Source organism: Alligator mississippiensis, chromosome 9 (genome assembly GCF_030867095.1).
Source record: "Alligator mississippiensis isolate rAllMis1 chromosome 9, rAllMis1, whole genome shotgun sequence".
Taxonomy (NCBI): Eukaryota; Metazoa; Chordata; order Crocodylia; family Alligatoridae; genus Alligator; species Alligator mississippiensis.
This window is the reverse complement of record NC_081832.1, coordinates 62,721,712-62,793,800: the sequence shown is the minus strand read 5'-3', so window position 1 is coordinate 62,793,800 and position 72,089 is coordinate 62,721,712.

Below are 72,089 nucleotides of genomic sequence, written 5' to 3'. Positions count from 1 at the left end.
GCACAGGAATAAATTAGATAAATCAGCCCAAGGACCTGTGTTCAAACTGCTGTGAAGTATAATGGGCTGAAGCTCTATCTGAACATTTAGACCATAAAGGTACGGTAAAATGGTAATAGCAGCACTGAGTGTAAAACACTCCAAACATCACATTACCTATAACTGCAAGATGGCAGCATCATGGAAAACAACTGGCTTGGGGAAACTAAAGGTAAGCATCATGCCTCATAACTCATCTGGTAAAGTGCCTGGACTGAAGCCAGCACAGCATGGGCCTAATCCATAGTAAATTAGAATATTTCTGACACAATAGAATGGCTAAAGTAAAGTGTCCATTCCTTTGAGAACCAAGGGATTCAGAGTAAATATGACTTAGTCTTAGCTCCATGCAGGCAGCAGAGGAGAAATGATCACTGAAAAATGAAGCACAGCCTTCCCTATGTGATAACTAGAACTATCAGAAAAGCAAGTGTATCATTTCACAGAGCGTTCCCCCAACCTGGGTCAAATTCTACAGAATTCAAGCAAAGATATGGCCTGGGCTTTTCCACTCATTTCAGCATTAGCCTCAGAGTGAGGGATGACAGGCAGAACCAAGCATGCTTTTGAGACACTCCCCAAACTTAGATCCAAACAATCTTATTGAAACAGTTTGTCTTTTCTTTTCATCTCTTTCCTGCAACTAAATGCAAGCAGCACTGTAGGAAGTCGTGGTGCAGAGGCACATGAGATAAGACATGGTGTATTCTATTTCACATTTAACATTTTCATTCATTTTGGGGTGGTTTTGACCTCCTTTTTCCTACACAGTTTAAGGTGATACCATGGTACTCTGATATAATAACTGAGTTAATGAACAGAAAAATAGTGGCAAAGCTGTTAAAGTCTGGTAATTGACCTACTTATCTTGACCATACACCCTTTACCACTGTAATAGACAAATATATATTGCTGCTACAGCATCCAACCACTACCTTGAATAAGCAAATGACCTATACATTTGCCATAGGTTATTGAATCTCATCATAGTAATTTTAATTAATTCGTTTTAAAAGTATGCAGCAGATCTTCCATATAAATTGATGCAAGTCCATTGAAGTCAGTGGAGTTGTACTAATTTACTCCAACTGAGGATCTGGCTTGATAAAAATTTACTTGAAAAATGTCTCCACATATTAGTGAGCTAGCTCTAACATTCCACCAACATCTTCTTGAAATCCCTAAAACTTCCGTTTCTATGAAGGCTATTACCAGCCGACAGTTACCTAAGATAGTCATGAAAAAGTGAACTAAGGGGATATAAATACACAGACTAGATTTGTATAAAGATTAGAATGGCTCTTAAAGATTTCTTCATTCATATATTTGGTATTAGCAACATTTATCCATCCATATGTGACTTTTGGAAAGAAAAAAGAAACCAGAAAATATTTCATGAAGACTTTTCCACAAAATTCATCTCTCATATCCACCATGGACTTCTTCTTTGATGTTGATTGAGTTACTTAATCTCTTTGAGCAGGTCCAGATGAGCACGCACATGCATTTCCCTAAGAACAAATAGCAGCAGCACATAGTTGTGCTGCTGCTATTTGTCCCCAGGGATCGTCCTTGCACATGTGCTCTGGTGCACAGCAAATTGCCCCGGGCGGGGTAAGGGAGGCTGGAGCCAGCACCTGAGCTGGCCCCAGAAGCCTTACCTAGCAGCCTGGGGGCCTCCCCAGGCTGCAGTGGCAGCGATCTGGACATGCAGAGCCTGGCCAGCAACCGGAGTGGGGCTCTGGCCAGACAGGCTCTGGTTTCAGGAGACACACACGGCAGCCATGTGCACAAATGCATTTTTTTAGACAATTTTTTTTTTAGATACTGGAATTTCCCAGTATCTAATTTTGGCTCTGTGCTGCAAATATACAGTGCGGAGAACCTTTTCACATATGCCATGTGCTTTTTGCAGTGCCTCTAAAGCCTACGAGGTGCCACAAAGTGCATGTGCACACTCACCTGGATGCGTCCTTTATGTCTCAATTCACCATCTGTGAAATAGGGATAAGAATGCTTCGTTTCTTCACCTGTGTTGTCCATTTAGGCTCCAATCCACCATATTTATACAGATGCCTAGTTTTTGCCATACCAGTTTTGATGAGCATGTAAGCAAGTTTTTGTAGAATTAGGGCCTTAGATTTTAAACTGTTAAGGGCAGTGGCTCTTTCTTACTAGGCTTCTGCATGAAGTCCAGCACAGTATGATTCCAGCTGGGGCTTGTAGGTAATGTAGTATAGTAAATCATCATCATTAACAATCAACAAGGGTGTCTGTAGATGTGCTGGGGGGCTGCTCCAATGTGCCATAATTACAGTGCATCGGATCAGACTTGATTAATCGAGTCTGCTGGAGCGTGCTAATTAGCCTGTTCCAGCCAGCCTCCACATCTCATATATCAGTGTTCCCATGCTTCAAAATGACAGCGGGGCACTTGAACTAAAGCTCGTTCAATGGAGCTTTAGTTAAAGCGCCCCTCCTGCCATTTTGAAGCATGAGGATGCTGATACATGAGATGCTGCAGACACTTTAATTAGAGCAGATCTTGGAGCTGCTCTAATTAAAAAGCCCCTTGCCCACCCCTGGAGCACATGTAAAAATGCCCGAAGAAGCCAATAAGCGTTCATTCTAGTGGCAGACATGGACAAATGGGGGGAAGTTGATCATTAACTGTGATGTGTACTAATGCCTCTTTGGCCTCATATCCACTATGGACAAAGGGAAGAGTGCAGTAGGTGCAGTAAAACTCTGAGACTGAAATAATACTGTGAGTAGTCTGTTATTATTATAACATTTCCTAATTCACATGCCAGCAGTCCCTTTTGTTCACGTGGCAATCTTATCAGAGGGGGCATGACACATGGATTTTGTCACAGGTGGGGCTTTCCCAAAGTTTATGTTGGCCCTGGCAAGATATCCAGAGATAATAAAAACCCCAAGCAATCCCAATTTTTGTCACTGCTCATTTGTTTCCTCTCAGAAAAAACGTAAACCACAGCAGCCTAATGAGAATTTTATTATCCTGCCTCTTATTTAATGGTATGGAAATACAGAGACAGTGCTGTATAAATAGCATCCCATTTCCTTTTCAATTTGCTTAGTTTTTTAACTAATCAGCCTGAAAATGCATTTACTATTAATCTGATAAGCACAATCTCCTTTAGCAACATTCAAACTCCAGCCCTCAGATAAAACTTTATTTGAAGATAAGATCAGATTCATTTATTGTACCTTTTTAATTATGGAATGCAATTTAGATATAATTAGCTAGCTCACTGAGCTTCAGGTAACTCCAGAAATCTCACTGCCCAGCTCCAAGGCTATTGCTCCCTTCTAGTTTCATTCCAGTTTTGATGGTAAGGGGGTCATTTTTGCTTTTTTTCACAATAGCCAATAGAGGGACTAGAAACCTCAGAAAGCAGAATGATTCTATATCTGCAAAGACTTTCCAGTCATTGCTTATCTAGCATGTCTATAGGGACTCCATATGTCAGAACAGACCTCACCTGCTCCAGAAATCCCTGAACACTCAAGCACGGAGAGATTCCCAATTAGCTGTAATATCAGTATTATTCCTTCGAACCTCTCTGTGGGCCAACCAAGACAGAACGGCATAAAGCATTCTGAGCAGTAGAAGACAATAGTATATCCCCTATGGCCTATACACTACAGAAAGATAATCCAAAGTTCAGAGAGCTCTAGAAGCCACATTACTTCTGGAATGCCTATAAAAGAGGCTACTTCTAATGGTTTAAAGTTAAAACATTTCCAGAGTTGATGGAATTCATTCAATCTGTGTATCATGAGGTTGTGGCACTTGTATCAGAGCATTTCTAAATTGCAAGCAAGTGGCACAATGACTGCACTTATTTGGAAGTCTGAGTTCTGACATGGTATCATTTCTCAGAGCTGCAAAACTCTCCCTCAGCTGAGAGAGCTTTGGCTTGGGAGACCAGTGATTAGTGTCCTTCACTGTCAAGAAAGACTCAGGTTGGTTTGCCAAATTTAAACTGCTGGTCCTTGGATCAACACTGTAGAAGCAAATATGCTCAAGTTCACATGTGCAGAGAGCAAGCTCGTTCAAGTCCATTTATAGCCTTCTTCTAGAAGAGCTCCTGAAGCCTCCAAAGGGAGTCTCCTAACCAGTTCTCCTGAGTCAGGGAAGTTGATATGGCCTTAGTATTCTGGAAAGGAGGAGCCATCGATCATGCTGACAGCTAAGGTCATTTGAGACTCCAGATTTTTCCTCTGGAGGCTTGGGAAACAAATTGTCCCTAATCAATTCCTCTCTACTCTGGAATTAACTCTTTCCAGCAAAGGTTGAGTTTGAATTGTGGCAACAGGCATTCATTTAAACATGCTTTTGCTTGAGAAAGTCAGTATAAATTGCCTGAATTTCTATTATGTTTTGTGGAGTTTCTTCTGCATTGATCAGTTAGGCAACTCAGAAGTCTGACTTAGAAAGATGTCCCTTAACTGATGGGAAAGGAGAAAGGACCACCTTCTGTATGGACTTAAAAGCTAAAACTAGTCAAGGTACAACACTGATTCTCTTACAATATGCATCTATGCTGTTGTAGCAGTCTGCCAAAATAGAAATGAAATACAGGACTACTTTAAAATTCTAGTCTGTACAAAATCCTAGATATTACATGGTATCTGCGGTGATGTCATTATCCCAAGCTTCAAAATAAATATGCTTTTCTTCTTCAATTCAAATGACCCTGGAAAGCTCAGGAGCATATCTATGTCCTAAAAAGAAAGCATCATCTCACATTATACAAAGGAATAGTCAGTTTACTTTTACCTGCATTTAAAGCAATTTTCTCTTCCTTAAATAATCTGCTCATGTTAATTAGAAGCTAGAAGAGAAGCTGAAATGGTGTGAAATTAGAATGAATTATTCATGCTATTTGTTGGCTGCAATTGTCGTAGATGGTGTTTTTGTTTCGGGGAAAAGAGGCTTAATAATGAGGAGAAGATGAAATTTCTTTCTAATTTGTTTTCCCATGAATACCAGCCTTTTCTGTTGAGCTGCAGCCTTCTCTATAGGGCTTCAGTGTAAAAAAGTACTTGGAATATGGAAATATTAGTGCCTTGCTTTACACAAAATACCCCGATTGATCTTTTTTAGTTCTGAGCTAGCCATGGACTCATCAAAGAAAGCAGGGATTACAAAGACCTGTTGTAGACCATTTAGGTTATGCCCTGTGCCAATGGCAGATTATCTCCTACAGTATTTTTCCAAGTCCATAACTATCTCAAACAACAAGGTTCTCTTCCCTGTGGATATTTTTCTTAACAGCTCTGATCAGTTTGATTTCACTGTATGCCATTAACCCAACTTATTGGACCACACAAAGCAATTTTGCTACTTATTTAAAACTTTGGAATATTTGCAAACAGTATCATGACCTCCCTTAGATATCACTCAGCAAAACTACACATTTTATACTTCTATTTACTCTCCCATGACAGATCAACACTACCTCCCCCCTCATTCTTTTTCTCTTTGACTTCTTTCCAATAACTCAATGAATAATTTAGGGTCCTGCCACACATTCAACTTAAAGCTGGATAGAAACCAGTCATAAAGTTGTTACACATTTTCAAGCACTAACTTTGTAGCTGGTTGGCTCTCTTTGTAGCTGGATAGACATTTATATAGCATGATAATTATTTTGCATGGGTGGCTGGTCTAAATTCATTGTGCAATTAACCAGTTAATTGTATGCTAATTACTTTGCATGTGTGGCCAGTCTAAATTTATTGTGTGGTTAACCAGTTCATTGCATGATATATGTAACTTGTGGCAGGGACTTTAGGTACTCAGAACTAAATGTTATTGGTATCAACCTACAAGCAAGTGGGACAATACTGTAATACATGTGAGGTATCCTCTTTCTGCTTCTGACTTCCAGGATTTTGCTAAGAGCATCAAGAGCAAATGACTGCAGCCCAAGCAAGGCAAAGTCCAAGTTGGGAACCAGTAAAAACCAGCTGTGGTACTTCATGGACATGAACAACTCTCAGCAAGGGAATGGCCTGACATCCATCAGCTTATTTCAGGTAAAAGCTGAGAATGAGAATATTCTGTCATATCAAGAATGAGACTATTCTATCATTTCCAAGCTGGGGCTGGATAAAAAGTAGGCACAGAGATGAAAGGCAGGATTTAGAAATACTAATTTATCAATTTCAGACTCTGAGCAGCTTCATTAAGGCAAAATAAATAAGATTTAGATATAAAGATAATAATTAATAGAAACATAATTAAGCTTGCCCAACAGCAACCAGCCCCTCACATCCCAGCTGGAACATGCTGTTCTTACCTCACTGAGAACAGTTTCAATGTCATTCAAACTGCTCAATAAAACAAAAAACCAGATGAGCAACAAAACCCAATTGGTTTGTATAAAATACATTTGTGTTTAAATACCCAGTGGGGGAAATGGCATAAAAACAGAAGTAGTTTGCTGGCTTGCTGAAAAGGAGTAAGTGGGGAGTTAAGAGCCAGGGAGCCAGTTCTAACCCTCTGTCCACATCTATTTCATTTTTTTATGTTGTACCCAAAGGTACCTGGACATACCAGTAATTTCTTAACTTGAAAACATGAAAACTTATTTTCCCCCACTGGGAAGGGACTTGTTCTTACTGATATTAGGTCCCTCTGATGAAAGGTGATGTCTACACACACAGTATAAGACAAAATAAAGGACAGGAGGGAAGTAGGGGAAGTAGATGCACACAGAGGTAAAGCAACATGCCCAAGCTGACACACAAAGGGTGCATCTACACATCGCCATATGGCGACATTGTTATGGCACCATACTTTAGTATAGGGATGTCCAACCTTTTTGAATGTGGGGCCGGATCATGAACTTTTTATCACCCAGTGGGCCGGCGAGCCATATTCAAACACCCTCTGTCCTGGGCCAGATAGACCCTGCCTGTGTAGCCCTACTGCGCCTGCCTGTTACTGCAAGGTTCATGGTAGCTGCTAGTGGGCAGGGGCAAGAGGAGCCCATTCTGCATCCAGCCAGCTACTGCCCCAGAGACTTAAGTGGAGAAATAAATAGCTCCACATCTCCATCCCCCGAGCAGCACAGCCCCACAAGTCAGCGCTGCTTGAGGGGGGCTGGAGCGAGGTGGCCGCTGCACCGCAGCCCCTCACCTGTCCACCCGCACGGCCCTGCTCACTGTGGTGCCCAACCACCCACGCACGCAGCCCCGGTGTCCTCAGCGCTGCGAGCCTGGAGCGCGGGGTCCGGCAGACACCGGCTCCTGCCGCCTCACCACGCAGAGGTCACGCCGGGACCCCGCCTGCCGAGGTCCCCCTGTGCTGGCTTCCCATGTGCTGCTGGGGATGGGAGGAGGCCGGCCAGGTCGGCACCAGCCAGCAGAAGCAGCAGCGGAATCATGTGCCGCCCGAGGACTGACCGGTGCAGGCAGGGGGAAAATGCTTTTCTCCGGGGCATCGTGCCTCCATGTTTCACTGCCCCCCCACACACTTCCCCAGTTCCCCCTGCCCAACATTGGCTCCAGGTCCTGGCCTGCTGCCCCCCTGCATCTCCTTGGCCATCCTGGTACCTGGAGGGCCCTGCTCCCAGGGGAAGTGCCAGCGGGCCTGAGCCTGGCTGTGGGAGAGGCTCCACGCATCAGGCTTCTCGGGCACCCAGGAGCAGGCGCCCAGGGGCCGTGCCACCCCCAGGCACCTTGGGCAGGCCCCCAGGGCTGGTCAGACCCCTCCTGGAGGCCCACCGCAAGCTCTAGCAGGGAGCAGCAGGCTGGAGGTTTCTGGGTGGACTCAGAGGCAGTTCCATCGACTCCATGCACCGCACTAACACAGTTACCCCCGGAGCCCAGGGGCAGGCGGCAGCTGGGCCCTGCTGCCCCCACGCAGCTCAGGCAGCCCCGCCGGGCCGGGCAGACCCCACCTGGAGGCTCCGGGGGGGAGCAGCTGCTGGCCAGAGGCTTGCGGGTGGACTTGGAGGTGGCTCCATCCACTCCACGTGCTGCGCTCAAAGTTAGCTTTTGGAGCCCGGGGGCAAGCACCTGCTGGGCCCTGCTGCCCCCAGGCACCTTGGGCAGTCCCGCCAGGCTGGGCAGACCCCACCCGGAGGCTCCGGGGGGGAGCAGCAGGCCGGAAGTTTGCCTGGTGGACTCGGAGCCGGCTCCATCGACAGATCGGTGCAGGCAGAGGGCCGCTTTTCCTGGCCAGTGCTGACCCAGCTGGCTCCGTCCCATCCAGAGCAGCATGTGGCTGAAGCCGGCTTCCCATGTGCTACTGAGGATGGGAGGAGGCAGGCCGGGTCTGCACCGGCCAGCAGACGCAACAGTGGAGCTGTGTGCTGCTCAGGATGGGATGAGCCCGGCCGGAACAGCAGGGGCTCAGCTGTATTTTCCCCCTGCCTGCACCGGTCAGTCCTGAGCAGCACACGGCTCCACCGCCACTTCTGCTGGCTGGTGCCGACCTGGCCGGCCTCCTCCCATCCGCAGCAGCACGTGGGAATCCAGCTTCAGCTGCGTGCTGCTCCGAATGGGACGGCCCGCCCGGGTCGGCACCAGCCAGCAGAGGTGGCGGCAGAGCCGTGTGCCACTTGGGACTAACCAGCACAGGTAGGGGGAAAGTGCAGCAGAGCCCCTGCTGCTCCGGCTGGGCTCATCCTGTCCCTAGAGGCACATGGCTACTCCTCTTCCCACACGCACCACATTGGCAACATCAAGCTGACGCGGTGCATGTGGGAACCTTGTCCCTGCCCCAGCCCTTCAGCAGCCATTAGGAAGCTGCTGAGGGGCTGGGGGAGGGACAAGGGGTGGGAACAAAAGTAAACCATGTTTACTTTCATTTCCCATCGCAGCACCGTGGGCCACAGAAAATGCCTTGGTGGGCCGCATGGCAGCCCGCAGGCCATATATTGAACAAGCCTGCTTTTGTACTTCCTTTCGGAAGTATCAACCTTTTGGAAGTACTAAAGCACGGTGCAGTAAGGGCGGTTACTGCCCCAGGCGCATGGCGCACAGGTAGATTTCACCACTACATCACCATAGCAGCACTCTATACCCAGGGAGCGTGCTGCTACGGTGAGGTAGCTGGCAAGCAGGTGTAGACACCTGATCACTATGTTGCCATAGCATGCCATGTGGCAATGTAGCAGGTTGCTACGCCGCCATACGGCGACATGTAAACATGCCCAAGGTCAGTAGGAAAGCCACTGAAAAAACAGGTTTCCTGATTCCTGGTCTTATGCTCTATTCACTAAACCAAAACTTTGCTTTCTTTATAGAGAGTCATAGCAAGAAATAGTTGGATGGATCAAGGCCTGATTTTACTGCCATCTGGACACCTCAAAATCAGCATTTTGAAATGCAAGAGCTTTTAGCTACTGCATACTAAAGAGTCCAGACCTCTGCAGAGAGGCAAATAATGAAATGACCTATAGACACAAATAAAATTAGCAGAAGCAAAAAAGAACGCAGCCTGGAAGTATAAGCCCTCCTAGGGCTGCCGAAGCACCCACACATGTTCAGTCATAATTTGTTTACTTTCTACAGCACAGCTGTTTCAAATCTTCCACATAATATGGAGCCGCGGGCGGGTCAAATATACAACATGATGCAGTCAATTCCCCTAAAATCCAGAGTCAGGTGCTACGTCCCCATTCTACAGGATAGATGCCCTTTTAAAGGTGAATTGCAAAGCTTTGTAAGAATCGGCTTAAGATTTGTCACCTCTCGTTGTGGTCTGACATTCCCAGCAAATACACTGCAAAATAAAATGTTTGTAAAAGACTATTGTCCTGACTCTGCTAAGGTTGAATTCAAGATTCGGAGCATGCTTTGACTTTTGGTGACATCACTGACACCTCAGTAGAGCTGGGTACATTTTCCAAGCTATTGTGTGTATTAGTCATGACAGCAGTGAATGCAGGAAAAAATACAACACCTGACCATACATAAAAAAGCTAAGGCTAGGTGAGCTTATTGGTTAACAGACAGACAGAGCAATTCATGGAACACAGAAATCAAATGAAATGAAATTTCCCACGGCAAAGACTTACTCATTGAAACAAAACAAAACAAAACAAAAAACATGGGAAATGTACTCAAAATCAAATAAATGAGTAACATTAACTTGAAGCCACATTTTCGGATGTTTCAGTAAACATTTTCCAAACAAACCTAGTTATGCCATTTCTGTCTAGCCATTGTGGATGTCATGATGTTGATACCCAGAAGAACAGGCACCCACAATCTGAACTGGCATGTGGCTCACATCTATTGAAATAACAACACTTGTCAATTCTTTGCTCCCATTGGGCACTAGAAATACTGGGGCATTGTGAAGTATAAATATTGCTGTCATTATTTTACAGAAAGAAAACTGAGGCTTAGAGGGGTTAGAGACTGGCCAAGTCCACAATAGACGGAAAACAGCAGGATCAAAAGAAAAATTCCATAGTCCTGTTTCAGGCCACAACTTTTACCAGCAGATCACACTTCTTCACATTCATTCAATGTCAGCCAGCAACTAATTCATATTACTTTAAACACTTTGCTTTAAACACTTTGCACTGGATCTGGCAGCTATTCTCACAACTTATCACAACTCACAACTTTTCATCTTAAAAGGGTGTTTAAAGGATTCATAAGAGAGACAGAAGTAATAGGTCAAGGAGTCGGACACTACATATCCATGAGAAACAGGGAAGTGCATAGTATTTTGGAAACAGAATTATTTCCTTCAGTGAACTGTCAACATGGGTGAGAATTAACTTCAGTAAACACAGATGGTGCTGCAAGAAGCAGCAAAGTTAATTCTCCCCATAGCTGACGTGCAGAGTAACCTATTTGTCCTTTCTCTGTCCTCATTATGTGGTGATGGAATCAAACCTGACACCTGGCTGCAGTTTTGCTGAAATTGGGCAAGTTATACTCTCAGCTGCATTCATAGAAAGAAAAATATGTTTTGAGAACAAAAGGTAGAAGGATTATCCCATAAATATGGGTAACATCCTGTATCACTCTGCAGAGAAAAGCCATCTTTTTCCTCCAAATACTTGCATGCTCCTGAAAAGCAATGGAACACATTTATACCTAAAAATTATAGAACAGCAATATGTCCTATGTATGCTCATTAAGGCACTAAGAAAAGAGCTGGCCCTTATTCTACTAAAAATTTATAGGGACTGACTGTTTACTGATTTGCATCTCGCCTATTATTTATATCTGTGCAAGAGGAAACATAACAGCAACTATAGTTGGAGTACTGTGTCCAGTTTTGGGAGCCGCACTTCAAGAGGGACACGGAGAATCTGGAAAGGGTTCAGAGGAGGGCTACTTGCATGATTAGTGGTCTCCGTGAGAGACCCTACGAGGGGAGGTTGAGAGATCTGGATTTCTTCAGCCTTCGCAAGAGACGTCTGAGGGGAGACCTGGTAGCCACCTATAAGTTTATCAAGGAAGGACAACAGGGAATTGGTGATGCGCTATTTACCAGAGTGCTACAGGGAGTAACTAGGAATAATGGGTGCAAACTAGTGGAGAGTAGATTTAGATTAGACATTAGGAAGAAATTTTTTACAGTAAGGGTGGCCAGAATCTGGAATGGGCTTCCAAGAGAGGTAGTGCTATCACCTAACTTGGAGTCTTCAAGAGGAGACGACAAGGCTAACCTATCTAATGATTTCTTTGCCTCCATTTTCCTGAGCAGGGACCAGATCAGCCTGTCCTCTGGCACCCCCTCAGGCCCCGGGGGAGGCGCACTCAGGCCTAGGGTCAGTGAGGACCTAGTCAGGGAACTTCTGGAGGGACTGGACGTATTTAAATCAGCAGGTCCTGACGATCTCCACCCCAGAGTGCTGAGGGTATTAGCAGAGGTCATTGCGGGACCCCTGGCACGGCTTTATGAGCACTCATGGTGCTCTGGTGTGGTGCCAGAGGACTGGAAAAGGGCCAGTGTGGTTCCCATTTTCAAAAAAGGGAGGAAGGAGGACCCAGGAAACTATAGGCCAGTTAGTCTTACCTTGATCCTGGGTAAGTTTTTTGAGAGAATTATCCTGGTACATGTCCACGAGGGACCTGCAGGGGAGGTTATGCTTAGGGGCACCCAGCATGGGTTCATTAGAGGCAGGTCCTGTCAGACCAACCTGGTGGCCTTCTATGACCAGGTCACAAAATCCTTAGACGCAGGGGTAGCAGTAGACGTAGTCTTTCTGGACTTCAGGAAGGCCTTCGACACTGTCTCTCACCCCATTCTCATTAAAAAACTAGGGGACTGTGGCGTCAACACCTACACAGTCAAATGGGTCGCTAACTGGCTGGAGGGCTGCACCCAGAGAGTGGTGGTGGACGGGTCATTTTCAACCTGGAGGGATGAGAGCAGTGGGGTTCCCCAGGGCTCGGTCCTCAGGCCCGCGCTGTTCAACATCTTCATCAATGACTTGGACGAGGGGGTAAAAAGCACCCTATTCAAATTTGCTGATGACACTAAGATGTAGGGGGATGTGGGCATGCTAGAAGGGAGGAATAGGCTGCAATTGGACCTAGACAGGTTACAGGGGTGGGCGGACGAGAACAGGAAGGGTTTCAACACTGACAAGTGCAAGGTGCTGCACCTAGGGAGGAAGAACCAGCAGCATACCTACAGGCTGGGGAATTCCCTTCTTGTCAGTGCAAAGGCAGAAAAGGATCTTGGAGTCATTATTGATGCCAAAATGAACATGGGCCGACAGTGTGGGGGTTAGGAAGGCCAACCACATCTTGTCATGAATCCACAGATGAATCTCAAGCAGGTCCAAGGAGGTGATCCTCCCCGTCTATGCGACACTGGTCAGGCCACAGCTGGAGTACTGCATCCAGTTCTGGGCGCCGCACTTCAGGAGGGATGTGGACAGCATGGAGAGGGGCCAGAGGAGGGCCACTCATATGATCAGGGGGCAGCAGAGCAGGCCTTATGAGGAGAGGCTAAGGGACCTGAACCTGTTCAGCCTCCACAAGAGAAGGCTGAGGGGGGATCTAGTGGCCTGTTACAAACTAGTCAGAGGGGACCAGCAGGAATTGGGGGAGTCCCTGTTCCCCCGAGCACTACCAGGAGTGACTAGAAATAACGGTCACAAGCTGGCAGAGGATAGATTCAGACTAGACATCAGGAGGCGCTACTTCACAGTTAGGGCGGCTAGGATCTGGAACCAACTTCCAAGGGAAATGGTGCTGGCTCCTACCCTGAGGGTCTTTAAGAGGAGGTTAGATGAACACCTAGCCGGGGTCGTTTGACCCCAGTACTTTTTCCTGCCATGGCAGGCGGTTGGACTTGATGATCTGCTCAGGTTCCTTCCAACCCTACCTTACCAACTATAAGTTTGATAGTCACCTGGCTGGGGTCGTCTGACCTCAGTCCTCTTTCCTGCCAGGGGCAGGGGGTCGGACACGATGTTCCATTGTGGTCTCTTCTGACTCTACAGTCTATGAATCTATGACTCTAGAGTCCATGAACCAGTATGTCCCTCTTTACCCATGTTCACAGCAGATAAAAATGTATTACATGTATAAATTACATATTAAATGTATTAGCTATAGAAGTCTGGATCTTTAGCACACTGGTAATGAATGCAATTAACCCTTGAGAGACTTCCAGATCAGTTTCTACCATGTTGGCTCATATAGCTGATATAGTCCAACCAAATCTGGGTGGTTATTTTTTACCTTCATCTGCATGGGTGCAAATGATGACACATGTTACAAGTAAATGAGGATCAGGTCTATAATCTGCCATAATATATCTTATGTGATCAACTTGAATTCTGAGATGTCATAAACTCCCTAAAGCCCCGATCCTTCAGGCTTCTCTTCACAGAATCACACCGAGCAAAGATAATTGGACCTGAGTAGTGCAGAACCCATTATTAGAATAGATACGAGAAGGTTTGAGAGTTTGCTTATTGCCATATCCTGAATGTAGAGGGAGACTCTAATTGATCATTTACAGATGATTTCAATCTCTGTGCATTCACCCAAAGGTTGGTGAAAGTACATTTTACTGTTCTGATATATCTTTATAAGATGATGATCGCTTTTATAAACCATGCAGGACTATCTGTAGGAAAAGTACATTATTTTATCTCTCTGGGTTTTCTTACAGTATTCCACAGCATCTTGTTGGGATGTAGAAAACTATTTGTAATTATAGCACCTATGGCTATAAAACAGTCATGGTTTTTAGCTGTGTACTGTCCCTTTATTATTTTCAGAATTTTTGTCAATAGCTGATGCTATTAACACTTTAAATGGGTTTTGACAGTGTTGTGACCTTCAGCACCAAAAAGCATGAGCCTCAATGACTCAGGCTAAAGAACTAAGGCCCAGATTCACAAAGCTATTTAGGCATGCAACATCCTTTGAAATCATTGGAAGATGCAGGTACCAAAATACCACTGATGTTTTACTTGATGCAATAATAGACTCATATATCTCTTGTGAGTTGAGAGAGACAAAGATACATAACCTCCTAGCATTTGCCATATGTGAAGAAGTCAGAAGCCATTTTGGTCTCAAGCCCATAACAGAGAAGATACACAGTGCTCTCTCTCATGCACACTTTACTTTTGTTGCTCATTACTAGGTTTTTCTAAATCTAAGCTAAGTCTTGTGTTAGCCCAAAAGTACATTTTTGATCATTGTGCATAAAAGTATTATAATTCTTAAAAACATCTATGAAAAACAACATCTAGCTGGGGATTAGCATGTGAATTTCAAAATTTCTTTGCACACAGCTTCTTGTTTAATCCTTTCTTAATTTTTCTGCTATTACCAAATAACAGCTTGGTTAAGTGAAAGAAAAAATGTGTCAGTGCACATCATGTAGCCTCTATCTATCTATCTATCTATCTATCTATCTATCTATCTATCTATCTATCTATCTATCTATAACATTCTCACCATCTCTAGTTCTGAACTTCATCAACATTAGGAATTCTTTACTGACTGGCAGACTTTTGATGTGCAGATATTATACAGCCTAAACTATGCAGAAAAGGATTTAAAAGATCCAATCTGAATTGGCTAGTGGGTATTCCCCCATTGAGAGGTCCATACAAGTCAATCACAGGGACTGAAGCTGTTACTGAAGCACTAAAATAATGTGCATTGTGAGGAGCTGTAAAAGTCCCCATCCTCTAGGACCAAGTCATTGGAGTTCACTGGAAATAATTCTTGGAAGACAAGTGTGACTACTGAAGCCTATTCCACTGCTGTAACATTTTATAAAAGGAAGTGGGAAATGCTACAAGTGACTGGAAAAGCACATTTAAAGGTTTGCAACAAAAGCGGACTCCTTAGTATTAGACCAATGGTGAATTGCCATCAGACAGTGTCCTGATTACTTAGTAGGCATCAAAAGCAGGAACTAGTGGAGTCAATAGCTGTTCAAGACCTGGTGGGCCAAACTCCTACATAGTAACCACCAATGAAGTCTCTTTTTGCCAAGGCAAACTAAGACATTCAGAAGCTTGTCCAAATGGTACTTTCTCTCATTCTCTCTCCCTGCCTGGTTTGAATCTGAGCATGTGTAGACAAACACAGAGGGACCCAAAATAATGCTCTGTACTCAGTTGCTTTTATGGAGATTGGACCCAACGTTTATAGAAAAGGCTAAGCCCAAAACCCAGGATCTAAATTCCATCAAGGTTTGGAAAAGTTTGACACTGGAGCTAAACTCTGGCTCAGAGTCTTTAATACAGAAACAAAGTAAATCTTTGGTGGAATTTAGAAACTTCTTACAAAGGAACGTGTAAGTGTCTTTGTTCTTTGGAGCTGAAATACATTGAAAATCTTTCTGGTTTTCTCACCTTTTTTCTCTTTGCCTGGTTTCTGTCAGATCTTTTAATCACTTTCAAAGCCAGAAAGCACTTCTTCGATCTCCTGAAAGCTATTTGAAGAAATAAAAGAAAATCAGGATTCTAAAAGTCCTGTTTATGCATTTTCTTTGCATTTAAACAGTCTCTATATTGTTTGGCTCAGCTGGTTCTTTCTGGTCAAGAAATGTCCAAGAGCAGAATGTCAGGGGGTAACTCAGGGAAAGACCTGAGTTGCACTGAAGTGCTACGTGGAGCTCCAGGACTGAACTATGAGGGTACTGCTGTGGATCCAGATAAAGGTGTCATGGCAAAGCTGAGAACTGATACAGTGTCTGCCAACACTGTGTCTGACTTCTGCAGTACTAGGCAGTCTAATGGTGCTGACAATAGAGAAACTGTCAGGTGCATTTATTTCTAGGACAGAAATGCAAAACCAAAATGTAAGAAACCTGGTTTTTTATTTGTGCAAAACTGGTTCATGAGAAGAGTTTTGAAAGTCACATCCTAATCAATGCAAAGAGATGTCAAGTGGGTATATGAGAGTGGCCCAACATGTTCTTTCCTATAAGCAATCTCTGCATTCAGAGAATGGTCACATTTTATTTACTACTATAATTGCAATTAACTCAGGACCACAAGGCTGTCATATCAATTATGAATGGACTTTCCTACTTCCTAAAGCCCTTAGTATCTGATTCTGATCTCTATCACCTCATTTTCATACTGATTTTACTCCTCTGACTTTGGGGGAACTTCTTCTGTTTTACAGACACATGCATGAAATAAGAAAGAAACCCAAAAACCCCAGCTTCCTATCACTGACTGCAGAACATTGTGTTGGTGTTTATGTAAGGTTGAGATGAGCCAGGGCAGATCCTTTGAACTTGAAGGGGCTTTAAAATACACGTCAGGATCTAGATTCAAATTACACAAGTGTTCCAAACAGTGGCCTCACATTGCAATATGCCTCATGTCACCAGGCAGAGGACACTTCCTTGCTTCTATATTTTCAAGCCATTTTCTTTCAGTGCGGCAAATTTTCCATCACACTCCATCACCAGGCAGGAAATGATGATCTGTGTATCCTACAAACAAAGGGTAAATAATAACAGCCATAAATAAACTACAAGAACATGCCACCTTGTTCTGTGTCCTTTAATGTTTTCAAAGCGTTTCCACTTCCAAACACACTAATCTGTGCACTTTGATCATTTTTTATTGAAATACAAATGAAACTCAAAACCCAAAGGAAAGGGAACTTCTTTGTGCTTTGGTGAAGAAGTATTTTTAATTAATATTTTGAAAATGTATCCTGTGCTGCTTTGTTCTAAAATACTTATTCATTTCAATGAGAGAGTTGCTTGACTAAGGGGTAACTCAGGATTGCAAAGCAGAGTTTATTTTTACTGTTTCTTGACCAGTACAGCTCCCAAAGCATTATGATACAAAGCTAAGAAAGTATCCTGCTTCCAGAGGAAAGATCCATGATCAAATAATACATGGATCAAGTAATACATGAAAAAAGAGAGGAAGCCTCTGGTTGAAGAACTGTCAGAAAAAAAATGGGACACACAAAGGCTTTCATTTGTCACAGGCTGAGTCCTGAGTTCCAGGTATCACAGAGAAGAGAGTCTAGGGACACACAGGGCCAAAGGAAAAAAACTGTTGACAGAAAAAATTATTTGAAGGATGAGCCTCTGAGAGCTAAGGTGGCTGTGCTCCAAAACCAGTGGAGATGCTGGCATTTAGAGATAAAGGGTGCATCTACATGTGCAATTAATGCAACATGATAAACTCCAGCACAGTTTGTGCTGGAGTCAGCTGCTGCTGGGTGCAGTGTCTACACACGCGCCCAGGACCACAGCACTTTGAGTTGGGGCAGAGCAGGGGGGCGGGGGCAAACCCAGGCTCCAGGTGATGGCGGAGGCACTGGCTGGGGCATGAGGCTTCTAAAGGGCAGGGCTAGACGGCAGGCAGCCCCTGCACTTTAACACCCTTGCGTTTTGACTGAGTTAAGTACTGCGCTGTAAAATATTCATAGATTTCATAGATTTCATAGACATTAGGGCTGGAAGGGACCTTGAGAGATCATCAAGTCTAGCCCCCTACCCCAGGGGCAGGAAGTCAGCTAGGGTCAAAGGATCCCAGCAAGATACACATCCAAACGCTTCTTAAAGAAGTCCAGAGTAGGTGTTTGCAGCACCTCTGGAGGGAGCCTATTTCAGGACTTGGAGGATTAGGCAGTAAAGAAGTTTTTCCTTATGTCCAGCCTAAAACGGTCTTGGAGGATTTTGTGACCATTGGTGCTTGTCATCCCTTGGGGCACTCTGGTGAATAGACATTCCCCCAGATCCTGATGCACACCCCTGATGTACTTATAGGCTGCCACCAGGTCACCCCTGAGCCTGCACTTTTCCAGGCTGAAGAGTCCCATGGCTCTCAGCCTCTCTTCATAAGGTCTATTCTCCTGCCCTCTGATCATGTGCATGGCTCTCCTCTGGACTCTCTCAAGCTTCTCCACATCCTTCCTGAATTGTGGAGCCCAAAACTGGATGCAGTACTCCAGCTGTGGCCTCACCAAGGCCGAGTACAGCAGGAGAATGACATAGTATTGTCCCTGGTGCACATTTAGACTGTGATACTTTATTACAGAGCTAGACCAATTGGAGGATTGGGCCAAAAGAAATCTCATGAGGTTCAACAAGGACAAGTGCAAAGTCCTGCACATAGGACAGAACAATCCCATGCATTGTGTGTATAGGCTGGGGGCTGACTGGCTGGGCGGCAGCCCTGCAGAAAAGGACATGGGGGTTACAATGGACAATAAGATGAATATACGACAATATTGTGCCCTTGTTGCCAAGAAGGTTAATGGCATCCTGGGCAGCATCAGCAGGTGTGCTGCCAGTAGGTGAAGGGTCCCCTCTATTTGGCACTGGTGAGTCCAAATCTGGAGTACTGTGTCCAGTTTTGGGCCCCCCAGTACAGAAAGGATGTGGACAAATGGGAGGGAGTGCAATGGAGGGCAACAAAAATGGTGAGGGGGCTGGGGGACATTGACTGGTGAGGAAAGACTGAGGGAACTGAGCTAATTTAGTCTAGAGAAGAGGAGACTCAGAGGAGATTTAATAGCAGCCTTCAACTACCTGAAGGGGTTGTTGAAAGAGGATGGAGCTATTCTGTTTTCAGTAGTGGCAGATAACAGAACAAGGACCAATGGTCTCAAGTTGCAGCAAGGGAAGTTTAGGTTAGATATTAGGAAGAATTTTCTCACTAGGAGAGTAGTAAAACATTGGAACAGATTACACAGAGAGGTTGTGGACTCTCCATCCTTGGAGGTTTTTAAGACCCAGGTAGACAAAGCCTATGTTTAGATGATCTAGCTGGTGATGATCCTTCTTTGAGCAGGGGGTTGGACTAGATGTGACCTCCTGAGGTCCCTTCCGACCCTCATTTTCTACAATTCTATGATTTTAATTAGTCAACTCCACAGTAACGTGTATGTGCAGATGCACTCAAAATGCTTATGTCAACAGAGTTTGATCATTTCATTTATGAGTCACTAAATGCTCAAAGTAACCATACGTATAGTTCTAATGTTTGGTACCAGCTAAATGGGGTAAGATTAAACTTGGGTTTGGGGTGATACAGTTAGTAGTGGTGGAAGTAAGTTCTGCCCTGAGAGGTAGGAAACCCTGATATTAGAAGCTTCAGAAAGGGCACTCTTTCCTCATGATAACAATGATAACAACGACTTCATGGGCTGGCTTTTGGTCATGAGCCACTTTACTTTAATTAGCGTGGGTTCTTTCTGCTTTCATATATAAGGTGAACAATTATTTATTGAGAAATGAATATTTACAAGGTTGGTATCAAGAAGGTAGTTTGTAGCTGCTTTTAAAAAGTCACCAAGAAAAACATGCACCTTGAAAAGTGCAATAAATTAAACTAAGGACATGATTCAAAGCCTGTTAAAGTCAATGACAGGTTTTTAACTAGGCTTGCATGGTAACAGTTTTTCCCATCACATTTTTTTGGATTCCTGCATTGCAATGCAAAGTCAAAATCCTGTACATTTTTATAAATCAGCAATCTCGAAAAGTTTCAGTTCAAACTTTTTGTTTTGATGAGTAATTTGTAGAAACCTTTCTCAAAATCTCTGTCTTTTCTTTCAAAGAGAAGGGAATTTTTCAATAGAAAATTAATTAATTTAAACATTCCCAACAAGTTCTTCTTTCAATTGACATTAGTGGACTTTGGACCAGCCACTAAGGTGCCACTCTCTGATCCAAAGCCTACAGAAGAGAATCAAAGGACTCTCACTGATTTCAACAGACTTGAGTTCAGGCTTCCACTGCAGAGAAGAATATAATATCAGAGGAAGCAACTATAGAAGATAGAAGAATCTGTGTTATATACTAGGGCCAATACTCTGGAAGAACTCTTTCCCCATCCATTATACCATACTAGTCGTTTATTTACTGATAATAGGATCTAGGATGTTATTTCACATGGAAAAAGGAGAAAGTTCTCCAGCTAGTATCTCTAGAGATTGTTGCCCTTCATACTGCTTAAACATAATATGTTTCCTGTTTTAAGCAAGGAAATAGTCTAGGTAGATTTGGATAGATAATGGCAGGAAATACTAATTTTTGTGGAGAAAACAAAATTAATATTTAATATTTTTCCTCACAACCTCTCTCTTCTGATCCACACACTTTATCCTAAATCACTTTTGACCTAATAGGCAGAAAGAATCATGGTGCCCACGGCAGTTGCTTGCGTTGCTTATCCCCATGGATGGCTTCTGCCATAGGTTGGGCTCTGAAGACTAAATATTTCAGAAACAATTTATTCATCCTCCCAAGGAAGGTATTTCCCTCCCTCCCCTCTTTTTCCCTCTTATTTGTCTGAGAATATACATGATGCATGAGCTGAGAAGAAGAAATATGAACACATCCTGCCTGACCTCTTTCCCTCTTCTCTGAATCTACCGAGTACAGAAAACTTCTCATATAAGCAAGGATTTGTGAGCACAGAGGAAACAAAACTACCCACCTATGTAAATGATTGTTTTTAGCTATTACTTAGGTATGGATAGAATGGGAAATAGATCCAGAGTTCTTAATCTATTTTATTTCACCTTTCATAAGCCCTGATCTTCATAGCACATATAACAATTCTTTATTCATTTTTATGCTTTTTCTCTTGACAAAACAGCTGGTACCAGTGAAATGAAGTAAGGGATAGCAGATTTCCTGCGCCAGATAAGTATGTATGTGTGCATGTCATGTGGAGTAGGTAAGTGAGTACATGAGTTTGGATCTGTGTGTTTAGTAAGTATGCATGTGCATGTACACACTATGTATTTTTATGCTGGGGCTGTACCTTAAAAGAATATATGCATGCGTGTACGTGCCTGCAAAACCCTGTGCACTCAAGGCATGTATATATATTTATTTGTATTGGCTATATCTGTAAGGTGTGAAACAACATGCACAGGATAAGTATTGTGGGGATTTGTGTGGTGTGTGCAGCCTGTAGGCAGTGGGTAAGGGAGAACGTGTGCGCAGGAAGAATTAGCAGCAGAAGCATGCTTCTATTTTTTTTTTTTTCTATTTCTCAGCAAAATCTGAGTGGAAATTTACAGCTACAGCTGGAGACACTCAAATTGTAACAAAGTTACCTCGATAACTCCACACTCTACAAGAGGCTGCAGAGGACTAACCCATTTCTTCTCCCCTAATGAATAATGGAAAAGGCACTCAAACATTACTAATTAGAAAAGATTTTATTCTAGAAGACTTTAATAGAGGGTATTAATAAGCACTGATGCAAACAGCATTTTCAGAAGCATGAAAATCTACAGAGAACCCTAAGCACAAGGGCCCTGTGGCAACAACAACCAACTAAAAATTGAATTAATGTCTGAAATACTGTATTAGCAGAAACTGTAAGTTTCTGATTCTGCCTTATTTTCAGTCTGGGAATCAGGAGCGAGTCCAACCACAGATCAGGGTTAGGCATGATCATCCTGAACAAAGGCAGAAGAAGTTCTCAGACCTGGCTCCCAGGGTCTCTTGGGGAAGGCTCAGCCCTTTCAGTTCCCAATGGGTGCTGAGCTACTTAGCGCCTCACCAGTTCTTAGGTAAAATGTAGCCTAATCTCAGTCTGCTGGGGCATTGCAATAAGAGCATTTAACTACATTATACAAGCATGATGCAGCCCAAGGGAAAGATGAGTAGTCTGCAGACCTGGCTTATCTATGGAGGGAGGAAATCACTCCATTTGCAGAATTAATAATTGCCCCGTTGTCACTTGTATCATGGAGGGAAGGCATTCCTGAAGCAATAGCAGCAGTGTTTGGCACACAGCATTCTCCTACAGCTGCTACTTTGTGCCATGTAAGCATAATGTAAACTAGGTCATCGATCACATGCTATCATCTTCTACAGGCATGGCAGTAATCAAGATCTTTTACATTTTGTCCAAGGTTTTCCTGTGAAATTACGGTTGTTTGAGCCAGTCTTGAAAATAGAGCATGGTCTAATTTTTTAAAAATAGTTTCCTCTACCATGTGCAAAATTCACCTCCTCAGTCATGGGAAGGGAAGCTTTATGGAGAGAGAACTAGAATGGGCTTTTTAGCTGCCTATACATGTGCTCAGTGGGGGGGAAGCTTTTAATTATGGTGGTTCCTGGACAGCCGCTCTAATTAAAATGGCTCACTACCACAAGTATTAAGCCCCTGAGCATTTCAAAATAGCCATGGGAAGCTTTATCTAATGCTCATTTGACAAAGTTTAGATAAAGTGCCCCCATGGCCATTGTGAAATGCACGGGGGCTTAATACACATGACAGTGAGGTAAAGCTGGAGTCTGCTCTGAAACGTTCTAATAAGAACATGAACGAGCATGTCTATAGGCACCCTAAGACATCTCGGCTCCATGAACGACTTGTGCCCCCGGCGGCAGTGTGCGGTGGCGGTAAGTGGGGAACTCCCGCAGACACTGCTGGTGCTGTCGGCCATGGGGGAAAGGAGTGGCAGCCAGCGGTGATCTCTAACTGCTTGCAGACACCACCGACGGTATCAGCAAGGGTGGGAGGGGTGAGCGGTGACCACCTGCAGGCGCTGCCGACACTGTCAGGCTTAATACATGTGGTGGTGCCTTTTCATAGGGGGTGCGCCACCACGCTCAGGGGGTGCAAGTGTACCCACGTGCATCCCCTATGCATCGCCAATGCTCAGTTCCATTCTCACCTCTGCCAGATTTCCTGAGCAAGCTGCTTAAGGTACCTTAGCTACAGTATTGTGGGGATAAGATCCACGCACTGTTATCATAATAAAGGCCATTCGAATCTAAAGAATGGATAGAACCCAGCGGCTGGGATTCAATATTTTTGCTTATTATCACTAGGACATGTGTTCTGACTTGGGCCCACCTGGCCAGAGCTTATCAGCACCCTCAATTGTGGGCTAGAGTCCAAAGCAACAAAGAGTCTACCTATGCTTTTTAAAACATTACATCAGTAACAGTAACTCTTCTGAACCTTTGCTTCTGAAGGTTAAACTCAGGGCTAGGTAATTTCACCCTCCAATAGCCATCCTCCCAGCTTTAAGCTTACAGTCATCAGCTCAGACAAAATGATATCTCCCTCAAGTCAAGGTGGAGATTGCATACATCAAAAGTGCAGAATCATGAAACAGAGGGTACCAAATATAGGTCAATAAAAAAGTCCTTCTATATGTCATTTTTAGTTATCTGCCCCACTAATAATTGTGATCTTGTGTTTTTCATGCTGTGTGCTACACTTGGACTTTAGTTGACTGGGCAGAGCTGAGGAGATGAGGAATTTTACCAAATAACCCTGGGACAATTCTGAATCCCCAAATGGGTTGCAGTGCTTAAATGTCCCACCAAAATACAGCTGTGTTATGTTACTGTTCATTGGTTACGGCCTGTCTTCTTTGTCCATCTCATAAATTGTTGTGAGCTGTACTCTTCCACTGCTCCCCACCTAATTTCTTAAGTACTTCTATTTTTTATCAATGACATTCTTTGCAGCTTAAGGGGGACATTTCAAAGGCACTTAAGAGATACTGGAATACAAGGCCCTTTGAAAAATCTGTGATATTTGTTTTACTATATATCTCAGAGCTTTTGGTGGAGGCAATATCTTTTATTTAACCAACTAGATATTTGCAAAAAAATGTCTTTATTTGCAAGCTTTTGGGTGCACACACCATTCTTCAGGCACAGGAGAGTGCAAAGATTGTAAAATTTCTCCTAGGTGGAAATGAACATTCATATTTCACAGGAGAGCTGAAGGTGTTGTAAGATCTCCTGGTTGGAAAAATTCATTTTGTGCGAATTAGGCTCAAATAAAAGTTAGAACAGTCTGTTTACCTCGAAGTTATCTGATGGCAAGCAGGATGTTGAATTATATTTCCCTCTGGTTATAATGTTTCATATTTCACAGGAGTAGGGGTTGATGGAAAGCTCTCCTGGGCAAGGATTTTCTCTCATGTTGAGGCAGCTCTGTGAACATGCAATTCAGCTCCAAACAAAAGGCAAGAGCAAGGGTGCCAGCTTTCAGGTTTCCAGGTATTGAATTTTTCTTCCCTCTTGTAAAATTATGAAGTTTTTATTTTAAAATGACTAATTTCAATATCTTCCATATTTCAGGGATGTAGGTTGTAGCCGTATTGGTCTACAGGCAAAAGGAATTGGAACCCTTGGCAGAGGTGATATCTTTTATGAGATCAACTAGATATTTGCAAAAAAAAATCTTTATTTGCAAGCTTTTGGGCATACTCACCCCTTATTCAGGCATAGGAGAATGCAAAGATTGTAAAATTTCTCCTAGATGAAACTCATTTCACAGGAAAGCCAAAGGTGTTGTAAGATCTCCTGTCTGGAAGACCCTTAAGTACTATTCAACATAACTTCTAAATGACCTGAAGGTTCAGCTAGGAAAAAGGTCTCCATCTGCTCTGCTGCCACAGAGGTTAGTTTGCATGACTACCATTCATAGTGAAATTGAGGAAGTTTCACCAAATTATTTAGACACTTAGCATGCATCCCCACAAGCATGCATATGCAAAGACTCATATTTCCAGTGAGGCAAATAGCAGTGGCACATATTTGTACCACTACTATTTGTCCCTGGAACACCCCTGCATGCACACTCTAGCATGCAACAAATAGACCCGGGTGGAGTAGGGAAGGCTGGCACCGCTTGGAGCCTGGCCAGCAGCCAGAGTGTGGCTCTGGCCAGTCAGGCTCTGGTTTCCTGCAGCTCACACTGCTGCCATGTGTGCCACGCTGCTTTTCTCAGCAATGTTTTTTTTGGCAATGGGATCTCCTGGTGTCAAAACCCACCACACTGCAGATTAGCAGCATGGTGAACCAAGTGAACTGTGGTCAAACAGATTTGAGCCGCTGCAAACTGCGCGTGCATGCTTGTGGGGACGCACCCTTAGTTTTGGATGTTGTGGATTCTCAGAGTGACTTAAGGTGGGAAATTTGTCTGTCCCATGATGGAAAGCTACTTATTACCCAGTTAACGTTCCGCTTACATTTTTAAATTACCTTGTCTCTTTCCCTCGCTGCATAAGCTAATGCAGAGGATTTTGTAATGTCACACAATGATGAAACAAGGAAAGGAATGGTGCTGAAGAAAAGCAAAACCAAATGGTCTTTGGTGAGACTATGTCTACCCATCAGCCTCACAAAGCCAAATCACTATGGAAGGTAAGGGTAGGCAAGCAGCCCCTGTGGGACTTGCGACAGACTTGCAAAGCCAAAGGGCCATTTATATCATTATAATGCAACTTGCTACTTTGAAGCATGAGCAAGGTTTGATGGATGGGTATGCTGGTGCACTCAAGGAACGTCGTCATTCATGACTGGGAAGGGAATTAAATGGACTACTGCCAACCTTCCTGGTAAAACGGAGTATTTTTCTCTTTATTTGCATTTTCCCATTTGTACACACAGTGCTTGGATGCAGAGCAGTTGTGTCCAGTAAGGACAAGCACCAAGAATGCATTTAGATCCCCATGATTCTGATTTGGGGCTCATTATGATTTAGCCATTTGTCAAGAAAACCCCTAGATATCTTGAACCAAATCTCTACTGCTGCCATTAATCACCTGGCAAAAGGGCTATGTGAGCAAGAGTGGCCACATCTGACCTTTTATGCCAAGAGCTCCATAACAATATCACTGATGAGTGCTTGAATTTAGAGCAGTGGTTCCCAACCTTTTTTGTACTAGGACCCATTTGTAAACATCAATGGCCAGTCCTGACCCAGTGCCTCACTCCCAATCTGCTTCCCCCTGCCCCCAGGCCCCAGGTCCCGACCCCAGGCCCCAGTGTATTTGGGGGGCGGGGCTCCAAAAAGCCTAAAGCAGCCCCTTGCAGGCTGGAACTTTGCCAGCCTGTAGAGGAAAAACCACGGTTTCCCACGTTTTTCTCCGTTAAAGGAGAATCCATTTTTAAAGTTTGTTCATGACCCTTTCATATATTCTTGCAACCCACTATTGAGTCATGGCCCACGGGGTGAAAAATGCTGTTTTAGAGGTCACTGAACTAATCGTATGTACACGCACAGGTAAGGCTGGGTCTGCCAACAAAAAGATTTTCAAAACCAGATAAACCCATTTTAGAATTGCCTAGTGGTTAGGGTAACCACCAGGGACATGGGAATCCTACTTTTAAGATCCTGTTCTACCTAATTGAGACTGGGGACCTGGATATCCTCCAGATGATCGTTCTAACACTTCTATTTTAGTGTGGCCTTTCTAGTGTGGCCACTCTCAATCCATGTTGCACTCTGGGTCAGAGGGAGATTGTGACTCCATAACCAGGCAAGCAGTCATCTGGGGACTTGAGACAGACCTGCAAAGAGATGCTTGAACTACTACTTCTTTCTGCTCTACACTGAGGGCTCATCTACACAAGATGTTTACTGTGGAACTGCTTAATTAGCTCCACAGTAAAATCTCTGTGTCTACAGCCCTCTGAGGTCGCAGTAAACTAATAAACAATGCTATAAGTTAGTACTTGTACATACAAGTCCTATCCTACAATGGCATTTATTTAGTGTGCCACAATGCACATGTAGATGCTGACAGGGCTACCTGAGGCACAAGGGTGCTTCAGTGTGGCGGCTGCCAGCCAGCTAGCTCTGCACTGAAGCACCCTCATGCCTCACCAGTCCCTCCGCAGCACATTTATCTGAGTCGGAGCAGCCCCAGGCTTGCAGGCTGATCCCCCAGGCCCCCTGCCAGCTGAGGATGCTCCAGCTAGTTTGAGGAGCAGGAAGGCTTGAAGGAAGCCCCTGAGGAAAAGATACGGGGCCTGAAGACAAACTTGAGCATGCTGCATAATTGCTGTATCGCCAACATCACTTCTCTCATTAGAGGGATGCAATCTGAATTAAAACAATCGACCAATGGCACTTTATCGTGAATCAGCAGATGCATGACGAATAGATCCAAGGAGGTGATACTTCCCCTCTATCGGGCGCTGGTCAGACCGCAGTTGGAGTACTGCGTGCAATTCTGGGTGCCGCACTTCAAGAGGAATGTGGATAACCTGGAGAGGGTCCAGAGAAGGGCCACACAGGTCAAGGGCCTGCAGACCAAGCCCTACGAGGAGAGACTAGAGAAACTGGACCTTTTCAGCCTCCGCAAGAGAAGGTTGAGAGGCGACCTTGTGGCTGCCTTTAAGTTCATCACGGGGGCACAGAAGGGAATTGGTGAGTTTTTATTCACCAAGGTGCCCCCGGGGGTTACAAGAAACAGTGGCCACAAGCTAGCAGAGAGCAGATTTAGATTGGACATTAGGAAGAACTTCTTCCCAGTTCGAGTGGCCAAGGTCTGGAACGGGCTCCCAAGGGAGGTGGTGCTCTCCCCTACCCTGGGGGTCTTCAAGAGGAGGTTAGATGAGTATCTAGCTGGGGTCATCTAGACCCAGCACTCTTTCCTGCCTATGCAGGGGGTCGGACTCGATGATCTATTGAGGTCCCTTCCGACCCTAACATCTATGAATCTATAAACTTGGCTCAGTGTGCTTTGGTCCCAGGCACACATGTAAGCACAATGCCCAAAAGCAATTAACTGGTGTGATAAGTGCCAGAGTTTATTGCTTCATATTAATTGCACTTGTAGATACACCCTGTTAGTAGCGCTAGAACATTCACCTAGGATATGGGAGAACCAGATACAAATTATTCCACTCTAATGAATATTTCACTTATACAAAATGCAGGAGCTCCAATCAGAGAGATTGAAAGAGCCCTACTAGAATAGCCAATAGCCTGGGTACTTACTAGGAATGTGGGAGACTGAGAGTTAAATCTTTAATCTGAATCAGAGAGGGCAGGAGCTTACGTTGTATGTTTTGTGAGACAGAAAAAATGTTTTCCCACCAGTCCTCACTATCAAGAATCTCCCTTGAGCCTGAGACAGCTCTACATACCAATCTGATAGACGATAGGTTTTACCCTTAAAGGATTTAGAGAAGTTTCTGTCCTTTAGATATACAATTTCTGAGTTTCACTATAGTTTACTCTGATATTGCTGGCTGAGTCACAAAAAGCTTTTATTTAATGTGTTAGTTGTAGAAGAAAGAGAAAAACACACTGTTGTCGTTGTCCAAATTTTCCTTTTACTGCAGGCCTTAATCTCATCGAATAGCTGCATATCACTGGGTTATTGAGTCTAATGATGAAAAAAGGAACAGAGAAAATGTGCTTTTGGCTGGATTTCTTATCTGAAGGCCATGATCTTTGTCAAGTGGATTGACAAAGCTTGCATTCACGGGATTTATTTATGCATATTGATACATACTGCGTGAGAGCAGGCTTCTTCTAATGTTCTTCTCTCTGAGACAAATGTCACTGCTGTTCATAAAAAGGTGGTATTGCAGACTGCAATGTTCTGACATGCTGTCCATCTTGTCATCTCACATATATCTGTCCTGCATTAATGGTACATTCACCAAGTTATGCTTATGGCCCCCTAGGCACCGAGAGTAGGCAACAATGAGGTTTGTTAATGTGACTGTATCTAAGTAGAAAGAGGAATTAAATCCACTGACCTATTAATATTTTTTTAATCAGAACCAGGGAGCATAAGGTTAAAAGATGTTAACATCTGGTTTCACAGTCAGTGACTATAAAAAACGAACAAAGGAAAAGACTCTTGAACTGCACAGAAACATAAATAAAAAAAAAAAAGTCCAGTCTGTCACCCTGAGAGTCTCCCATACCCCAATCACAGAATTAGAGCATCAAAGGAGTTATTTTAAATTATCCATAATTAGCTACCCAATTCCCATGCTACCATAAATGGAGGAACATGTTACAAAAGTCTTCTTTTTAAACCCTCTGTAGATATCTGCAATTCACCAACCTTTCCATAACAATTCACCAAAACAAACAAAATTAGGATGACCCCGTCTGGTGACACCATATAGCACAGCCAGTGTGTAACCAGTTTACAAATTAAGGAGTGAAGATGCTGCATCTTCAGGGTCTTTCTCTGTCCAGCAACATGAATAGATAATTTGTCGTCTTAATGGTTTTTTGATTATTACAAAGAATACTTCCCCTTAAAGCTATAAGGATTCTTTGACTGTTCTACAGTCATCTGACCTGAATATTTAAAATCTTTTGACTTTTTATTACACTGAGTTACAGCCTGCTACAGGTATAGACCATTGAAAGAGGGTGCCATAAAAAGCCCTCATATTTGTCAATGTCCAGCCTAAATTTTCATTACCTTAACTCCATCTCATTACTTCTAGCTGTAGCTTTTTTCATCCACCCTAAAACAAATGAATAAGTAGAAACAGTTGAAAGACCTCTCCCTGAAGCATGACAGAAAAGGGTTCAATGCTCTCATTTCCTTTATTAGCACAAATATGTGAGACTAAAACCCCTCTCTCTTTGCTTTGATTTCCTCCTCCATCTCTTCTTCCCTGGAGGTTTGTAACATATCGGTTAGCAATGGCTGCAGTTAAGCTAATGAAACCCATCAGCAAATACTCCCAATCATGTCAGCCACACTAAAACACCTTGTAATATATCAAGTCTTTTGAATACTCCCCTCTTCAGTATGCACAGAGGGTTCTCACAATGAAAACCATTAAGAGGCAGACATCACTAACCAACAGAGGCTTCATTGCATTTAACCCAGTCAGGACTCAACTGCTGGGCAACATTACTGGGTGTTGACTCTTCTAATAGGGCAGCCAGAGGAATAACTAAGAAGTTTTTCACTTTGGGTGGAGATGGTAGCTGGGCAAGAGCAGTGTCAGGGTGCTGGTGGCAGTTGACATGCAGGCACTGGAAGCAGCTGCCTTTTTTGCATCCTAAATCAGCATTTGGTTGCTAGTGCCCCACTTGCCTACCTACACCTAGTTATTCTAGTGGGGGCAGTTGTAAGTTTTCCAGCTCCTCAGGGCAGCAAGCAAGGGGAGCTGTCAAATGTGCTATTCTAACACACCAGTGCAAAGAATCTACTTATTTATGTAATTGGGTATATACCTTGCTTGCAGCATTGGGTTTCTCTAGGAAAAACACAGAGAAGCAGACAAAATGAGATGTTTTCTCTACAGACCAATAGAAACAAACTGAACGGTATTGCAGAACATGCTATTGGAGCTAATGGGCTGGGTTTCTTTACTTATTTATCTTTACACTAGAGGGAAGTGCTTTGGCTTTATTGCTCATTAATCAGATTTAAAGAGCCCACTTTATTAGTTACTTCAATACACAGTTTGCCCCTTTTGCAGGGCATTTTAAATTATATGAATCAGCAGTCAACTCACCAACATTAAAACACTTGGCAGTGAACTTCAAATAAATGCATGAAAGAGGATCTGAAAAGTCAGATCAATTTCACTGGAAAATGCATTACAAGTGTAAGTCCTAAATAGCTTCGGAGTGTAGAAAGGCTGATAAAAACAAATAAATCAATTGAATTAATTAACTGAGAAGCAGCATGGTCCATAGAAAGACCATACGGATGGGAGCCAGACCACCTGAGAATTTTAACCTAGTTTCTCATATTGCCAGAATCTCATCCAAAGCGAAGATTTTCAAAGCAACCTAAGGGAATTAGATGCCCTACACTATGAGAATAATGTACTCATCTCCCTTAGATGCCTTTGAAATGCCTGGATTTAACCTCTCTGTACCTGGGATAACAACATTTCTCATATAAACCTCCCTTTCAGTGCTGTTCTGAGGAATAATGCTTGTACAAAGAAAAATATAAACTGGTGTGTAAGTGCTGAGTAACTGAGCATAGTCCTAAACAAGTCATGGTAAAAGTCCCATTGACTTTTAATGAGAACAGGATCAAGGCCTATTCTTATGTCTGCAAAATCTAATAATTTTCTGGGGAATGAACAAGCCTTGAATATTACTGTTTCCACCAAGGGACCAGGCAGTTTGCTCTGAAAACTTTGGTCATGTTTTCTGCAGGACTTTGCCTGGTTCCCTATAAATCCTTTTTTTTTTTTACTCTTAATAAAGAATTCCTCTTAGGAAAAAACAACCAAATAAAATGATGACAGAGCTGTGAATGCTTTCCACTCAGCCCAATTTTTTTTCATTATTTTGTGGGCTGGTTAGCACCAATCGCAACTCTAGTCACAGAGGATTGCCAATTCATCATGGCTCACATAAAGATCATCTCCTGACTTGCAAGAGAATTAACTTGTTTTGCAAAGGACAGTGCTTCCATTCCTGCCTACCTCTGCTCCCAGATGCTGCCTTGAAACACTACCAGAGTTTGATCTAGAGTTAAAAGAGTCAGATATGAAATCAAACAACTTGGCAGCAAAGAATTGGCAGTGATTTATCCTTCAAGGTTAAGTACAGACAATGAAAATTCCCAAGGCTGAATTGATTCCATCTTCACGGGTTAGTCAAAGCTGCATGGATTGAACAGATAAGCAAGTGAGCAGACATTTACTTTTGAGTCTGGAAAGGCAACCACATGTCTGCAGTGGCCCAAGCCAAAAGCTGGGGGCACTAGCACATGCCTCCCTGATCAGTTGGAGCAGACAACTTGGGCCAAGGCTAGCCCACCCACCCTGAGAGTGGGCTAGGGGAGGTGCAAAGCATTCTGGGATTCTGGGGTACTGTGAGTTAATTTAAATCCAGAGGGCATCTGGGACAAAAGTTCAATAAACCAATTTAATGTAAATCAGTTAAGTCTGATACTACATCCACCCAGCCATTTCAGCCATCTTGAAAGCAGTTTATGTGTACTGAACTTCTGTTATGTTACAGATTTGAACTGGTTTCTGATCACTTATACCTGTTTATATGTAATTTCTATCCGTAGCCCAAAAGACTGATTTGTTGCTGCTCTTTCATAAGTTAAACTAAAACCTTTGCAGCCTCCTTACTTTTCAACTTGCATAGGAGTTTCATGCATGAGCTTTTAGCAGAGTCCTAGACTCTGTCACAAATTCACTGATATATCTCATTTGCCAAGCATTGTCTTTCTCCTCATATCTTTCTTTAAACTTTATCCCTCAAGCATTTGTCTTCTCATCAATAATACATGCCTCTCCTGTAGTGCTGTCTTCTGTTTGTCTTGTATGTTTCGCCTTAATTAGGCTGCCAGCTCTCCAAAGTAGGGATCCTTGATTAATATCTGTATCGCACTGTGTAAAACTAGAGCTATATATCTGTTTTAATGCTTCCAGAAATATGACCAATATGTTAAAAAGGTCAGATTGTGTGCAAAGAGTCACAGTCTATAAGAGGTTAAATGACTAATCCAATAAAGGATTATGCAATCTTCAAGCCAGCAAGAAAATTGTCCCCGTATATTAATCATAATAAGCTTCCACCTTTAGAGTGTAAATTCTGTGTATTCAGGGTGTTCCTTTGACATTCTGGGTGTTTTTTTAGTTGTCAGCCCTTTGCACTCTTGATAAAATAATCCATAATCATCTCTGTAGCTCCTCCAGCCATACCCCACTCCACTGATTCATTTCTGCAAAGCTGTTTGACAACTCATCCATCTGATTTCTCTGGCAAGAAGGATGAACTATAAATACTGACCTCACTTCCCCTGAAGGGAGTGAGGCAAACCCAAGGAGAAGAATGGGAAGGGAGAGCCTTTCTCATTTGACACCCCCCTGCTCCTCCTCTGACATTATTATCAGTGCGGTTTCACTGAAATTTCACTGATATTATGTCTCCTCTCCTGAAAAGCAGCCCCTGATGTAGCCCTAAGGGTGCCCAACTTATTATTTCTTCATGCCACTGTTCCTCCCTCTTTTCTACCAGTAGCACAGGCTGTAGTCATCATGCTGGAAAAGGAAGGCTGAAACCAGTGCCCTTTTGCATTCCTTGGCAAGAAGCAGCATTTCCAAAGAAAAGCACCTTTCATCCTCTGAGCTATCTCAATTCTGGTTCTGGGACATGGCTTAGCTATACTCACCTGGTAGGGGGCACATGCACTGTAATCTGCACTTGCTGTGTACTCTGACTTCTGTATGTGCCTCCTGAGTCAACATTAAATACTCGTTTTCAGATGTCACCAGGTTCTGGGGTTCATTCTGGAAACCGTGTCCCAGAACTTTCTGCTCCATTGTCACAAAATGAGCTTTGGGTCCATCCACAGGCCTGACATGGGGCCCATATGAGGTACAGTGGTTCAACACATTTCTGCTCCCACACCCTTCAATCTGACATAACTAGAACAACCTAAGGACTGCTCTAAGCTATGGCAGCTACAGCAGTCCCATAGGGACCACTGCCTTGGCCAGGAATCACTGCAATAGCATGCTCCATTTTTATGCCTTTGCCAGGCCTAAGCTTTAGAACTACCTTAAGCCTGGAAGGGAAGGGATCCAGTGGTACAGAGGTGGCTATTCTGATTTTATACCCACTAGAGAGTCCCACTAAGCTAGGACAGTGCTAGAAAAATCCAAACTGTATGTAGATGCCAAGGGATGCATATGCCCAGGTATATAGGTGCCACTTTGGGTTATGATATGAAATAGGATCTATCCCTTAGCACCTAGTCAGAATGCTGTTCACGTGACTGGCTAAGTTTGCTTTCCTATGTGAAGTGCAGAGCCTGAGTCCTGATTATGTTGATCCAGTTTAACCTAAAGTCTAGGAACAGCCATTACGCATAAATCAGTTTAAGTGATGAGAAACTGGTTTCAACCTGTAACAGAACAGACATTCAGTGCACATAAACCAGTTTGAAAAATGGCTGAAACCAGTTTGAGGTAAGCCTAGTTGAATGTAGTATCAGACTTAACTGATTTGGCTCAAGCCAGTTTATGCAATGTCTGTCTCAGACCCCTTGGTGGTTTAAGTTAAATCAGAGACCCCCAGCATCCCGGCATGCTCTCTGGGCTGGGCTCTGGTTCAGAGAGCTGGGCTGGCCCCTCCCTTCTGCTCTCTATCTTGAGCAGTGGTGAAGCGTGGCCAGATGCTGGCCTGCCATGGCCCCTGAGGCAAATTCCTCCCTCTGTCTCCTCTCCCCAGCCCCCCTCCACTAACAAACCCTGCGGACCGCAGCTGGAGTTTGCCAGCCACACCTCCACGGCTTTGCTGCAGCCAGGCAGGGACAGAGTTAATTCCTCCCTCTGTCCAGCTTGCCTGCAGCCAGGGAGGGGATTAATTCCACAGTGGTCCTGGAGCACGGGAGAGAGGCAAGAGAGTTCCCTGTGTGCAGATCCAAGACCTGCACCTGTGAGCCCAGAACTAAGACCTGCAGGACCAGACTGAGAGGTAGGAAGTGTTGGCAAAGACCCGACAATCATCACACATATGTGCTGGAGATGGAGCTGAGGGAAGCTGCAGACAGCTTCTGGCTGGAAGTTGCAGACCGAAGAATGCAGAGAGCTACCTTTACATTATAAAGCAGAGCCTGTAAAACCTAAACAAAGCCTTTCTGAATGCCTGGCTGTAAGGAGACATTCTGCCGTCAGGATTAGTAAGACTTAAGCAAGGCTTTCTCTTGTCTTCCTGCTTTACCTTTTAAGTTAGACTAAGTTGTGTACGCTGTGTTTTACTGGGCTGTATCTTAGCTTAGGAAAAGATTATTGGTAGTTCCCTGTTGTATGCTTTGCAAATTGCTGTGTTCAATACATGCTTGCTTCAGAAAAAGCATTTTTTTTCCAATCCCCACTCATCAGTCTGGCAGCAGCTCCCCCCCACCCCCTCCCCCATCACTCCCAGGCTAGTGGCTGGCATCCTGTGTGTCCTGCTAGCCCCAGGCCTGACCATGCCCCCACCACTCCAGCAGTAAGGGGTGAGAGCCTTGGACAGCATCTCTATTTTTGGGCTGTGCAAAATGGCACTGTTGTGTTTCAGCTTGAGTTTCGAGGTTTTCATGGAAGAGCGTTTCGTTTCAAATTTCATTTCAATTCAGAACAGCTGTTCCATATTGCTGTTTCGATGTTTTATCCATTAGCTATTGTGGGGAAGCTCAAAACAGCCTCTGTCATCTGGCATGTAGATCAGGGCTGTGGGCCCCTGATCTGCCTGCCAGATGAGGGAGGAAAGCTGGTGCTGCTGCCTCGGACTGGGGAAGGGAACTGAGCCCGATCACTCCATTCCCCTTCCCAGCGCTAGTTCGAGCTGGAGATGGGAATGGAGCAATCGGGCTCAGTTCCTTTCCCCAGCCCAATCACAGTACTTGGGAGGGGAACTGAGCCCAGGCTCAGTTCCCTTTGCCTGAGCTGTGATCGGCTTCCTACAGCCGGGCGATGGGAGATGGGGAGAGTCAGGGCTGCACTCCTGGCTGCTGCTGGAAGTGCAGTCCTGGTTCTCCTCTGTCTCCCACCACCTTGCTGCTGGCTGCTTCAAAACTCAAAACATTTCAAAACTTTTGAGACGTTTCGACTAGCCTCGTTTTGTTTCAAGGCTGTTTCAAAGCCCTTCGTTTCAATTCGATGTCACTGTTTCAAGCTTGCAATGAGTCGAAATAGTGTCGAACTGAAACAGCCAGCAACATTTTGCGCAGCCCTACTCTCTTCTCTCCCCTTTGGCAGTGGCTGGCAGGCATGCTCTAGTGCCCCCAGGCTTCTGACTTGAGTCACGTCAGGCACGTGCTTGTACTTCCTGATTTAACAGAGAATGTCTGTCCAGTTATTAATCAGTTTAAGCTACACAGTTTAGTCTAACCTGCAAAGATTCATAGATTCATAGATTCATAGATGTTAGGGTCAGAAGGGACCTCAATAGATCATCGAGTCTGACCCCCTGCATAAGCAGGAAAGAGTGCTGGGTCTAGATGACCCCAGCTAGATACTCATCTAACCTCCTCTTGAAGACCCCTGGGGTAGGGGAGAGCACCACCTCCCTTGGGAGCCTGTTCCAGACCTTGGCCACTCGAACTGTGAAGAAGTTCTTCCTAATGTCCAGTCTAAATCTGCTCTCTGCTAGCTTGTGGCCATTATTTCTTGTAACCCCCGGGGGCGCCTTGGTGAATAAATACTCACCAATTCCCTTCTGTGCCCCCGTGATGAACTTATAGGCAGCCACAAGGTCGCCTCTCAACCTTCTCTTGCGGAGGCTGAAAAGGTCCAGTTTCTCTAGTCTCTCCTCGTAGGCCTTGGTCTGCAGGCCCTTAACCATATGAGTCGCCCTTCTCTGGACCCTCTCCAGGTTATCTGCATCCTTCTTGAAGTGTGGCACCCAGAATTGCACGCAGTACTCCAACTGCGGTCTGACCAGTGCCCAATAGAGGGGAAGTATCACCTCCTTGGACCTATTTGTCATGCATCTGCTGATGCACGATAAAGTGTCATTGGCTTTTCTGATGGCTTCGTCACACTGCCGGCTCATGTTCATCTTGGAGTCCACTAGGACTCCAAGATCCCTTTCCACCTCTGTGCCACCCAGCAGGTCATTCCCAAGGCTGTAGGTGTGCTGGACATTTTTCCTCCCTAGGTGCAGCACTTTGCATTTCTCCTTGTTGAACTGCATCCTGTTGTTTTCTGCCCACTTGTCCAACCTATCCAGGTCTGCCTGCAGCTGTTCCCTGCCCTCCGGCGTGTCCACTTCTCCCCATAGCTTTGTGTCATCTGCAAACTTGGACAGAGTACACTTCACTCCCTCGTCCAAGTCACTGATGAAGACATTAAAGAGTATCGGTCCAAGGACCGAGCCCTGCGGGACCCCACTGCCCACACCCTTCCAGGTCGAAACCGACCCAACTACCATGACTCTCTGGGTGCGACCCTCCAGCCAATTCGCCACCCACCGGACTGTGTAGTCATCCAAGTCACAGCCTCTTAACTTGTTCACCAGTATGGGGTGGGATACCGTATCGAAGGCCTTCCTGAAGTCTAAGTATACGACATCCACCCCTCCTCCTGTGTCCAGGCATTTCGTAACCTGGTCATAAAAAGAGACGAGATTGGTCAGGCACGATCTGCCTGCCACGAACCCGTGCTGGTTTCCCCTCAGCATAATTTGTCCTGCTGGGCTCTCACAAATATGAGCCTTGATAATTTTTTCAAAGACTTTGCCAAGGATGGAGGTGAGACTGACTGGCCTATAATTGCCCGGGTCCTCCTTCCTCCCCTTTTTGAAAATGGGGACCACGTTGGCCCTTTTCCAGTCCTCTGGGACTTGGCCCGTGCGCCACGAGTGTTCGAATATTCCTGCCAGTGGCTCTGCAATGATGTCAGCCAGTGCCTTCAGCACCCTCGGATGGCGCTCATCCGGGCCTGCTGACTTAAAGGCATCCAGTTCTTCCAAGTGACTCTGCACCATCTCAGGGTCTTCACATGGGAGTCTGGCGCCTTGCTGCTGCCTCTCTACAACCCCAGTGAGAGACTTGTCGTGTCCCTCACTTAGGAACACTGAGGCAAAGAACTCGTTGAGGAGTTCAGCCTTCCCCCCTGTCCATCACCAATTGTTTCTGCCCATTTAGCAGGGGTCCTATTCCTCCCTGGGTCTTCCTTTTACTCCCTATATATCTAAAAAACAATTTCTTGTTGTCTTTTACTTGGGTTGCCATCCTCAGCTCCATGGTAGCTTTGGCCCGTCTAACTGCCTCCCTACAAGCACGAGCAGAGGAGGTATATTCGTCTTTGGTGATCTCTCCCTGTTTCCACTTTTTATGCGCTCCCCTTTTGGCCCTTAGGCTGCCCTGGATTTCTCTTGTCAGCCAGGGAAGCCTCCTGGCCCCTTTCCCTCTTTTGCCTTGCTTGGGGATCGTCTTGCTTTGTACCCGAGTGAATCGATTCAGGCTCGGGCCTTTTGAATGTCTGTTCCTAGCCTTAAGGAACTTCTGCTTCATAAGTGATTCCATTTGCTTTTACATGTTGTTTCTATGTCTTACTGTGAGCTCTTTTGAGCATGTGTTGGGAAGGGCAACATATGAATATAATACACAAAATAAATAAATAGAATTCTTGGTTGTCTTGTTAAGTCACCTCTGTGTCCCCTTTGCCCTACTCCTTCTGAGAGAAGGGTTAGAAGCTGAGGCCAGGGCTTGGGCACTGAGAATGAAAGTACATGGGGTAGGTGGGGAGTTGGGAAACAGAATACAGGTCTGAGTAACACCAGATACAATTTTCAGCAAATGGGGCATGCAGTGGGCATGCAATCATATTTGGCCAATGTTGGCTTTTTCACTAACAAAATTCAGAATTTTATAAAAGAAACACATTTCTGAGTGCCACGGGCATGTGATACCAGCCTTTCATCCTTCAGGCACAGCAGAGCAGCAACGCTCCTCTGAACAATACCCTCCTGGATATCCCCCACCTCCACCCTGCAATCCATCACATGATCATGCCCTGAGAGCCTGGTGCCTGTAGAGCTGTGAGAAATGACAGGGGAGAGTCAAATGACTGCCAAAATGTGAGTGATGGACCTGAGCTGGAGACACAAGAAATGAAACAAGAGACACTGCTTTAAAATCCGCAGGCAAAAACAGCATGTTCCATCAAAACCTCTTTCATTCAGGGAAGAAAAAGAAGCCAGACATAGCCCTTACAACCTGTTATGTTGTTTTATTTTTTATTTTTTTAGCTTCCAGTGACTGACAAATGCTGGGTAATATTTTTTTTTACTACTGTAGCGAATCTCTAGCAGCCACTGCTCATGTCTTTCTTCAGAGAACTTAACACCTGCTAATGCCAGGAGCATGACATGACCTTGTAACAAGACATCTTGTCTCATTGTATATACCTAGAGATGTAATTCTTTTTCCAGTTCAGGTCATGGATCTTAAAAACAGCCTGTTATCGTGCAAATCTGGTAATTCCAAATATATGATGAGCTAGTTTGACATGAGTCTTCCTCATTTCTTACTTGTTTAATGTGGTATCATAGATATACCCACACAGGGATTAATATACCAGGTCTTGACATCTGTTGACTTCAATCTTGTGGGATTTTCGCTCAGACAAACTACTGTGGGTCAGGTCTGTTGGTGCACTCCAGCCTTTTTGCACTGTTCCAGTGACAGCAAATAATTATAAGCATCATGACCATGCTTTAGATGTTTCAGGGATTAGAACAGGACAAAGCAAGGGAAGAGTACCGATAAACTGTAAATATAGGGTTGCTAGACTATTAGCCTTCTGTTTTCATTGTTTGGTGTGTAGCTACACATGCAAAGCAGTATGTGCATGATGCATATGTCTTGGCATTATAGTGATACACCCTATACAAAAGCTGGTGAAAGTGAGATTTTCAAAAAAACTAAATGTCTAAATTTTTGTGGGCTAATGATTAAAATCTATAGCTTATTAATTGACTAGAATAATCTCTAAGTGGAGTCATTCACTTCAAAATGCAATTTGCATTGTCTCCATCCCTTTCCCTTGGATGGGTTAGCTTGCACTTGTCATAATAAGCGTCCTGCAGCACATTGTTCCAAGGCGGTTGAATCTCATTTCTGCTTTTGATTTGCATGCCAGATACAGCACAATAGACCCATTGTTATTATATGGCTTATTATTATATGCCATTCAATCATAAATCGTGCCTAATCTGTATGTTGCTATCCAGACAATAATTCAGACTCTTATTTATGCCTTTTCACACAGAGAAGGGAGTATGCTGATTAGCACAATCAAGGGTAAAAGAAGCTGGGTGTTACTGATGGGGTACTTTCTTCAAAGCTCTCTAAGCTTCTACGGAGACTGGCACTTATTAAATCTAAACAGGAGGTAATGGTAATAGTTAGTGGCCCAAGCAAAGTTAAATACCACTGCAATAGTAAACGACTACTGTCATGACTAATTACATTTATCGCTTTGTAAACATCTCATAAAGCTGTCACCTGTTTTGTGAGGGTACAGGAAATTATATCAGCACTGAGTATGTTAGTCAGAGTGAAATACTCTGTCTATCCAAACTGAGATAGTTTTAAAGACGCCAGAGAAAAGCAGTGTTGCTTTGAAATGGGACTGTCCAATGGGAGGACAGCACAGGATATAGAAAAATAAAAATAGGAGTTTAAAAGGCATTTTGAAAGTTTACAATTTAGATTCAAGCAACCCTAGTAGTTGAGAGACACCCTGTCTTCAATGGAAACAAGGGAATTGGTTGGCTTGACTAATAATGGTCTACAATGTTGTTAGTTCCTTAATAAATGGTTCAAAGCTTCAGTTTCCAGAGCTGACAGCCTATCACCCATACTAAATTTGTTTAGAAAAAAAAAGAGGGGGGAAAGAAACTAGTATAATTCTATAGCCAAGGATTGGATATTCCATGTACGTTATAGAAATGAGGATGAAGGACTGAAATGACAGGAAGTTCAGCAGGGCAGAGCAGAGGAGCATTTAGCAGGTTTAAGAACTGGCAAAGAGTGGCACAACTGAAGGTTAAAATGTGGTCATGTATTTGTGTAGGAGGCTCTCTGGAAAAGTGGTGGGTACTTGTAGATTGGGGCAGCAGACTGGGGTTCATTGTCAGCTTTGCTTGAAAACTCATGGTTAGGCCAATAAGTTAGTCCAAAACACTGGGAGATGGGAATTTATATAACACAGTGAAGGTATTGCAGGCCACTCATCTTTTCCCAGTAAATCAGTAGCTGTCTCCAGCACTTCTGTATCTGATAAGTATTTAGGTCACATATTGAACACGAGAAAGTTAGCCAAGACCATGCAATTCAGATTTATGCATCTTCATTTGAAGATTCCAGTTCACAGGTTGTACTGTTCCATTTCAGTTATGAATAGCTATTGAGAGCCATTGTGCTCCAAGGGGAACTCATTAAACACTAGTCTCATATCTGGGATGTCAACTGAATATCGTGTGGAAGGAAATGTGAAAGGCCCACTATGAAAAGGAGAATAACTGAGCTGCTGCACAAATGCAGTAGTTTCTTAGTAGCACACTTGTGATATCGCTGAAGCAATGAACAAAGTGGAGACGCTACCAGGGGATAAGATGAAGCTTTCTGCTTCTCTTCTTCTCCTTTCTTTCCCCTCTTACTTTCCATCTTTTTACTCTTTTGAAAGACATTCAAAGTCTGCTTCTTTTCTCTTCCTCATTCCCCCATGCTGTTATCTGCACAACCTGCCATTCCCTCTACACCTTGCAATGCTGAGTTGGCCCTGCCAGTAACAGTGGTGTCTTTGGAGCAGTGCTGCATTATCGACAGATGAATAGGCTGGGTAACAGCAGCAGCAGGAGGAAAGCAGACCGTAAAATCACATTTACTCAGCAGTAGAATGACCTTGGGCTGTTTGTTAGCATGAGAGCTAATGTGACTGTGAACAGAAGTAGGAGCATATATCAGGACCCGAGCAGTGGGCTGGACCTGTGTTGGCTCTGAAGGTTGTAAGTGAAAGCAAAATGGAGGATACATTTTAATTAATGCCTTGCATTGTGCCTTAGAGTTCCAAAATGTTAATTGCGTATGACACCCCAGTGGAGTATTATCCCCATTTACAGATGAAGAAAACTGAGCCACAGAAAAATAACCCTAAGTCACACGGCAAGTCAGCGGATGAGGTCTGCACAGAACCTAGATGTTCTTGGCTCTGTGTCTCTGGCTTACCCAAAGGCCTCGTGTTGTTCTCTCATCCTTTCCCAGTTTAGAAGTTTATAGCATCCACAGACTGGTGCAATTTTCACTTTATTAAAAACTTGCTAAGAAGCGGTGCTCGAGTGTGAATGACACACGGTGCAGCTGGGAAACGTAAGTGCTCGCTCAGCTCTTCCTTACCATTTACATTCCAGACCTTTCAGATAGACCCAGTCTCTCAACCTCACACCTGCTATCTTCCTCCCAGTGTTTCCAGCTGTCCTACAGTCACCCATTTCCCATAGCTATTGCACTGAAAGCTTCCCTGTGCAGCATGATGCAGCACATATAGCATGATGTGCCAATGATTTTCCTCAGACAACCAGGGCATCTAGCATCTGCCATAACTTGGCCAGATAAAAGATGGGGGCTTAATGAATTAATGGATGCCACCAGGCCCAAACTGATGGCTGGATTCACCCTGCCTGCATGCAGATGAACAGGGTTTTGCCTGGCTCTGGGCAAAGTAAAGCTTATGGTAACTCAAGCAGCTTTCCATAGCCTGCAAATCACATCTCAAAGAGAGCTATTTGGGTCAACAATTGTCAAGGATGCATGTTACTGAATGGATGTAGGGAAGAATTAGCAATTGGGGTATACAGATCAGGGCAGTCTTCATTACAGGGGCATCAGTGATGTATATCAGTACTAAAGAAGTTGGCATGGAGAGTACCAGCTACTGCAGGTACAGGTTCTGGTACCCCACAGCGAGTCTACCCAAGTGAGCACTGCAGGTATGTTTCAAGTCATTGAATAGGAAAGTTGGAGGATGTTGACAAAACTGTGAAGCTGCAGTCTTGGCACATGCTCTGATGGGATTTACACCACCTTTATGGTCCTTATGTAGCGGCTTTAGAAGATGAGACCAAAAAGGCATTCTCGAGCCAGCAGGATTCCTGCTGAGTCCAGTCAGCCACGGCTGGCTGAATACTCAGCATCCCGGCTTTCTTTTCCTCCCAATAACAACAGTGGCATTCTTGGCAACTGCCCAGTTTGCCCAGTCCTGTTCTCTCTGTGAGCCTAAGGCATCCACATGCATTTGATAAAAACTTCAGTACTCTTCTATGAGCCAAAGATCAAAGGAAAATTTGCTTGGAGCATTGAATTATGAGTTTTGAAAAAGAGCCATATTAGCATCAACAATGGGATTAATTAGACTTCACTGGAAGCCTTTCAAACATAAGCATCCTGCCAGTTCATTGGTAATTGCAGCTTCCCTTATTTCTTTCCAATGATTTACCAATCCTGCTTCCCTTACCAAAAGAAGCAGTGACATTGTTTTTATGTATTCTTATGCGTGGTTGGGGGAAAGAGAAGGAATGGGAAAGCAGATTGAGCAACTATGCTGTGTAAAGCATAGATAACAGAATGAGCTTTCAGCAGTATCTTTTTCATGCATTTGTGGAAACTAAAGATAACAGCTAAGCAAGCACTTTGTAGCAAATTAATAGCAAACCTAGCACATCAGTGATAGAGCATATGGCACCAACCGTGACAGGATGTATCCTACTAAATTTGTACATTTCCGTAACACAAAGAGCAAAGCCACGTATTTTCAGCATCATGTGAACTTATACTTTTGACCAGAGAAATAACCATTGGGAAAAACCCCAAAGTAAATTCAGTAGAAGACAGCATGGTGTATGTCTCCTGAATTGACAGGTTGCAGTGATTGTATTCTAAATGGCTGTGGAAATCTGCATGCAGAAAACAAGTTTGTTCTGCAATACTCAGTGAAACAAGCACTGCCGTCTCATAGCTGCACACATTTCAGATAATCGTTGCTGGATAATAACTACTAATCATTGCTTGTGAGCAGCATGTCCTGAATAGTTGATAGTAAAAAATAGAGCTATCCATGCAGCTGCTTAGATTGCCTATATCGGTCACATGTTAGTTTTCTGTTTCCTGATAGGATGACTGTCAGGTTCCTGATGGAAATGTCTGCATTTATGAACTGAACATTTACTTTCCAGTATTACATTCCAGTAAACTGAATGTTTACTTTCCAGTATTTGCATAAAATTAGCCCTTTTCTTTAGAAGGATTTTAGAAATCATTTTTAAATCTTTGTGAAAAGAAAATACAAAAATGCACATGTATGTATGCAGGCAAAGTGAATTTGTTGAAATATTCAAATGGACATATACAGAACATTGCAGCATTCACCCAGGTCTGTTAGCAAAGGGGTGTAGAATTCAGGTTTGAGTTTATAAAATGCTAACTAGAATTTATTTCCATGCCAGTACAATTTTATCCAAATGTGGGGGGCAGGGGGAGAAAGCAGGTAGGTGAGTTCAGAAAAGTAGGCTTCAAGCCTACCCTGTCTCTAATGGAAATTGGATAATTGGTGGAGTGAGCCTTTAATTAAATCTATGTAATATGCAAAAGGGAAGCACAATGGTCTTTCATCCTTAGAGACCTGGGTCCAAGTCCTAGCTTCAGGCCAAAATGAAAATGAATTTGTTTTCATTATCTCAGTACCCATAGGCACAGTTCACGCAGTCACCAGCCAACTAGCAGTCTGTTCAAGAAATGCTTGCCTGAAGTAACAGAGAAGGAAGAGTGACTGCAGTCAGAGCAGAATGATTGTTAGTACAATGGCACAGGTAAAACCAGTCCATTTCCTTGTCTCTTCCCAATGCTGAATGCCAGTCCTGAAAATCACTCTGCCAAATGTTAACATAGAATAAAAATACGGGTTTATTTGCAATAGCATCTCCTGTCTGCCTTTCTTCTAGTTTGTGCGCTACTGGTTTGAGTACTCGAGGGCATCTTGGTAAAAACGTGCCTGTCTATATATTACCCTCCTACACTTGAACCCATTGCCTGCTATTTACTTCATATTAAAAAGAAATAAGGAATTCAACTCTAAGTGTGATAAATTTAAAAATGAAAGAAGTCAAGAAATTCATAGCTTAAAACTATTGTGAACAAAAAGAAAGAAATAGAGAGAAATAAAGAACAAAAATCTGTGCCTCTTAAAGGGTTAATGTAGCTTCTGTGTTGTAGTTCCTACCATTTAAGCTGCTCTTAATTAACACTTAGGACATAGTTAATATTCTGCAACTTCAAAGAACAGATATTAATGAAATACATAACAACATCTTCAAAGAACAACCTGCTGGGCTGATAAGTATTATTCTTTAATAGGTATTATTTACGTATAAGGAAATTGAGGTACATGTGTCCGACAGCACAGAACTCATGATTATGAACCATAACTCTTATTCCTTTGCTCAAGACACAAAGTCAGAGATGTCATGTTGTTTCGGTTATAATCAGAATCATGAAATGTGTCAGTTTAGAAGTGCAAAAGAGTGTAAGGTCAGTTGTCTTTCTGTGGGATACAAGCAGGAATCCTTATAAACCTGCCTCAGTCTACCTGAGGTTTTATTTATTTTACTTATTTAATTGATTTATATGCCACCTTTACCAACAAGACTCAGGGCATCCAGAACATGGTTGTCTACATGGCTGTAGACTAGTAATACTCAACTTTTGTTGGCCAGGAGGCTGGATGAGCAGTGCCCAGGTCATCTGTGGGCTGGATCTGGCCGATGGGCCTGATCTGGCATGGGGCAGTCACAGCAGGGCCGCATTGGGTTTCAGCTCATTAAAGAGATAGTTGTCTAGCCAGGCTGGCCTCCTGTTGTACTTTCCATTCTTCTGCTACATTGGGATAGCTTGCTGTTGCACCCTTAAGTTACAGCCAGCTCTCCTGGACTTATTCTGTGAAGGATGTGGGTCTTTGTCCTTCATGCTACAACAGCCAAGGGAGCTACAAACCTTCATAGGTGCTAAGATCATAGGAAAGTAGGGCTGGAAGAGACCTCACAAGGTCATCTAGTCTAGCTCCCTGCTCAAGGCAGGAATATCCCTAAGGGTCTTGTAGCAAAGTAATTTTGGGTGTCTCCTGGAGCTCTTACTCCCTCTTACTCCCTGGATTGTCCACAAATTAACACCTTAAATGGTTTTAAGCATTCATTATGGAGCTCCAAGTTACTACACTCAAGGGCAGGATTATCTCTGATATCCTGATATCTCTGATGTGCACTATCAAGCTCCTCGTCCATTAAGGTGTGGCTACTCCCCACAAAAGGGCTGCCCAAGTTGAAGTCCTCTAGTATCCCAGGGTCTGTTACACCCCTGCCCATAAAGCAGGGATAGAAGCCTGTCCTGGCTCACCAGCCCTGTAGTGGTGACTCACAGCTCCGGCTCCTAGTCCTACCTCTGCTCACCAGGTTCTTGTGGCAAGTCATGGCTGTACAGGTGGGGGACAGTCAAAGAAGGTTTCTAGACTAAGAGTGTGACTGCTCCAAATTCCAAGCTAGCACTAACACCCATCAACATTTGCATGGCTCAAAGCATAAGGACCTAAACCATCCCAGCCAAATGTCTGTCCAAAAGGCTCTTGAAAACTTCCAAGGATGGAGATTCCACAATGTTTCTAGGTAGCCTATTCAAGTGCTTGACCTTCCAGTGCTACACTTCATTGCATATATTCAGTATAATTATCACATTCAAGACTTTCACTAACTGTACTTGGAATTTTACAAATTACAAATAGCTTTTATCAAAAATAGATTTATTTATCCTCCCTCCACATTTCCTGTACACCAGCTCAGTGGCAATGTGTAAGGGGTGCACGGGGATGCACATGCACCCCCTGAGAGCACTGGTGCACCCCCTGTCAGGCCAGGCTCCCCACTTAGGCAATGGGCAGGGGGCCAGGTGACCCCCCTGCAAGCACCGGCCAGAATGAAGTGGTGGATGAAGCGGTTGCAGTGCTCCCGGAAGTACAATCAGCCACAGGGGACCCTCTCCCTACAGTCAGCAAGACTGACTGTTCACTGGGGGAGGGGGCACATGCTCCTCTTGACTCAGGTGGTACCAGTTGCTCATGCACGAACTACTGCAGATTTATGCAAATCCAAGAGAACAGGTTGTTTCTAAGTAAAGATGCAAACTTTAGATTCAAACTCTGGCTTGAATTGCAACTGAGGTTCATCTTGTGTCTCATAAACAGGTGTTTTGAATGTTCACTCAGATCTGTTAAAATATAACTCTTTTCTATAGCATTTTCCTTTGCAACATCTCAAAAGTGTTTTAGAATGTCCACTAATATTTCTATATCAGCATTTTTATTCCATGAAGAAGAATGGTGGTGCAGAATTTTATGGCTGCAATATAGGAAGGCATTTACACATGGAAGCAAAACCAACCCTATTAATCAAAGCACTTAAGAATGTACTTAAGTGCTTTAGTGAACTGAGTTTTAAATATTTATCTAAACTAACCCCAGAAGTCACTGGCAAAGCCAAAAATAGATCCTAGGCCTCTTGACTCCTTACCTGTATCAGCTAACTCTCCTCTTTGCTGAAAAGGTACAGCTTCTTCAAGCACAGTACTTCTTCCTTTTTTCTAATTATTTTAAGGTGTATGTTATATGTACAAGAAGAGACATACCCCTAATGGAGGATGGGCCATCTTACATCTCACAGATTAAATTAGTAGAGTGTTCCTAATTGCTTTCTTTTACTCAATTTTAATTGCCTTTCAGTAGCCAAGAGGTGGCAATAATCTTGTAACCATGAACTCTTTGGCTGAGATTGGGATCAGACCTTGACGACTGGAAGCAGAAGGCAATGAAAGACTTTTTAGCTAAATGGTACATACACAGTGTAAAGTTCCCAGGCTAGCAATAACAATTGATAACAATTGTCATTGTTATTTTTTCTTATTAGCAGCTGAGAGCTCCCTTGTGCCAGGCACTGTACAGATAAAAGAATAAAAGGACAGTCCCGGTTACAGATAGCTTGCTATCTCAGTATTAGAGAGGGACAGCAGATGGCTGTAGATAAGAAAGCAATGAGACAACCCTAGTCAACATTATAAGCAGAAATCTCAGATCAGAAGTAGCCAAGTTGCTGGCATCACAGCTGAGAGCTTTAAAGAGAAATTTGAAGGAAGGTAAAATGTAGCTTTGCAGATGTGTATGGGCAGGTCCCCATAATGTGAGAACTAATAAGCGGTTGTGGAGTCTCCATCAGAGGTTTTTAAGACTTGGGTAGCCAAAGACTCAGCTGGGATGATCTAGTTGGGGATGGTCCTGCTCTGAGCAGGGGGCTGGGCTAGATGATCTCCTGAATTCCTTTCCACCCCTAAGTTTCTATGATTCTATGACAGCATGAGGAAAAGCACAAAGGCATCTGTTTGAAAATGTAACAAGCAACGCTGGTGTGCCAGAGGCCTTTCCCTATAGTGAATTAGAGACAATAGGCAGAGTGACAGTAGTAAAGGGCATTGGAAGTGAAGATGAGCTCCATACATTTAATGCAGTAGAGAAGGTAGAACCAATGGCAGGATGCTAAGAGAGGGGTGATGCAGCCAAAGCAGTGAGCTAAGGAAAATGATTTTTACAACAGCTCTTTTAATGGAGAGGAAATAACAGAAGGATATTGCAACAACTGAGATGTAACATGATGAGTGTTAGATGAATTGTGGTCAGATGGATTGCGAATTGGCTGAAGGGTTGTACTCAGAGGGTGGTGGTGGACGGGTCATATTCAACCTGGGGGGAGGTGGGCAGCAGAGTCCCCCAGAGCTCGGTCCTTGGGCCCACACTGTTCAATTTCTTTATCAGTGATTTGGACGATGGGGTGAAAAGCAACCTGTTCAAATTTGCTGATGATACCAAAATTTGGGGTGAGGTGGGCACGTTAGCAGGGAGGGAAAGACTGCAGAAAGACCTGGATAGGTTGCAGGGGTGGGCTAACAAAAACAGGATGCGTTTCAATACGGACAAGTGCAGGGTGCTGCACTTGGGCAGTAGTAACCGGCAGCACACTTATAAGATGGGAAACTCCCTTCTTGAGAGCAAGGAGGCAGAAAGGGATCTTGGAGTCATCATTGACTCCAAGATGAACATGGGCCGACAATGCGAGGTCATGGTCAGCAGGGCTAACCGGACCTTATTGTGTATCTACAGGTGCATCTCAAGTAGGACCAAGGAGGTGATCCTCCCCCTCTACGCAACACTGGTCAGGCCACAGCTGGAGTACTGTGTCCAGTTCTGGGCACCCCACTTCAAGAGGGATGTGGACAACATTGAGAGGGTCCAGAGGAGGGCCACCCGCATGATCCGAGGACAGCAGGGCAGACCCTACAATGAGAGGCTACGGGACCTGAACCTGTTCAGCCTTCACAAGAGAAGGTTGAGGGGGAACCTGGTGACCGTCTATAAACTCAGTACGGGGGACCAGAAGGATTAGGGGAGACCTTGTTTCCCCTAGCGCCCCCCGGGATAACAAGGAATAACGGCCACAAGTTCTTGGAGAGTAGGTTTAGATTAGACATCCATAGGAACTACTTCACAGTTAGGATGGCTAGGATCTGGAACCAACTTCCAAGGGAAGTGGCGCTGGCTCCTACCCTGGGGGTCTTTAAGAACTGGCTCGATGCCTACCTGACGGGTCACTTGAGCCCAGTTTCCCTCCTGCCCAGGCAGGGAGTCGGACCTGAAGATCTACAAGGTCCCTTCCAACCCTACTTCTATGAGTCTATGATTCTATGAGTGTTCCAGTTGCATCAGTGGACAAGAAAGGCCATTGCTTAGAGAATCCACAAATTTAAGAGAAGTCTGGGTCTAAGGACCTAGGAGAAAGTCTCAGTGGAAAATGCAGCCCAAATTACAGGACTAGGAGACAGGGAGGATTGCAATTATTGAGAAAAGAGGATCTCTAACCCACCCAATCACTTTTCTGTAACTTCCAATGAATATTTTTTCCCAAGAATACTGATCCTTATGTAATTTAATGTAGCAGTGATGCCCTGGTCGCGGTCAGAGCTTCTCCACTCTGTTTTCTGCCCTGAAGAATTAACAAACAAACGTCCTCACCCAATGCCTATTGTGACTCCCGTTGACTTTAGTGTGTGTTGAATCAGAGTGTCAAACATGGCTGCAGAAATCTGTACTTGAAAACTGCTTGGGTGCAGTGGGATGCACAGTGCATAATTAGGGGACAATACAGACAGAGAGAGGAGGACATCTTCTAATTTCTTCTGCGCCTTTTTTCCCTCTTGTCCTCCTGCGCTTACTTTTCACAAAGCTGTTTCAACCAATGACTCCTGACCCAGGGAGGTGCCTAAGGCAACCAACTCCCATTGCAATCAGTGGCAAAGGAGCAAGTTCCACTGGTGCCCAGCACCTCACAACATGTAGTTCATAATAAATATGGTTTATTTTTCACCAACTGGTTAGCAAGCGAGTATATTTGCATTTCAAAAAAATAATCGCAGTTTACTGCGACTGACAGATACGTATTGCTTCTCAGTTCAAACACACGTCTAATTGTCTGCTGTCGCTAGCAAGCAATTTGAAGAAATGCTGGTGTAGGAAGAATTGGATAATGAAGTTCTTTTCATCCAACACTTACATGTAATTTACTTTTAAACCAGCTCCCCTGGGAGGTGGCACAAGCTGTGACAGTGCAGAGAGTATTTTAATTGGTTTGGCAAAAAGTCAAAGCAGAAAACTTTCCCTGTTTTATTCCCAGATCCCCAGTGGGTAATATTTCAAAACAATGGGGGGGGATGTTAAATGTAGCATAACTAACTAGGGTCATCATGATCAAAGGGAAGTTGGGGGGGGACGACAGATGTACGTGTTTTAAATATCTGCTTATTGCTTTCCTTTTAGTGTTATTAACATAAGACAAAGAAATTAAGGGGAAAGCCTAAGCTTGGGAAAGGAAAGAAAGTGCCTGTCAAGCTGGTTTATGCTCTGCTCCAGCCTTGAAAAAAAACTAAGAAAACATTTCCTTCAACACACCCTATATGTTATGTCTCATAGCAAACCCTTGCTGTTCAGAACATTATTCTGAGATATACATCCATATAAAATCATTTTAGGGGAGTCAGATATCTTCTCCCTGGCTGCTTGTGCTGGGCTGGGAATCTAGGAGAAAAGCCAGGTGGTGACACCAGAGAGTGCAGGGTGAGTTAGTTGGTTTGGGAGCTGGGGAGAACTATAATACTATTAAAAAGCATCCCTCCCTGCTGTGAGACACACTTAAGTGCTGCCCAGATAAAGGATCGCTATTTTTCGAAGCCTGAAATAGCAAATGCAGTGAGAAGAGTTATTCTTATTCCTCCTCAGCCCTTCTGTGAAAAGTCCCTCAAATGGCTTTGAAGCAGCACAGACAAGATTTTCCACATGACTTTGAAAAGAAGGAGAAAGAAAGAGCATGTTCAATGCTTCTTGGAAACTGCAGTTATCTTTTCTTTTCTATGTCCAAAGAAATTTTGCTAAGAAATGGTTGGTCAGTTTCACTATCTGTGATTAATGGTAACAGAGCACACGGCAATAGGGATTAATCTCTGGGAAATTGTACCGTGCCGTCTCCCTTTGTTACATGGCTGTACGCAGTCTCCTAAATCAGCCTAATTTCATTCAAGTCTTTCACTTTGCAGCTGCTGTTAAATTGAGTCCCCTAAGAGAATATAAGTTTGCAGGCATGAGAGGACAGACTAGAGAATGTTTCTTTAATTGTTATTATCTACCACTTACGGCCACTGGTATAGAGGAGTAATTAGGGAATTGTGGAGTATTTCAATAAAAACTCCTTTTTTTTCCCCTTTTGGAAACTATATTTCAGAGAATTTGTGACATTTATACACTTTAGCAAGAATGTCATATGCAATAACCCAACCTAATCATTTCTTAACTAAGTCCTTTCTTCTCAGATTTATAGTGACTGAAAGAGGGCAATTGTAAATAATCTTAATGGCAGACACAAAGGTACAGCCAGGACTGGGCTCCATGGCTGCCTTGGTTAGAGCCTCCTTTGAAGGTAGGCTTGAAAAAATTGATTTTTGGTTCTACTAATGATGTCTGAAGGACACATAATTGCCTTAGTGTCTCTGAGGTATACGTGCTCCATCCTTCCCATGGAAAGGACAGAATTAGCATCACCCAGGAAGAACATACGGTATCATAAGAGATTGAAGGGTACAACTTAACCAGCTCTTCTACACAGGAAAAAGGGGCCACAGAAGGAAACTGGAGGAAGTAAAATGATTCAAACAGAAAGAAAACTACAGTCTTAGTTCAGTGCGCAGAAATTTTCTGACTCATAACGTGCAGCTGATGTAATTGCCCTCCAAAGGGGGCACATGATAAATGCAACAATATCAATTTGAGCAAGTAGTATCTCACCTGAGCAAATAATTATAGTGAGCAGAGTAAAATTTATAGATTTCATAGATTTCATAGATGCTAGGGCTGGAAGGGACCTCGAAGATCATCGAGTCCAGTCCTCTGCCCCAGGGGCAGGAAGTCAGCTAGGGTCAAATGAGTTGGTTAGATATAATATATGAATGACTGAACAATCAGGATATTGGTGGCAGCAGCAATCATTCATGGTCGAGGATGATCACTCCCACGGGTCAAGTAAAGGGTTGTTAATGAGTCTGTTGATGGCTAAAAGGGCCAATCCTAAAGCCACAGACTCTCTGGCAAATGCCACAGGTGGTTGTTAAAGGGAGGGTCAGACCATGGATTTCTCGGTCTTGTTTCCTTTCCTTCCCTTTCAGTTGTTTTCCTGCCTCCAGGGAGAGATGGTTTTCCTCAAAGTAAGATGTACCTTTTCTCACAAGGTATCGCCTTGTAGCTCTGTCCTGGGCTAGTTTTTTTTCCAATTAGTGGTGTCAATGCCACACTTCTTAATGTTCACCTTGAAAGTGAGCTTGAAGCATTTCTTCTAGCTCCTGCATGTCCTTTGTCCTTGGTTGAGTTGGCATTATAGCAGTCGTTTTGGTAAACATACATTAGGCATGCACAGATAATGCCATGCCCACCACAGCTGATGTTGAATAATCAACACTTCCATACTGATGGTGTTAGCATCTGTGAGGGCACTAGCATTTGTGCAACAATCCTCCTACTTTATGCCAAGAATCTTCCAGAGGTAGCGCTGGGGATGGCATTCCAGGCTTTTCAGGTGGTCTCTGTAGGTCACCCAAGCTTCACAGCCATAGAGAAGAGTTGGGATTACCTTATATAGGTATTATATTACCTTATATAGCAGAAGCTTTGTTCAAGTCCTGATGTTGTGATCATTGAACACATGATGATTCAGTCTTCTGAAGGCAGAGCTGGCACATACTGGATCGCCTTATCGATGTTGGCCTTCTTAGAGAGATGGCATGCTGAGGTATGTGAAGTATTCTACACTTTCCAACTCCTGTCCATCTATGAGGATTTTTGCCGAGATAGTTGACTGGCCCAGAGCAGGTTGAAGCACTTTTATTTTTCCAGACCCAGGCATTGGTGTGCTTGAGAGAAGGAAATAAGATTTGTTTGTAGGTCCTCCTCCATATGGGCAATGACAGCACAATCATCAGCATACTGAAGTTCCACAATTAAAGATGACATAAATTTGGTTTTGGCAGTAGAGGAGGGAGAGATTGAAGGTGGGAGAGGTTGAAAAGGTTCCCATCCATCCTGTACTCAATGCCAATACCATGTGGCAGACAGTCACAGATAAGCATCTTGATAACCGCAAGAAAAATGGAAAACAAAATTGGTGCAATTACACAACCTTGTTTGACACCAGTTTGAATGGTAAAGGACTCTGTAGTGGAGCAACTGCATAGAATGGAGTCAGTCATATGGTCATGAAGGAGTCTTAGGATGGTGATAAATTTCCCTGGGCAGCCAAACTTCAATAAGATCTTCCATAGAGTCTCACAGTTAACAGAGTCAAAGGCTTTGATCAAATCAATAAAGGTTATATACAGTTCCTAGAGTTGTTCAAGGCATTTTTCCTGGATCTGCCAGGCTACAGAAATCATGTCCATTGTGCTTCCTGATGGTCTGAAGCCATTCACAGACTCAGGGAAGATTTCCTCAGCAACAAAGGCAACTGGGGCCTCCTGAGTAGGGGGGGGTGGGGCACTTGCCCCCACAATGACCAGTCAGTCAGTAACTGGAGGGGGGATCCCCCCACGGCTGTTTGCACCAACTGGATGGGAGGGATACCCCCCCCCAGTTGGCGGCCAATAGCCAATGGCAGCCAATAGTGCTGACTTCCAGGCCGGGGATCACCTCTCCTGGTGCCCCCATACCCCGGCCGGCACTCTCAGGGAGGGCACGAGCACTCTCACCTGCCCCACCTGCCCATTGCCTAAGCAGGGAATGCTGCTGTCAGGGGGTGCACCAGAGCTGTCAGGGGGTGCATGTGCATCCCTGTACACCCCCTAGTCATTGCCACTGCTCAGCAAGAGGGAGCAGTCAGATCAGCAGAATTCGAGCATGAATCTCCCCAGCGATAAAGAGGAGGGGTAGATACTTGTGATATAAGCAAGCTGGAGGGGCCTGGGAAGAAAAGAATGCCTTTGGAAGAGGTCCCAGTGGGAATGGGAAATTTGTGGCCTGTATATTCATAGCCTAAACCAGAACTTGGCCCATAAAGATTCCTGTGATTCATGTCTGCAATTCTCTTATGCAGCGTATGCTTGTTATTAGACCTGTGTGAAGCGGCTCGTATTCACTTTGGATTCAGATTCAGCTGCTTCGGGGGATAGTGATTTGATTCGGTGATTTGAATCACTGTCCCTAATCAATTCAGCCAGATCTGATTCAGAGATCTGGCCACTGCCAAATTGGCCAAATCTCTGAATCAGACAGGCCCCATCCCCTGCCCACTCTCCCAGCCCCATCAATAGCTGCCCTGCCTGGCCCAGGTCCTGGCTCTTTAAAAAAAAAAAAAAAAAAGCCCTGAACTCACTGGCTCCTGCCAGGTGGGGGACAAGCCCCACTGCCCCCACACTGCTCTGTGTTGCATGGGGGGCTCTGTCACAATTAATATTGATAATTAATTGATAATATTGTTATATGGACTGGGACCTATTCTATAAGGACCCTATCATAAACATATGCTTTAAATACAATCTTCTTTTAAACCCTGGTCATTTGCAATAGTCTTTCATATGCTGCACAGCACAGACAAATTCAAGGGACTCATGACATGCCATCAAAAGCTTGTGATGCATGTAAATAGCAGATTTATGGCAGATTGCATGTGGCATCTTAGGGACTTTATTACCTATTCTGCCACTGACTTAACTGTGTAACCTTGGACAAGACACACAACCTTGGACAAAACATACATTACATCTACTAATGCCATCTGTTCTCAAAGGAATTGTTTTTACTTAGTAATTGCCTGTAAAATGCTTTGAATTCCTTAAATAAAAGCTGGCATATATGTTCAGCAGGTGCATATAGACTTTTTTCTTATTTCTCATTGATACTTTTCCAACAAAAACAGCTTTTTCATTTTAAATTTTTCAAATCATCCTGATGTTTCTAGGGAAAAAATAAAACTATAAAAGCACATTATTTTTGTTTTTAGTTGTAAAAAGGCTTGCACTTACCTATATCTTTTTCACCCTGCTTTTTTCAGTGGCAAAAGATAAAACGGGGGAAAAGAAAGCAAGGAAAAAACCTGAAAAGCAAGGAAAAAATATTTTCATTCCCAAAAGTAGAAAAAATATTCAGGTTTTCCTTCTTTCTTACTTCTTTCCTTCCTTCCTTCCTTTCTTGTCCCAAACTCAGAACTCATTAAGATTTTTTTTAATTTGCAGAAAGCTATTTTTGTCTGAAACGTGCACAGAGTTTTTTAAATAAGATTTAATTATCTTTAATCTCCTCCTAGTACTATGTGCCAGAGCAAGCACAGATGAAGCAGGCCAGAGAAACAAATGCTATTTTCTGTTAATGAGCACTGATTTTTGCAGCTGGGTGTTGGATTCATTCTCTTGAAAAATACCACAAACTTTCCATCTTTAAATTAGTAAGAAGTAAGGAAAGGAAGAAATGTTCTGTTTTCTACTGTTCTCAAATGACTGATACCAAGAACATTGATTTTTGAGCTACCTTAGGTAAAAGCAGAACCTTTCAAAATATCACTTAGCATCCATATAAATCACACCATGTCCATACTTCATGTGCATAAACTGGTGCTGGAACTCAAAATCTGCCTGCTTATCATTTGAAATTCATGGAATATATTTTTGTGTTGAGCAGAGCTCAGATTGTGCTGGATTTATTTGTTTCTTGAATATGTCTGTACTCCTCGACCCAATCAAGCAACCTATTCTACTTGTTATAGCAACAAATTGATCAAAATGTATGTGATCAATTAACAGGCCTGACTCTGCTCTCAGTTATGCCAGGTTCACACCAACACACAGCTAGGCTAAGTACAGCCATTCAAAAAACCTGAGGCTGAATCGATTCAATCTTTGCAGGTCAGCATAAACTGCCCAGATTGAACCAAAAAACAAGTGAACAGACATTCAATTTTTGATTCCAGAAATGCAGCTACTTGCCTGCAGTGGCCCAGGCCAGAAGCTGGGGGGTGCTAGAGCAAACCTCCCTGCTCAGCTGGAGCAGACAGCTTGGGCCAGGGCTAGCCTGCCCACCCTGTGAAAGGGGCTTTGCAGGGGAGGTGCAAAGCATCCTAGGATGCTGGGGGACTGTGAGTTAACTTGAATCTGGAGGGCATCTGGGACGGAAGTTCAATAAACTTATTTTACCTAAATCAGTTAAGTCTGAAAGTATATCCATCCAGGTTGATCTTACTTTCAGCCATTTTGAAAGTGGTTTATGTGCAATGAACTCCTTATGTTACAGATTTGAACTGCTTTCCAATCCCGTATACCGGTTTATGTGTAATTTCTGTCCCTACCACTGACTTCAGGAGAGCTACTTCAGTGTAACTGAAAAGAGTATCATGCCTGTCACTTAGTGTACATGTTAAAGAGTTTATTATTCTTAAAAATATGTTTCCTTTAGTAGCTGTTCACTGATGGATATGGAGAAATATGGAGAACTCTCTGGAGGCTGTGGAAGAACTTCTCAGCACCCAGACTAACGTTTTAACTTGCTAGATCTTTTATGCCAGAAAAAAAACTGGCTCCATGTTAATGATTTATTTAAAAAAAGGATTATTTATTAGGGCCACTGAACAAAGGCAAAGTATGTGGTTCCCTCTGCCTTTCTAATTTCCTCAAGAGCTCAAAGGAGCTGCACTCCATATAAACATGAAAAAGATAATCCTATTTTGTCCAAACAAGTGTGTACACTACCATCATCCAGGGGCACAACTTTTGGAAGAAGAGTTTGCTTGTCGTTTCAGAGGCTGTAAGGGAGAAGTAAAAATCACTCTGATTTTATAGGTCCTTCTTATACAGGAATTTTCTACAAAAGGTTATGGTCAATATCATGAAAAAATGCCATTTTACTGTGCGGGCCGGGAGCGGTCCAAGGCCCTCGTGGGTTTTTCGCGCAGCGGGCTGTGGCCAGCAGCCTGGACACGCCGGGTCAGGGAAGGCAGGCGGCATGCTAGAATTAGGCACGGACGCTTAGTGGTTGATTTAAGATTATTTTACTTACACCGAAGATGGTCGCAGTGCAGGCAGGAAAACTTGCTTGAGTTGCAGTTACAAAACAAAACAAAACAAAACTCGAACCTGCAGGGCACAAGAGTATGTCGCAGGGGGTTTTCGGCGACGGGAAGATGCAAAACACAAGAGTACATCGCAATGGGTTTTTGGCGACGGGAAGATAAACCTGCAGGACTCGAGCCCGGACAGAGCTCTGGATACACTCACACGAAGTTTGCTAGGCTCCGTGGAACTTGCGCGCAGGGAAGGGTACGTCGAAGGATCAGGCAGCGACGGGGAGAGGCGAGAGGCTGATCAGACCCCTATAGCCTTCTTGAGGTATACGCGATGGGTCAAAGGCTCCGCAGCGCTTAGAGATCTTCACGAGACATGAAGCCCTCCTCTTTCTCTTTTTCTCTCTCCAGATGGTTGTGGAGTTCTCCTTTTCCTCCTCCAACTTGGGTGGAAACCACTCAAGCCTCTTATACGGGTAGCAAGCCAATCGCTAGCTGCCACGTGGGAATAATTTAGAACTGGCCAATAGTGGGACACAAATTTGCATGCGAATGGCGGGAACTCCTTGCACCATGCATTTCTCTTTTGCAACCTAGAAATGCACCCTGCAAAGAAAGCTACGAGTGGCGGGAAATAATTTAGCAGTGCCGAAGCACACACAAACAAAAATCACACCCTTGGGTTGTGACATTTACCACTGCCTCTCTTCCCCTACCTCTGTCAAAGTCTAACAAGAATCTCATTGGGCAGATGCTGAAATAAGGGTAGAGTTGCACTTTATAGACCAACGTAACCAGACAGGCTGAGATCCTAAACTTTCTAAGCAGTTATGTATTGCACTGGAAACAAGCCAACTGTGCTTCATCAAAACCTTGCTGCTTTTGTTATCCAAAAGCCCAAAGTTCAGGATAGGGAATTGGTTTCAATAGAAATGATTCTGCCTTTGTCCAATGTTTCTTTTGTATCTTTTCATTCAGCTAGTCCATCTCCTATGGCCTGCTACTAAGCCAGTTGCAGTTTTCCAATGACTTCAATGGGCTCTATATCAGTGCCTAATTGATTTACAAGTTCTTCTTTCTAAAGAAGCTACATGTGCAATTACGAGATACAACTGATAACTACATTGCCCTCCCCCCCCATGCCATTAGGTCACCAAAGACAGATTAATCCAGGTCTTTAGGACATCACACGAGAAACAGAGAAAACTTAATCCATTTCAGTCTTGCCTAGGCATGAAGAGGCCATTTCCTAGAATGATTTAACATTGGCTATGTGAAGTTTTGTCATTTGGTCTGTCTCTTTATCTGCTGAATGCAGCAGCTCTATCTAGTTACATTAGTCATGGGACATATAGATTAACAAAATGAGAGGCTGAAGCCTAGGCTGCACTTAATAAGATTTTTCTATCTAGCAAGTAAAATTGGCCATATGCTGATTGAATTCCTCTGATTTTTTCTTTTTCCATTTTATGTACTTAAAAAAATAAACAACAAAAATCCCTGTAATAATTTTGTTCAATGTTCTAGTGTAGTTTTTCACTGTCCTCTTCTGGATCATATTAAATAATCAGAACAAATATTTGACTATCCATTTATAGTCTTCTGCACCTAATCCAAGAAAGGTTTGGAGCACTGTTTTATGGCAGGTGATAATTATATCTGTTGTATTTGATGGCCTGTAGCAATTTAATCAGGTATTGATTTTCGGGTGCTTTTTTGGAAAGACTCAAAGGTCCTGAAAACTTCAAAGCTGGCAATTTTTGTAATGAACTGTCAAATTACATCTGAGTTTTTGGTTTTTCCCCATCAGAGCCATGTTATCTATGTGCATGGACATAAGAAGTATTTATTTTATGTAAAAATCTACTGTGCGTCTCATTGCCAGCTAATTACATCAGATCCTTTCTGGTACTTTTAGACTGTCCTCTTGATGGGAGGACAGTCTCTCTATATATATCATTAGAATACTTAAAACCTTTCTAACTGTGGTTAATCTCTCTTTTTTCTGTTCTTTTGTTATTTCTGGGTGACTGTCATTTTAAAACCTCCTCATGGAAAAGCCAAAAAAGGTGCCCGGGGCGGGCGGGAGGGGGTGTGGAGAAAAGAGAAAAATAATAATGTGTCAGGGCGGTGCAAGAAATGCCCCAGGGAGGTGGCAAACGTTTCTGCAATTAACAGTGTGAAAATGGCAGATTTGTTAGCACTCTCCATGTATTATTAAAAACAGCAGAAACAAGAGCTGCCCGCTGTTTTCTTCCTTCTGATAGGAATGGCTTACTTATTATTATTTTCTTGTTTTATTCCCAGCTGGTTATTGTATCGCTGCTGACATGCTGGCTGGGTTTCAAGCCTTGTTGGGAAAGTTGCACTGGGCAGTCACCCTGAGTGTCAGCACTTTTCTCCTGCTATCAAGCCATGTCTGCAGGACAGAATTGCTACCATGGCAGTCCAGGTAAGCTAATACTGACAGAGAAGGGGGTAAGAACAGCTGAACTGCAGGACTGATTAAACTCAGGGATGAAGGGAAATAGAATCACCCCACTTCTAACAGTTTTTCTATCTGTTCTGTCAGTCATCCACACCTTTTTTACATACTTCATCTCAGCAAATTGCTCTGAGGTACTGAAGATAAATATAGTGATTTCATGCATGGATACTTCCCTCTGACTGCCACAAGCAGCTCTAACCCAACCCAACCCAACCCAACCCAACTCCAACACCTTTCACAAAGCATCCCAATTCCCCATTCTTGACCCTCCCTACTGTTGGCTTAGAAATGGTATTCAAAGGTCTGTTTTGGGGGAATTGGCTTATAGGTATAGATTTATGCATTATAAGGATTCAAGATGGGCAGCAGGGGTTAAATTGATTTGTAAGAGCTTGGGAGACATACACACAGCTTCTCATGGCCCTGAGAGCAAACAGGCTGTCTAGCACAATGCAGCCAATGGATGGACACAGCCTGAGAATTGAGGGGGGCATGCCACAACAGGAGATCACAGCATTCAAGGCAGACAGGCTGTGTAACACAACAAGGACATGCAGCCTGGGAACCAAAGAAGTATGTACCATACTGTCCCATAACACAAGATAAGTGTCACCATCTACAAGGCCCAGAGCAGAGGGGGGCCTAAGTCCTGATTTTGGGGGAACAGACCAAATTAGGAGAAGGCACGAAAGTCTACATGGACATGTGAGCACAGAGAGACAACCAGCCAGAGGTAGCCACAGATGAAGAGTCATCAGGAGTTATCAAGGGGGAAGGAGAATACAAAAGCCGAAATTTGAGATTAACAAAGAATCCCTCCCTGTCCCTCCCTCTTTCTCCAGGGCCCTCCCTTTGTCTTGTCCGCCCCTCCCTGTTCCTTCTCATCCCTCCCTGTGCCTCCTTCTCTTCCTTGAGAAGGGTCCCCGTCTCCATCCCCATTCCAACGGGAAGGGTCCCCGAGGCCACCATGAGCCCAGGGCATACCAGCAACCCATCTCATGCACCCCACTGGAGGGGCCTATAGGCCTTAGCAATCCACCTCCAGACTGCTGGCATGCTGACATGCCATGCTGACATCTGACACCTAAGAAAGAGCTTCAGAAGTGAAGCCTGCATCCTGGCCAGATGTGCTTGCCCCTGATGACAGCCCTAGGATTGGTAGATATAAAATCATTTGATTGTTTGTATTGTTGCTTTTCTGTTATCACTCTGTATCAATAAATTCACCTATTATCAACTGGCAGGTGTTGTGGTTGGTCTGACGGTTGTCCCCACCTGGAACAAAGGTATAAGGGCTGAGTCCAAATCTAGTGTCCACACCTAGTATATGTGGCTATCTGCTCAGCAGCCAGCCTTCTCCATCCTTCACCAGGGAAACCCCAACCCTCTGCCATCTCTTAGAGGAATCTTACAACAGCCTGCCTACACAAACCTCTTTCAATCCTCCTTCAGTCATCACAAGGGACCTGAGACTTATCGCAGTCTGCAGAAAACCCTCCTTTGACTTCAATGTGCTTTGAATCAGCACTTATGAAACCTTGACATGACAGTATCTTTGTACTTAGACTTTGTCTAAGCAAGCAAGTTGTACAGTGTTGATTATACTGGTATAGTAAAGCAGTTACCCTGCTTATTTCCATATAGAAGAGAAATGCCTCATACTAGTACAAGGCACAAGGGGTTGCACTGGTATAACTATTTCAGTAAAAATGCCTCTCTGAACCAGTTAATTTATAAGGTGTGACATTGCCCTGCCTTCTTTGATAAAAAACAACATCCCAAACATTATACTAGTATATACTCAGAGTGTAGAACAGGTACATCCAGCTTCTAACTGGCTTTCAGACGGAAGATTACATGGTTGGACAGGTTAATTTGGTTTGCTTGCAGAACAGCTACCATAAAAATGAGGAGTATCCAGCTGCTAGTATCAGAATTGAACTGTTATTCTGCATTCTCCTTGTTTTTAGCTGATTATTTTCTGATTATCACTTCAAATTCAATTTTGTGTAGGACATGTTCAAATTACACAGATTATGAATGAATGGTTCCAAGCGACTCCCTGCAACATGCACTGCTCACCCCGACATCCAATATTCTGGTCCTCAGCTCATGCCTCTTTCATGATACAGTCATATTCCTGGTACCCAAACTGATTGGATATTAGGCCTGTGCAAGTTAGCAGCAATCCAATCTGGCTTTGGATCCAGCCATTTTGGATGCCAGGGATCCAATCCGGAGCTCCAAACTGGGTTTCTGCTTCAATCCGGCCAAAGCGGCTCCGAAACTTTGGAGCCACCTCAGAGATCTGGCCATAGGGTATAATGGGGAATCAATGAAATATCTATAGCTTTGTTTTTTGTCTGATGTGGATGAAACTTGCAGGGATGGTAGCACCTGCTTAGAGCATGAAGTCTGCCAAGTTTCAAGAAGATGAGTGCAGGGTTTTAGGGGGAACTGTACCCCAAATTCTTGAAAGCTAAACTCATGTCATGTCTATGTGTTACAACACAGGGAGGTCAAAACTGCAGAGGTGGTAGATCCTGGTGAGGCCAAAAAGCCTGCCAAGTTTCAAGATGATCAATGCAGGGGTTTGGGGGGGAACTGCACCTCAAGCTGTGGACAAGCAAAACTCGTGCCATGGGTGACCCTGTATGTGTTAAGGAGCAGCAGGGTGAAAGCTGCAGGGGTGGTGGCCCCTGCTGCGGCCACGATGCCTGCCAGCTGTGGAGGAGATCAGTGCAGGGGGCTTCTGGGGCCCTGCACCCCTAGCTGCTGACAGACAAAACTCGTGACATGGGTGCTTGTGCAACTGACTGTCTCTGTCTTGGGGCAGTTGATTGTCTGTATTGATTATTTCCTCTCCTTAGTCTCTGCCTTTGTAGGTGTTAATTGATGGTAATTAACTGGCTACATTAGCTAGGTCCTGTGTATTGAGCTGGTCCCTGAGTGAATCATGATTGACTGGTAGTGGTAACACAGTAGTGGTAGTGGTAACACAGCAGCCAGGCCTGCAGTAGTGTCTCCCACTCCCCAAGACACAGACAGTCAGTCCCACAAGCACCCATGTCGTGACTTTTGACTGTCAACAGCTAGGGGTGCAGGGCCCCAGAACCCAGAAGCCCTGCACTGATCTCCTCGACATCTGGCAAGCATCGTGGCCACAGCAGGGGCCACCATCCCTGCAGCTGTCACCCCGCTGCGCCTTAACACACACAGTGTCACCCATGTCACATGTTTTGCTTGTCCACAGCTTGAGGTGCAATTCCCCCCAAAGCCCTGCACTGATCTTCTTGAAACTTGGCAGGCTTTGTGGTCTCCTCCAGGGCCACCACTCCTGCAGTTTCCCCACTGTGATGTAACACATACAAGTGACATCAGTTTTGCTTTCATGAATTTGGGGTGAAATTCCCCCCAAAGCCCTGCACCAATCTTCTTGAAACTTAGCAGGTTTCATGCTCTCAGCATAGACTACAATTCCTGCAAATTTCATCCAAATCAGACAAAAAACCACAAAGTTATAGATATTTCATTGTTTCCCCGTTATACCCTATGGCCAGATCTCCGAGGTGGCTCCGAAGCTTTTCCGAAGCACTTCAGAAGCTCTGAACCACTTTGGAAAGCCTAACAAAGCCAGCACTTTGATCCAGATATGCTGCTTTGGACACGGAAGCATCCGAAGCTTCTCCAGATCCGAAGCACTGTCTGAAGCCTCGCACAGCCCTATTGGATATACTCTGGTGTTACTGTAACAGAAGAGTGAATACCTCCTAAATGCATGCAAACAAAGACTCTAGACATGCTGGGAGTGATTCTGATCTGATGCCAGTGTGAATCAAGATTGTCTTCATAAAATCAACAGACTGTAAGTCGTCCGCTCAGCAGAAATACCAAGCAGATCTTCTTAAAAGTAACAAATATAGCCAGCTTCCACCCACTCCTAGAGTATATGCAATCAGTAAACACCTTCTTTGGCTATCTTTAATAGGCCACACTTCCTTCCCAGAAGCAATGACACTGAGGTCAGGTATAGGAAAAGGAGAGTTGTATTAGGGGAAATAGGAACAGAGCATAAGCTTGGAAAACACAGCAACAATCCATCAATGAGAATGATAAGTTAAACATCTGCCCATAGTAGCTTTGGCAATAGTCCATTATCTAGTTTCCCATTCACTGCTATGAATATCCAGTAGGCAAATGTCTCTTTGCCTAATCACTTCCGCATTTGCTAAACTCTGCTTGCAGTTTGGTATTGGTAGGTAGCATAGGCCCAGAATCCTGTCTCTAATCCCTGGGAAATGCTCCCTAATATTGTTATGAAACTCCACCCCCTAATGCAGCCATACTACTTTCAGCTTCATTTAATGGCTGAATTAGATGTTACACTGTGTTTACAATGAACTGTGGGGTCTTGTAGCCATGATGGTCCAGGGAAAATCTGAAAAGCAGGGGTTTTTTGGTGGTATCTTTTATTGAACCAACTGTATAGTTGGGAAAGATGTCAGGTAAGCTTTCAAGCTCAGAATGCCCTTCCTCAGATCCGGCTCTGGCCTTATTGGGCACATCTACATGTGCAATTAAGGTGATACAATAAACTCTGGCACATTGTGATGGAGTTTATTGTTCCTGGGCACTGTGTTTACACATGCACCTGGGACCGCAGCATGTTGAGCTAGGTCAAAGCAGCCCTAGCTAGCAGAGGGTCTGGGAGGGCTGGGGTCAGCCTTCCAGCCCAAGGCTGCTCTGGCCCAGCTCAATGTACTGCAGAGGGGCTGGCTGGGGCACAAGGATGCTCCAGTACTGGGATAGCTGGCAGACAGCCCCAGCACTGAAGCACCCTTATGCCCAGGCAGCCCTGTCATCATCTACATGTGTGTTGTGGCACGCTAAATAATGCTGCTGTAGGATAGTACTTGTGTGGATAGTACTTAGTTCACTGCAGCTTAATAGGGCCACACGTGTAGACATTGAGACTTTACTGCAGAGCTAATTAGGCAACTACAGTAAACATAGTGCAGCTTTGGTCCATGCATCTCTTTGCAGCTTTGGTCCATCAGGATTTCGGGGTCCATGCAGATAGCAACTCTGTGATCATTTAATGGATGGAAATAAAAAGTTTCACATCCTCTAGATTTTCAGCCACAGTGCTTAATAGATGAGCAACGTCAGAATCAGGTCCATTTTATTTTGCAGTGTGGGGTATTTTAAAAGTGAGCATGGAAGGGAAAGGGCAGGTAAAACAGCCACTGGTGGGTACCTATTTAAACTAATTTATTTTGTGAGGAGAAGAATGGGTTTCCTTTGTGGATGTTTATTCTGTCAGCACAAAACAAAAAAAAACCCTAATTAGGTCAGTTCATCTGGAAGTATAATTGTGATTTGCTAACAGCTCAGCCATTAAAGCAAAAATGAGTTTATTATGCTAAATGGAAACATGCTACTGCAATAACCCTGTACAATTAAAAATGTGCTTCTGCCAAAACAATGTTATCTTGTTTAGTTCCATAGATACCCTCATATAGTCTCTGCAGTCCATCGCTCGCTTTCGGCATAAGGCAAACTCTAAGAGGTAGGAAAAAACAAGCCAGTGGGAATGCTATGGGATGACCAGATGACAATCTGCTTATCCTTCTACGCTATATGGAGGCTCAGAACATGTACCACAAGTTATTTGGCTATAAAAAAATGTTTACTATTCAAACTTCTAAAACTGATGTCTGGACTTGGCTAGCTTGGGGGTTTAGAAAGTGTTATGGAGCCTTTCACCTCTAGGCTGTTGATCTGACAGTAACTGATACTTGGTTCCATCTTCCTTCTGTAAAGCAACCTGTGTGAACTTGTCTCAGTCTGTTTCTTTGGTCTCCAAAAACACAACTACATTTCACACTCCTGGACACCCTCGCAGACAGGACCAGCAGAGAAGGTATGGGTTCCAGTGAATCACTTTCTTACTCCTAGAGATGGTCTTTCCTAGCCAGAGTGGAGACATTGGCAGGAGAGGGTTACTTTCACTCCCACTGCCCTTTGAGTACTTTGTCTGTGGTTAAAGAGAGGGCATCATTTTCCAGAAGGATCTATATAACAGCTTTCACAAACATGTAATTCATTTTAAAAGATATCAGGAATCAGAACACCCTTAAAAGGGATATTAATGGTAAGTTGGGCCTCAGTCCTATAAAGACATACTCATATACAAAAGGTTACACAATGGGTTCTATGGAACTACTTACTGTTCATAAAGGGAAGCACATATATGTTTTTGCAAGGTCAAAGCCTAAAGATTATGCATCAATTCCTGTTCCAAAAAGATTGGGGTGCCTAAGACTTTGGCATCTTTGAAAATCCCACCATTATTTCTAATCCCTTCCCCTTCCCCTCCCCCCGCAGACCAAAATTGATAGCCATTCTCTTTGTTCAAGACTGTTTCTTTTAACCTTGCATGTTGTTGCCTTGCCAGTAGCCATGCAATTCTTAATATGGTCACTTTGTTCTAATTCAGACTAGATGCAAACAGCGTCATAGTACTGTCACTGGTAAAGATGAAAAAAAATCGGTGTCAGCCTAAATTCTGATTTTCCTTTAGGCTCAAATTGGTTTTAGACTCTTCACACTTCTCCGATGACTTTTGTTTTCATCTCCTTTGGGGAAGAGAAGGTCAAAACTAGTTTCACTAAATGTGATTTATCTAAAAGAACACTGTCAAAGATCATAGGCCCAGAATTTGAAATACTGTACTCTTTGCAAAGTTCATGTAATTCTTTTTATATGCTGCTTCTAAACAAATCTGTTGGTGCTCTTCTTTCCAAAAATAGCGCAGCAAGTGCAACCCACCATGCTAAAGTAACTCTACGTTAATAAATGAATAAACATCATGCAACACAAGTGGGTCTGGAATATCACTCTTAATGAGAGTTAGATAATCACACCGCAAGAGTATAAATATTTGTGCATATAAAACCAGTTGACTTGGGAAGCCTTTATACATTAGAGCCTGATTAGAAGTCAATAGGAGTCTTTCCATTGACATCCAAGATATTAGATCAGGATGCCTGAACATGAGACTAGTTATATACACCTCAGTGTTCATGAAAAGCAAAAGGATTATGAATAAAGGTTTGTAAGAATATGCATACCTCCATTTAATTCTTACTAAATAGATTTGTCAAACAGTCACGCTTACTGGCAGACAATCAAGGTGCAGAAAATGGACCTCTCCCTAGTCATAAAGGTTAGTAAACAGAAACAATTCTATGTGATGTACATGATCAATCATAGGCTCAGTAGTGAGTGCCAAGGAGTAATTATTTAGAGTGGCCAACCGATTAGCAAACCATGTGTTCAAACAAGCTACTAATCAGATGACTGTGACTAGGAATCAGTTTAAAAAGCTGTGTGGACCAGCAGATAGGACACTGACCTGCAACTCAAATCATTTAAGTTCTGTTCTTGGCTGTACCAAATGATACCTTTGACCTTAGACAAACCATTTGCTTTTACTATGTATAACATAAGCTTTTCAGGACAGGTCCTTCCTCTAACAAATGTTTGGCTCAGTGGGGCTTCTGGGTGTTAAAGTACTATAAGTAATAATTAATTAAAGCCAAAACATGGATGAATTAAAAAAAAAAGGTTGTCAAGACTTCTTGTGGGTGATATCTTTTATTGGACCAACTGCATGGTTGAGATAGACACAGACTAGCTTTCAGATCACAATTCCCTTCCTCAGGTCTTTGGGAGAGAGGCAGACACAGAAGAGTTAAGTAGAATGTGGAAAAAAAGCTTGTGTAAAACTCTGTAAATAAAAACAGGATATAAAAGAAATTACCAGGTAGCCAAGAGACAAGAGAGATGTATTAAAAACCTGATAATGAAAAAAAAATTGTTCAGGGGGGTCATTATCCCCTGTGAAGTGCAGATATTAGTATCAGGAATATTATAATGGACCATGAAGTCATTGTCTGTCAGTGATTCTGAACCCTGGTACTTTGCAATCCTGTCCAGGGTGCCAGGGGCTGCTAAACAGTGCCAGCACCATTAGGTTTATAAGCATGTTTCACAAGATAAACCCAGATTTCAACAGAAATCCATAGTCATGGTCTTTCCGAATAACAGAAAAACTGCTATTATTTTTCTATAGCTAAAAATAAGTGAAAACTAAGAACTGGTATTTTTGAGAGGTGCCTTGAGTCTATCCAGGGGCACCGTAAGTCTGTACTGGTGTTCCTTGAGTCTAGAAAGGTTGACAACCACTGGTGTATTAAGTCCTTGGTACAACATCACTTGAACACTACCAAAAAATAATTTTTTTTTTTTATCTTCAGCTAAGTTAATTCCAAGTAATTGTTTTACCAGTTTTGCTTCTGACTATTCTTCACTAGTAAGTATAGAACCCGGCACTCACAATAAACCCAGCAATAGGAAAATAAACCCAGAAATAGGACAGGCCCCCATGATGGCTTTGGAAATAAATTGGTAAGAAAACAAATCTGACCTTCTGGGTTATGTAATAAAGCAGGCTAAACAATTCATATCAATGGGAAAATATGAAAAATACTTTGACAGCATCTTTTGAGTGCAGCAATTGTAGCTCTAGAGAAAATGTAATAAACTCCAATATTAAATGTATATCTTCTTCAAATTATGAAACAAGCTGAGATTGCTTCCTGGGCACAGTGGATAGTGCTTGAGTAGATGTACGAGTAAAAGCAATATCATCTGGGCTTCAAGCTCAATCTCTGCTGTTCAGATGCATATAAAAATCATCTAACTCCTATCCTGCAATTGATGGGCACAAGGACAGCCTGTTCATATGGTTTTAGCAAAGAAGGGTGGAGGAAGGGAAGGGTAAGTTTGATGTACATGGGTCACAGAACAAGAGGGCACGAGTTTGTCAAGGTTTCAGTCAAACATCCTGTTTCTCTTACCTTAAGATGTGAAAAGCAATGTTGTGTGGGTGGCAGTGTAGGAGGACAAATGCTGTTAAGAAAATTGAGACTTTTGAGAATCAATCTCAGGCCACTGGGTAATAATGAGGTTGAGTGAGGACTGACTTTGCTTACAGGGAAGGGAAGAAATGAATGTAACTAGTTACAAAAGGTTGGACTGCCTTGCTACAACCAAGGCTGGTTAAGGATACTTATGCTGCTTCTCCCAGAGCCAGGCAGGAACCAAATTGTGACTTTCATAGGGCTGAATAGAAAGAGGAAAATACAGACAAAAAAGCAAGTTTGAGGAGCAGATAGAGAGTAGGTATGAAATCCCCTCTGGATTGCCTGTTTCTGTAGAGAAGGAAAGAAAAAAATAAATAGAGTGACATTAGACAAACATATTTACTCAGTATGTACATTGTGTAGCCTACCCAGTGTAACAAAGACAATTCTTCATCACCAAACAAAGGAAAGTAGAGATTTCATAAATTCAAAATGGAGACTGTGATCCAGACCCTGGCCCACAGTTTAGCCCTTTTTGTGGACACAGGGACAGTAGAGGGTTTGGCATATAAGAGCAGCAGAGAGTTAACATAGGCAGTAGGGGGTGTGTGAAATGGGCTGTATTAGAATCAGATTCAGCTTTGGCCCGAATCAGAGACAGTGATTTGATTCGTTGATTCAGATCACTATCCCTGATTCGGTTCAGTCGAATCTCAATATGAAGATTCAAAGATGATTTGGAGAATCAGCAATTCAGCCATAGACACATCTTTAAATGTTTCTTCTACATACCTTGAGGTACCAGGCATGGCTTGTGAATGCTGCAATGTTGGGGCAAATGGAGCATCCCACAGGAGCACGGGGAGGGCCCCTGTGTGCTCAGTGGTGAACCCAAAAGTGGACCGGAAGTAGATACATTAGATGCATAGATACTAGGGTTGGAAGGGACCTCAACAGGTCATCGAGTCCAACCCCCTGCCCTGGGCAGGAAGGAGTGCTGGGGTCAGATGACCCCATCCAGATGCCTTTCCAGCCTTCTCTTAAAGACCCCCAAGGTAAAGGAGAGCACCACCTTCCTTAGAAGCCCGTTCCAGATTCTGGCCACCCTTACCATAAAGAAGTTCTTCCTGATGTCCAGCCTAAATCTGCTCCCTGTCAGTTTGTGACCATTGTTCCTTGTTATCCCAGGAGGTGCCCTGGTGAACAGAGCATCTCCAGTTCCTTGCTGCCCCCCCTAATGAATTTGTAGGAGGCCACAAGTTCACCTCTCAGCTTTCTCTTTTGGAGGCTGAAAAGGTCCAGGTTCCTTAGTCTCTCCTCACAGGGCTTGGCCTGCAAACCCTTAACTTTATGCGTGGCCCATCTCTGGACCTTCTCCAGCTTATCCACATCCTTCTTAACGTACAGCACCCAAAACTGGACACAGTACTCCAGCTGCAGTCTGACCAATGCTGCATAGAAGGGAAGTATCACCTCCTTGGATCTATTTGTCATGCATCTGCTGATGCATGATAAAGTGCAGTTAGCTTTGCTGATGATTTTGTCACACTGACAATTCATGTTCATCTTGGAGTCCACTATGACTCCGAGATCCTTTCTGCTTCTGTGCTGCTGAGAGGGTCATTCCCCAGCTAGTAAGTGTGCTGGATATTTTTACACCCTAGGTACAACACTCTGAATTGGTCCTTGCACTTCTGGTCCACTTCTGGTCCCACCAGGGAGCACACTGGGGCCCACCACCCATGCCCCCTCTGCTCATCCCAGGTGCCTCCCCAGACCCAGGAGGCACCAGTTGCTGAGCTGGGGGGTGGGGCCCCTGCATGCTCCCCGGCGGACCTGTAAATGGACCGGAAGTGCTTCTGGTCCACTTCTAGGTCTGCTGCCAAGCGCACTGGGGAGCTCCCCACGCTCCTGTGGGATGCTCCATCCCCAGCATCGCAGCATTGACAAACCACCTGGTACCTTGAGGTATGTAGAAAAAACATTTAAAGCTGTCTCTATGTCAGAATTGCCGAATCTTTCCGAATCTCTCCAAATTGACTCAGAGGGTTCCAATTCAATTTGGAGAGATTAAAGGGTCTCCTGATTTGATTTGGATTCAGGGATTTGGCTACTGAATTGGGCTGAATCTCCGCCAAATTGAATCAGGGACCAAAGCTTTGCACAGCCCTAACAGGCAGCTTTCCCAACTTTGCTGGTTTAGGAGCCTGTTGCGTCCGTTTAAGTGAAAATACTCTTTCCACTGGTCTAACTTACAACCATGTGATTTGCTAGGCTCCCAGAGAAGCCTACATTTTGCAAGACAGTGAAAGTAGCATATGCCCACCTTTTACATTCTTGTTCTTGGATTGCACCCTCTCTCTTGTACCTTAGGAATCACAGAGCGCATCTACACATCACCCTATGGTGACATAGCAATGTGTTATATCACTGTACAGTGTGCGACAGTGACACAGTGAGTCTACACATGATCGCCAACTATGTCACAGTAGCAACTATATCCCCAGATATAGCGCACCACTACAGTGGAATAGCAGAGAAATCTAAGCATGTGCCACCTGTATGGCACAGTAATCACCAGTATTGCACCGTGCTTTAGTACTCCAAAAGGAAGTACTAAAGCACAGTGCCGTAGCAACATCACTGTACAACAACGTGTAGATATGCCCACAGGGTCATAGGAAAATGGGCCTGGAAGAGACCTTATGATGTTAACTTAAGGCAGGATCATTCCGGACTAAACCATCCCAGCCAAGTGTCTGTCTAACCTGCTCTTGAAAATTTCCAGGGACAGAGATTCTACTTTCAAAGAATGATGTGTGTCCTAAACTCTTTCGACTTCTAGCCATGTACATGAGTCTTCCATGTATGAGCCTTCAATCTTTACAAAACCAGCTTTACAGCTACAATGTAAGTTCAAAGGCGCTAGGTCTGAGTGGTAGGACAGTCTCACTGACACAAGGAAACAGAGATCGTACTATATCACTCATATTTATAGGAGAAGGGTCTTTTCTTTTTTTTTGGTGGGGGGCGGAAGGGGGTTGTACAGTACCTAGCTCAATGCAGTTCTGGTCCACGATGTGGATTCCTAGGAACGGATATTGCAAATCATAAATAATAATAATTTGTCATCCTCTTTGATAGCTGCCTTAAACAAGTGATGGTCTTCTGTTGAATCAAGTGTAACTGCAGATCTGCCAAGGTTTGTTTAATCTCGTGGCCTATATTTTTAACTGCATCTAGTGGAATATCCTT